Here is a 72,089-nt window from a genome sequence, read left to right as displayed (position 1 = left end):
ATATTGTAATAAGATGGATGTTGTAATATGATATATTGTATCACACTGCAACATAATACGATAATATGTTATGATACACAATAATCATTATTTTATATCATACTACTAGACTATATGTACGTAATACCATATACATATGCACATCTACATGACAGTCCCATCATAAATATAATTATCATATACTGTATATATACACACACACTCACTCATACAACTATCATACCACTGTATTTTCAAGTAAATATAGATATTAAAATTATATTCATTGAGAATATATATATATATATATATATATATATATATATATATATATATATATATATATATATATATATATATAATTTATATATACTCAATGAATATAATTATGTACCTGCACCTATACATACATACACATGTACATCATGCATTCAAACCTGTATTCACACGCACACACATACACATATATTATATACTTATATACGCACACTATAAATGGATACCCACACAATCAGTACCTCATGTCTCCTCTTCCCTGTATCTGGCAAAAATAATTTTTCTGTATTTGTTTTTGAATTTGTAGATATTTGGTGACCAACTAAGCAAAGAAAATGTTTGGTGGCTAGATACACTATTTGGTAGCTATGCTAAAAAAGTAAGTGTTTTCAGGGGTTAGTTGTGGAAGAGTGACAATGTTGTGCTATGGAGGGAGTTGTCCTCGGGGTGGCAACAGAGGCTGAGTAGGCTGGTTGACCTCTTGACCTGTATGTATACCTGAAAAAAACCTCAAAAGTTGCTCCCCTGTCAGTCCATTTTTCTACAATATCGTAAGGATATTACATTTTGTGACAAGGAAACCCAGCAGGCTCACTGTGAGTTGTAGGAAAAGGAAGCAGCTTGTGAGTTTGACTATGTAGGGACTCTGTTAATGTCGGGCGTTGAGGGAGCTAACTCTAGCAACAACGCTAACAACAAAGCTTGTAGTAGCGATGAGGGACAACGTCGGGATGGCTACGGCAATGGTGGGGACACTCACGGCTTTCGACAGCCATTTTCAAGCCTTGAAAGCGTACGTTGAGGTGATGGAGCTTTTTTGTGGCAAATGGGATCACAGAAGCTGAAAGAAAGCGGGCTATATTGTTGAGCTCAGTTGGCAGCCAGATATATAGTTTAATGAGAAACTTGTTAAGCCCAGAGAAGCCTGGTGATAAGTCCTATGAAGACTTGACTAAACTGATTCAGTCACACTACAATCCAAAGCCCAGTGAGATAGTCCAAAGATTCAAGTTTAAGTCGAGGATGAGGGCGGTGAATGAGACTGTGACAGAGTATGTAGCGGTGTTACAAGAGCTGGCTCAACACTGACTATGGGGAGAAGTTGAAAGAGATGCTGCACGACAGGCTCGTGTGTGGCATTGCAGATGACCGCATCCAGTGGAGATTGCTAGCGGAGCCAGACCTGACATTTGAGCGGGCATTGAATGTCGCACAAGTCATCGAGACCGCAAGCAGGGACGTGCGGGACCTGCAACTGCAACCGAAAACAATGGACAGTAATGTGAGTAAGGCTACAGCACAACTGCCAATGCACAATGAGAAAGTGCGACAGAAGTGGCAAGGGAAAATGACACCGCTAACATGTTACAGGTGTGGGGGTGAACATGTGGCATGGGACTTTCAGTTCATCATTGAAAAGCACCATGGCTGTGGAAAAAAAAGACATGTATAGAAGATGTGCTGATCCTCACCTCCTACAGGCCAGCTGCAGATTAAGGGGGGAGGGAAGCATTAGCAGTTTGTAAAAGGGGTAAAAACAGTCTACACACCACATAAGTGAATCCCCTGTGAATCTTTTTAGTGAGGAAATGGTGTTTACACTGCACAATCTAACAGAGAAAAGTAGCAAAAACAGACCCCATTACCACTCTGTCACGATTTGCAAAAACTAGCAGACCCAAAAGCAGACAAACAATGAAAGTTCAAGGGTGTTTATTTGAACTAAAGCTGAAGATAGGAGGTGGCGGTGTAGACCAGGGGTGGACACGAGCAGGCGGGCAGGCAAGGCAGTTGGTGGTGCAGTCGCTGAGGGGAGGCAGAGAAAGAAGTCAAAAGTCACAAGAGGCAAAAAGTCACAGGGATAAAAAAAACTGGATTTCAAAAAAATACAAAAAGAGCAGAGATTCTCTAGAGCTAATAGGCTAAAACTAGAATTGGCTAGTAGCGTTACCACACACGGGAATTGGTGCAACGATCTGGCATTGCAGATCAAACACTTATAGGCTTCCAGTGACGAGCTGATGGCAGGCAGGTGAGGACGATGAGGGAACTGGAACCAGGTGCGCCTGCTGGAAGCTGGAGCCAAGCCACCGCCCAAAAACACACGCCCACTCACAAAACACAGACACTGACAGGGACTGTGACAGTGCCCCCCCCCCCCCCTCAATGAAGGCCTCCAGGCGTTCACCCAGGCTTGTTTGGGTGGCGCTGGCGAAAATCCGAGATCAGGGAAGGGTCCAGGATGAAGCGGCGTGGCACCCGGCAGCGCTCCTCAGGACCATACCCCACCCAGTCCACCAGGTACTGCAGACCCCTTCCTTGATGGCGCACATCTAGCAGCCGCCAGACCGTGTAGGCTGGGTGGTCGTCAATGACCCGGGGGGGTGGGGGGGCGTATCAGGAGGACAAAGCGGGCTGGTCGAGACGGGCTTCAACTGGGAGACGTGGAAGGTGGGCTGGACCCTCCAGCGAGGGGGCAATCTAAGCTTAACCACAGCTGGATTGATTATTGAAACGATTTCAAAAGGACCAACATACCGGGGCGAGAGCTTCTTGGACTCCACCTTCAAGGGAAGGTCCCTGGAGGAAAGCCACACTTGCTGACCTGGCTGGTACACAGGGGCTGGAGTACGGCGGCGATCAGCGTAGCGTCTATTCCGGTCCACAGAGCTGAGCAAGGCTGCACGAGCATCCTTCCAAACCTTGCGACAGCGCCGCAGATGCGCCTGGACTGAAGGAACAGCGATAGCCACTTCCTCAGAAGGGAACAGCGGAGGTTGGTACCCACAGGACATCTCGAATGAAGACACCCCCATGGCCGCGCAGGACAGGGAGTTGTGGGCATACTCGACCCACACAAGGTGGGTGCTCCAGGAGGAGGGGTTCTTGGCCGCGACACATCGGAGAGCGGCTTCCAGGTCCTGGTTTGCTCGTTCTGTCTGTCCATTGGACTGAGGGTGAAATCCTGATGTTAAGCTTATGGAGGCCCCAAGGGCCCGACAGAAAGCCCTCCAAACCTTTGAGATGAACTGGGGTCCTCTATCGGAAACAATGTCCAGGGGAATTCCATGAAGACGGACCGCATGGTGTACGAGGAGGTCAGCAGTTTCCAGGGCCGTGGGGAGCTGGGGGAGAGCCACAAAATGTACAGACTTAGAGAATCTGTCCACAATAGTCAGGACAACAGAATTACCTTGAGAAGGAGGGAGACCAGTGACAAAGTCTAAAGCAATATGGGACCAGGGGCGACTGGGTACTGGCAACGGATGGAGTAGACCAGCAGGCGGCTGATTGGAGGACTCCCCACGGGCACACAGCACAGGCGGACACAAAGGCACGGGTGTCAGTGTCCATGGTAGGCCACCAAAAGTGACGCTTGAGGAGGGACAGGGTGCGGCCAACTCCCGGGTGGCAGGCAAACCGCGAAGTGTGTGCCCAGAGAAGAACCTGAGAACGGACAGAGTCAGGCACAAAGAGACGGTTGTCAGGGCCATTGCCTGGGTCCGGCTGATCTCGCTGAGCCCCTCGAACCAGCGACTCAATCTCCCATGTCACTGCAGCCACCACACAGGACGGCGGAAGGATGGACTCGGGAGAGGTGACACCCTCTGAGGTGAACTGGCGTGACAGGGCATCTGGTTTGATGTTGCGGGAGCCTGGACGGTAGGTCAATGTAAACCGAAACCGGCCAAAGAACAGAGCCCACCAGGCCTGGCGGGAATTGAGACGCTTGGCGGACTGGATGTACGTCAGGTTCTTATGGTCTGTCCATATGATGAATGGGTGTTCTGCTCCTTCAAGCCAGTGCCTCCATTCTTCCAGGGCACATTTGACAGCAAGCAACTCTCGATTCCCCACATCATAATTGCGCTCAGCAGGCTCAAGACGGCGGGAGAAGAATGCACAAGGATGGAGTTTCTGGTCTTCGGCAGATCTCTGGGAAAGGACAGCTCCCACTCCGGACTCCGAGGCATCTACTTCTACGATGAACTGGCGTGAGGGATCAGGGTGAATGAGGATAGGAGCAGTAGTGAAACGCCTCTTTCGTTCCTTGAAGGCGGCATCAGCGTCATTGGTCCAAGTGAATGGAATGGCCGGAGAGGTGAGTCTGGTGAGGGGTTGAGCCACTAGACTATAGTTCCTGATGAACCGTCTATAGAAATTGGCAAACCCCAAGAAACTCTGGAGACGCTTGACCAAGGTTGGTTGGGGCCAGTCCACCACTGCCCGCACCTTTTCGGGATCTGCCTTCACCTGGCCACTCTCGACAATGAATCCCAGGAATCTTGTTGACTGAACATGGAACTCACATTTCTCCGCCTTCACATACATACATAGCCTGTTCTCAAGAAGACGTTGGAATACTTGTTTTACATGACCAACATGCTCTTCCAGGGTCCTGGAGAAGATCAGGATATCAAGATAAACAAAAACAGATCGGTTAAGCAGGTCTCGGAGGACATCATTCACAAATGCTTGGAAAACTGCTGGGGCATTAGTTAAGCCGAAGGGCATGACTAGGTACTCAAAGTGACCAAGGGGTGTTTTAAAAGCCATCTTCCATTCATCCCCAGCTCGGATTCTAACCAAATGGTAAGCACAACGGAGGTCCAATTTGGAGAATATAGTGGCTCCTTGCAGGGGCTCAAAAGCAGAGGCTAGTAATGGAAGAGGGTATTTGTTTTGGATGGTGATATTATTGAGTCCACAATAATCAATACAATAATCAATACTTCTTACCCACGAAGAAGAATCCTGCGCCCACTGGGGAAGATGAGGGTCGAATGATGCCTGTAGACAAAGAGTCGTGGATGTAACTCTCCATAGCCTCTCGCTCAGGTCGAGACAGGTTATATAGCCGGCTGGATAGTAGGGGACCCCCAGAAAGCAGGTCGATGGCACAGTCATAAGGACGGTGAGGAGGGAGTGACAAGGCCAGTTGTTTGCTGTAGACCTCTCCCACGTCATGGTAAACAGCAGGGACCTTGGATAGATCTGGGGGTTCAGAGATGACAGGTGAAACTGTGTCCTCAGCAGGGGAGCGAGCAGACCGCAGGCAGGTGGAATGGCAGTAAGAGCTCCAGCTCACTACTTTGGCTGCAGCGCAGTCAATGTGAGGATTGTGGAGCCTCAGCCAGGGCTGACCAAGGACTACAGGAGCATGTGGGGAGGCGATTATGTGGAACTGAATCTGTTCGTGATGATTGCCCGAGACCAGGAGATGAACAGGTTCAGAGCGGTGAGTAACTCGAGCGAGGAATCGACCAGTTAGGGCATTGGCTTGCAGAGTTGAGTGAAGAGGCTCGATGGCGATGCCCATCTGAGAAGCGACTCCTGCATCCAGGAAGTTTTCATCCGCCCCTGAATCCACCAGAGCTAACAGTGTCCGGGACTGGGATTGCCAATGAAGGGCAGTAGAGAACTGCATGCGGCACAAGGACTTGGGGGGGGGGGGGATACAGCCTGACTCACCAGAACCCCCACTGTTACTGGTGAGCCTGCCCTTTTGGCCGCAAGGGGCAGACGGCAAGGAAGTGACCAGGTTGGCTACAATAGAGGCACACCCCTGCCCTCACCCGGCGAAGGCGCTCTTCTGGAGTAAGTCTGGCCCGGCCCACCTGCATGGGTTCCTCATCAGGGGGACTGGAGGCTGATGCTGCAGGTACAAGGAAACTGGACTTAGCAGGTGGGGATTTGCAGCTTACCCCAACGGAAGGTTCCGATGACCAAGAAGGAACTGGGTCATCTTGCCATTGGGCCATCTGGTTGGAGAGGTTGATAGCTGTTATGGCTTCATCTAGGGAAAGCTGCTCCCTTCTAAGAGCAATCTGTCCTCCGATGGCCCGATTGAGCCCATTCTGGAAAGCAGAAAGCAGGGCCTGGTCATTCCAACCACTCTCCACGGCGAGGGACCGGAACTCAGAGATAAATTCTCTGACTGAGCGCCTCCCCTGGCGGAGTCTAAGCAAGCGCTGTCCCGCCTGCTGTCCTCGGATGGGGTGGTCGTAGACGCGTTTCAGTTCTGCGGCTAGCGCAGAAAAGGACTGGGCTGCAGCAGCACCTTGCTCACGAAGGGCATTAAATACTTCAATGGAGGACCCTGAAGTAGGTTAGCTACGTAAGCGATCTTGGCTGCCTCTTGGCCAAAACGAGATGGCTGAGCATCAAAAGAAAGCTGAACCTGTGCTAAAAACTCACGACAGGTGTTGGAATCTCCGGAATATTTAGCAGGTGGGGGGATATTAGGCTCAGTAGCAGGAAGATGGGGAGGTAGCACAGCGGGAGCTTCAGGTGGCTGTGCTGGAGGTTGACCGCGAAGGGCACCAAGCTGTTCATTGACTAATGTCATTGTTTCGAGAAGTTTCCGAAGCGTCATCTCATGGCTCCCCAGTAGCTGTCCTTGATTAGTAAGGGCCGCCTTCATCCTATCAACGTCCGCTGGGTCCATTCTGGCCAGATCGTTCTGTCACGATTTGCAAAAACTGGCAGACCCAAAAGCAGACAAACACAATGAAAGTTCAAGGGTGTTTATTTGAACTAAAGCTGAAGATAGGAGGTGGCGGTGTAGACCAGGGGTGGACACGAGCAGGCGGGCAGGCGGGCAGGCAAGGCAGTTGGTGGTGCAGTCGCTGAGGGGAGGCAGAGAAAGAAGTCAAAAGTCACAAGAGGCAAAAAGTCACAGGGATAAAAAAAACTGGATTTCCAAAAAATACAAAAAGAGCAGAGATTCTCTAGAGCTAATAGGCTAAAACTAGAATTGGCTAGTAGCGTTACCACACACGGGAATTGGTGCAACGATCTGGCATCGCAGGCAGGGCAGATCAAACACTTATAGGCTTCCAGTGACGAGCTGATGGCAGGCAGGTGAGGACGATGAGGGAACTGGAACCAGGTGCGCCTGCTGGAAGCCGGAGCCAAGCCACCGCCCAAAAACACACGCCCACTCACAAAACACAGACACTGACAGGGACTGTGACACGCTCAGCTAAACTTAAACAGAAACATGGTAAAATTTAAGTAGATACAAGTTGCAGTGTGACAATTGTATCAAAGACTGAGGATGCTCAGTTATGGGCCGCAGCAGGGGGTACACCAGGGCTGCAAGATTGTTCACTGACTCTTAAAACATATACTGGTGAGAGAGTGCCCACACTAGGTGCAGCAGAAGTAACTGTGCAATTCAAAGACCAAACCAAACAGCTTCCAGTGGTAGTTGTAGCTGGGCCAGTGCCAAACCTGTTGGGCAGATCATGGATTAAAGAGCTGGGGATGAACTGTGTTCTGCTTAACAAAACAAAACATAAACAGATTACATTGCAAGAGGTGTTAAAGCAGAAAGAGGACATTTTCAAAGAGTAACTTGGAACATGGAGGGGCCACCCAGCAAAAATATACGTGAAAGAGGGTGTCGCTCCCTAGCACTATAAACCCCACCCAATCCCTTATGCTATGAGAAAAAAAGTGAAGGTCAAGTTGGAGAGACTCACCAATCAAGGGATAATTGAGCCAGTGAAGTTCTCTAAGTGGGCTGCGCCAATTGTTCCTGTGTTGAAACCTGAGAATTCAGTGCGCATCTGTGGAGATTACAAGCTCACGGTCAACCAGGTGTCAAAGTTGGAACAGTATCCAATGCTAAAACAAGAGGACTTTTTTGAGAAGTTGTCCAGTGGTGAAAAGTTAAGTAAAGTGGACTTGAGCCATGCATATCAACAGGTGATCCCACATGAAGCATCAAAGCCCTATGTCACAATTAACACACACAAAGGTCTGTTCCAGGTGAACGGTCTGCCATTTGGGGTTTCTTCCAGTCCATCAATATTTCTGAGACTGATGGAGAGTCTGGTGGCTGGCATCCTAAATGTATATTTGGATGACATTTTGTTGACAGGCCAAGTGACCAAGAACATCTGGCAATGTTGAACCAGGTGCTGACACGGCTGCAGGAAGCTGGCCTTCGCCTAAAGCACAGCAAATGTGCATTCATGGAACAGGAAGCAGAGTTCTTAGGACATAAAGTGGATGCTTCGTGACACCATCCTCTGCCACACAAGGTCAGTGCAATACAGAAAGCACCAGCACCCACTAATGTCACTGAACTACGTGCTTACCTAGGGCTGCTCAATTATTACAACAGATTCCTGTCTAATTTTTCCACATTGTTATCTCCCTTGCATGAACTGTTGAGAAAGGAAACCAAATGGAAATGGGGGACAGAACAAGAGAGAGTGTTTGAGGAATCCAAACACCTAATGGAATTCTCTGAAGTCTTAGTGCATGATGACAGTCAAAAAGACGATCCTGTCCTGTGATGCCTCGCCCTATGGAGTGGGCATGGTGTTGTCGCATCAAATGCCGGATGGACAAGAGTGGCCAATCAGCTTTATGTCAAGGACGCTGACATCAGCTGAATCCAACAAGTGATGTTTGGCATTCAGCGCTTTCACAAATACCTGTATGGAGGGAAGTTTGTCATTTGCACTGATCACAAGCCCTTGCTATCCCTCTTCAACGAGATGAAGGCTGTGCCTAACATGGCATCTCCTTGTATTCAGAGATGGGCTGTAACACTGAGAGCATATGAATATGAGATTGTCTACAAACCTGGAAAACATCATGGTAATGCAGAGGCCATGAGTCGCCTCCCTCTGCCGCAACCTTCAGCCAAGGCAGAACAGGAGGAAAGAGTGCTCATGATGGAGACTGTAGCTCTCGTGTCAACAGTGGAAGTGAGCAGGTGGACAAACAGAGACCCTGTATTGTCCAGAGTTGCACAGTTGATCCAACATTGCTTGCCAATGCATGACTGTGATACAACTTTTCCAACCTCATTCTGTGTGAAAAACAGAGTGAAGTGTAAAAGTTGGGTGCGTACTGTGGGGGTCATGTGTTGTGGTGCCTCCACCAGGGCGACAGACCATGTTACAACCATTACATCATGGTCACATCGGTATCACAAGGATGAAAGCTTCAGCACGGAGCTACTTCTGGTGGCCAAAATTGGATGCAGACATTGAGACTGTAATTAAAAGTTGTGTCACATGCCAAGAACACTGTAACCTGCCTGCTCCAGCACCACTTCAGCCATGGGAGTGGCCAAGCAAACCGTGGCAGAGATTACGCATTGATGATGCAGGACCTTTTATGGGACACGTGTTTCTGATCCTGATGGATACGCATTCAAAGTGGATGGATGCTTATCCTGTAACAACCTCCACCTCAGCCATCACAATTGAATGCCTGCGAAAGAGCTTCAGTACTCAGGGGATACAAGAGACAACTGTGTCTTATAATGGCTCATGTTTCGTGAGCGTGGAATTCAAAGACTTTCTGAGAAAAAAATGGTATTGAGCACATCACATCTGCTCCATATCATGCTTCATCCAATGGTTGTGCTGACGTTCAAGTCAATGATGAAAAAGGCAGGGGAGGGGCAGCATTGCCACTAAAGCGTCAAGAGTGCTGTTCAATTATCGCATTACACCACAGTCCACCACAGGGCTCTCACCTGCAGAAATGTTGCAAGGAAGGAAGTAAAGGTCTACATTGGATCTGATTCATCCTGATCGCAGATTAAAGGTGGAGCAAAAATCGAACAGCCAAAAGAAACATCATGAAAAGCAGAAAAAAGGAGAGGATCCCAGGAAGGAGATGTTGTAGTCATGAGAAACTTCAGTTATGGTCCTAAGTGGATTCCTGGTTTCATTACAAAGATCACAGGTCCAATCTCTTACAAAGTCATGTTAGGAGATGATAACATTGTGCACAGGCATGTGGATCAGATACTGTCAAGACCTGAGAAAGGGGACTGTTTGGAAGCGAAGGTCACAGAACCACTGGGACTGTCTGTTTCACCCACAGCAGTAAGGGATGCATCACAGACTTCCAGTCTGGCAGAAAGCGGCAGTGTTCCAGAGACAGAACACTCAGAGTGTCTTAAGTCCTGCTCCAGACAAAGCAACTCCAGCAGTGTCTGACATTCCACCTCCAGACGCTGCAAGGCTGTCACAACCTGTGGTAGCACCTGTGCACCGGTCACAAAGGACTGTGTGCAAACCAAGTTATTTGAAATACTTTGAGTGTTACATGGATTGTGTATATATAAAAAAAGAAGGGACTTGGTGATTGTTGATGGTTATTGTTACTTTGAAATGTGTTGAGTGACAAACATCTTAAGGACCTATTAATTGTTGTTTCAATGTCAGTTGAGTATGTGTAAGATGACACAGGGTTATTGTGGGGCATGGAGAAAAATAGCTTAGGGGGTTAGGAATGTAGAAGAGTGACAATGCTGTGTTATGAAAAGAGTTGTCCTCAGTGTGGCAGCAGAGCCTGGGTAGGTTGGTTGACCTCTTGACCTGTATGTATGCCCGCCATGTTGAAAAGTATTCCAATAAACAAACCTAAAATGGTCACTCCCATGTCAATCCATTTTTCTTTAATATCGTAAGGATCTTACATTAGTTCAGCTAAAATAGCCATAATGTAAGCTTTTAGTAAGCTAAAGTTTGCCTAGTGGCCTTGTTAAATAATAAGTGAGCAGAACCAGTGTAAGGGTCTTGTCATTTTCATTAAGTAGTATGTCTGCTACACAACTCGGAGATAAATTGTAGCCACTATGAACTGCAGCAAGGGTAAAACTTGTGTTTTCATTCCTCTGTACAATGAAATGGGTTGTGCATTTTGTTTTCACAGACTGACCTCTTATTTGCTTGGAGTGCTGTGTGCAAGTCCAGATTTACATGGTAGTGAGAATGACATGTAAGTAGCTGTTATTGTTTTCTCATTTTTTGTTTAATTTATTTTGAGTTTTTTTTTTTTTATTCACACCATCCTCATTCAATTGTTTTCCAGCAGCCTGTAAGACCTACGACGAAACTGTGCGTAGGAAGTTCAGGTTCAGTAAGCCAGAACTGGCAGGGTAGCCACCAGGGACAGATCTCTCAAAGAATCAGGAGTGTTTTTTCTTCTTTAAAATTAGCAGTTTCATCCAATACTGAATGAGGAAATTCAAGCCAGTCCTGAGACATTCTCTGGCCAGCTATGGTTTCACTGCTATTCATAGCTAATCGGACCCTCTGCGGGCTCAATTTTTGGCACAGCATACTCCATGTTCGCGGGCCGTAAATTGCCACAAACTGATGGAAATCGGTGGGATCCACGGGCGTTTACAGGTAAGAAAATCCCACCTTTCATGCTGTGGTCATGGGTACCATCATGTTCCAGTTTTCTCCCAACAACCTAACTGAGCCATAAATAGACAAAGAAAGGGATATGGTGGCATGCTGATGTCAGTATATTATAATTTTGGTTTACCTTCATCATATGCATGTCACATAAATGGTCTATAGTTAAGAATCTGAGAAAAAAGATATATACCGTGAACAAAATCCTTTTATTAGAAATTTCAAAGAAGAATTAATAATATGTGTGAAAAATCCACTCAAACCAGGCGTGCCCAGGAAAAAAAATAAAAATATATATTAAACACCAGCTTTGTTTCTACAGGAGTTATGTCTGTAGCAGGACACGGAAAAAAAATGACAGAACACACCACCTGGAAAACCCCTACCAAAATCTGATGGAAAAAGTTTGTGTGTTTTTTCCTTCCTTCTTTTCAGTGTAGTATGCCTGGTCTTGTTTTTGATAGACTTTTCTCTAATTCGCTTGAAAGAGTGAAGGACCAGGAAACAACAGGAGGTACCAATAACTCATGGTCAGGAACCCATTTCACATCAGTGCAACTACTGGGATGGCAAGGAGGCAACCTGGATTTTTGGTAGAGTCTTGAAAAATGAGTGGATTTGTCATAAATGCAAGCGGTGAAAATGGCTTGTATTGACATTTAAGTGACAGATCTATCCAGCATTTTTTTGGTGGGGCAAGAAGAGAATGCTGTTTTGACAAATGTTGCTGAAGGAAATAACCATTCATTTCCTGTTTTCAGCCATCAGCCAAAACTATGACTTTCAAAAGCCACTCGTATCCCTTACCTGAAACAAAGCCTAAAAGTGAGTTAGTACATCGTAAAACATCATATAGACATCTTAAAAAAAAAAAAAAAAAATATATATATATTTGTCTTTGTTTTGTAACGGTTAGCACAAAGGACACATATTTCATGGGTTATATTGGTATTGTAAAAAAATGACACAGTATACTGTCATTTGGATGTAGAGGACCTTTGGACTTTTCTTTAGTGTCCTTGTCTTCCTCCTCCAATTGGTAATTTATCGAAATCAAGAGATCAAGAGTTTTATAGTCATAGGCACAGGTGTTTAAACAGTAAAATTAAATTCGTACTTTTCAAGTCCTCATATCAATGAAAAAAGAAATACAGTTGAAATATAAAATTTGTAAATAAATGTTACTGTATTGTGAAAAGAACAGAGTAGCGATCCCGAAGGAACTGAACCGTGCACAATTGCAAATGTGAATGCACATAAATAACAACGTAAGAAAAAAACCTACAACTGTATGACAGTAAGAGTAAATAATTTTATGACAGTATATTCATATATATTCTAACTATTGTCACAGCTCCCAGCCAGCCATGCCATCCTCCACCTGCTTCCCATTCCCCTCCTGAGTGCAACTGCAGCAGATCCTGCAGCAGGTATACTTAAACCCCAGCCTTTCACCCTGTTCTCTGCTAGACTGTTGAGTTATCTCTCGCTTCTTGCACTCCAGAAACCTGTATTTCCGAGTCCTGCCTGTCCTGCCACCCTTCCTCCCTGCCTGCCTGCCTTCCAACCAGCCCAGCGTCATCACTTTCCCGTCTGCCTGGTGTCCCTGCTCTTACGTCTTTGGATTTCCTGGTACCGACCTATGCCTGAGCCTTAGCCACGCACGTGTCTGCCTCCCTTGGAATCTGTTCTACAAAAAATGAATCATGCGTCAGCTTATGCGTCTGGGTCCTGCTTCACGGTTTGTTTCATCTACAGAACAAATGTCTGAGACAATTTGTGAATTAGAACAGTCAAAAGTAGGATTTTGTCAATTGTTGGAAAATGTTACTGTAAGTTTGAATAGTGTGAAATCATCATTATCAGGCCTGGCGGTGCTGATGACCCCGTGACCCTCCCTTGATCGCCACCAACTGGCCCAACCTACAGAAATCCTGTTTTTAAGGGACACTTATCTGTGACAAATCCATAGGTAGAGATAAGTGAGACAACTATGAGAAGAGATAATGTTTTGTCAATTGATAATGGAGTCTTCCAGGGCTTATTATTTCCTACAAATTTATATCAGTGCAGTGAGAGGATGGGGAAAAAAATCTCAAGATCTCAAAATTGATAAATAAGGAATTAACGGTGAGAAGAAGGAAAGAATGATCCAAATCTCAAATTAAGGTAAATTGAGCTCAAGTAGACAAGGAGAAGATCTCTGGGCCATCTTGTTTTGCTAATTCTTCTTCTTCTCTTCCTTTTTTTCCATCCTTTTTTTCTTCTTGTGAAGAAATCCAGGTTCCTGTGCAGGAAAATAAACCAAAGTTATCCCAGAGCTCCAGTCCAATGCTAAACTTCCACAACTGGCTTGGACCAATACGCCTGACAGCGGCCTCACAGCAAGCATTCTCTCATACCCTTCATTAAGTAATGTTTTCTGTAATAATGGAAATACATTTTTACTTGGAAGAATATTTGGTTATTATGTTTTTATATTCTTCCAGGTACAGATCTTAGACACAAAACCAGAACTGGCAAAAAGGTATGAGCACAGGGCACCGTTATGAGAAAGACTCAGTCAATGCATCTCCTATTAACACTCATTCACTTGATTAAAGGACTTCTGTCACTCATACCTTTGAGGATGGAATTAGGAGGTAGAGTTGCTGAACCTGAAGGTCCCTGGTTCAGTCTTAGGCCACCATTCAGACCATCCTCTCATGGATCACTTACATTCCTCATTTATTCATTAGCCACACTTTCATTTTGAGAAAGTGTGTACCATAAAGGTGTTGTTTTTTCATTTCTATTTTGTTGCTGTTTATTTATTCATTTGTGTATTTTTGCAGTAGATTATTCATGTTCACTTCAAGTCACGAGTCAAATGTCTGATAACCTGTCCTGGGTGACAAAGAATAAACACTCAGTCAGGCATTGTGCTGTGTGGATTAGACACACATGACTGCAACATTTAATGATCATTTTAATGATGATTTATATTACTCATTTGTATTCCTCCTCTTCATATTTTTTTTCTTTTTTCATCCTCCTCCTCAAAATGCTTGGCCCCATCCCATTGCTGAAGAGCTTTAATTTTGAAATCTTCTCTCCTCTGGGCAGCCTGTGAAAGCTGCCATGGAAACTGTCTTAGTCCCCTGTAGGCAACTACATCGACATCACGTCAAGCCTAAAATCTCAAAGCCTGGTTCTGGTATATTAATGCCTTAATTCGCGTGCTGTGTTAGTTTATAATGAACATAAAGTGAGATTGATCGCGCTGCACAAATCCCTGAGCATGGCGGATGTTTTAACCCAAGAAATAAACAAACAAATGGAAACCTCACAAACTGGTAAATGAGTGATACAGGTAGCCTTTATGTGGCCCAGAAGGTTTGCCATTCACAAGTGTGTCACCTCAATGTGGTTTTGACATTGTGTTGTGATGGAATTGTTTCTGTAAAGTCCATGTCACAGGAAGAAATATAGCACTTCAGGTTTTGGGTTTTTTTTGCCTTGAGCCTGGCCTCCATGTGCTAAAAAGTGGTGGAATGAGATGAAGAGTAAATGAAAAAGCTTAAGAGGAAAAAAAGAGACAAGAAAGTGAGAGGAGGGTAATACTGTGTACACTCAATTGTCAATTAATTATATTAGAATAAAAATAGCATTTTGCAATGAAACAAACCATCCCTATTTTGCCAAGATGTAATAAAGAAAGGTGCACATGCACTCTTATCAACATCGATTTTTAAAATAAAGAGAGGGGATTTTGCATGTTTGTGTGTTAAAAACTAACTGAGGTTAGTCTGCAGGTAGGGGCGTGAGCTGATCGGTTATCAAATGCATTCTGGGATGACGTGTTTAAAGTTTGTGTGTGAAGCTCCATCATAAACGGGCGCTGCATTACAAAATAGATGTGACATCATCCCTCTTCAGTCACAGCCCTCAGGGGCAATTAGCGCTTGTTTGGCAATATTTTGTCATTGTTAAAATTTTGCCAGCACACAACTAGTCCCCATACACACACCTTGATCAGTCCTTTCTGGTCACTTCCCATTAATGTGATTGATTTTTGCTCTGTGATCATTTTCTTTATCAGTACAGTCAGGGGGATCAGACAGACTGCTGAAGTACTGCTCCAGCACCAACATCAAGAGAACTACAGAAAAACAGTTTTGCACGAAAGGAAGACGGGAAAGCTTTTGTTCAGGCATGAAAGAGAATATTTAGCTTCCACCATGATGTTGATCTCAATGTTGACAAAATATCTCACTGTTGGATTGAATCACACAGGTCAGAGAGTTGTGCAGATTGTGACAGACACTCAGGATGATGGTGAATTCCATGGACATTGAAGACTCCTGATCTTTCTGTGGAACCACACCATGTCCCACTGTCTTCTTGACAATTATTGGACTGTATGATAGAGGGACTGTCATTTTCCCCCCACATTACTGATGGTGGCACTCTTGTAGCCCCATGGGCTTTTGTCTTGGCCCCCTACATCAGGAGTGTGTGTGGGGGGGGGGGATATCAAAGCCACACAATCGTCAGTAAGCAACCTGTACTGTTGAAACATTAGGAGGTGGTGTGACGTTGGAGACCAGAAGACAACAATACCTGTAAACTGATTTATAGCATATTGTAAGATAAGAAGCTAGTTGTGATCTTTAAGAGTGAATGTCTGACGCTGGCAGTGAAGATGAGGAGAAACAATCAAAGCAATGATTGTGGACTACGGTGAGGGAAAGGCAAATGATCTAGAGAGCAAACTGACCTCTGCTCATGAACGAGGTCAAGATGAATGAGCTCTAAACCCAGAGACTTCCATTTGCCAAGCAGGCTGGTTTCAGCAGATCAGAGGTCAAACACCTGACCAATGGCCAGACTACTTCCTTAGGGTCCTAAAGGTCGCAGGAAATGAAAATGTCATTTTTCCAATCTAAATCCTGTTATTTGTTTTATTTGTATTTTTTTGGCTTTCAATTTTTATTGGTTAAGAGGAAAAGAAATAATTCCCCTACTCTTTTTTTTTTTTAATCCTTGGAGTGCATTTAACCTGAGCAATTTAAACCACAAGAAAATGAGCTCATATTAGGCTTCTACTGGTATCTTCTGACCCCAGTAGCTGAGAAAGCCCCTTTTTCTTTACAGCAGTAATCAAAATCAAGATTATTTCATGTGAATTCTGCTGGGTCCAGCAACTAACATCTGTAAAAATTTGGTAATGTGCAGATGAGTGCAATTGCAGGATACAGTCGACTAGTTTTGTGTTTCCACTAGATAATAAAGAACTTAACAGGTTTCTATGAGAGACAGACCTGTTTGGTACATTTTAGCATGGTAACAAGCCTCCTTGTTCTCCCACCTGCTCCTCTAATTTACCATCTACACACACTTAATATTTTCTCCATGTGGTTCTGATGAGTGTAATGCACACAGAAAGAACAAGAGAAGACACCGGAGAAGCAGAGGGACGAAAAGTAGTCACACAAAGGGGGGAACGGGCAAAGGGCAGAAGAGACGTGTTTTGAGGAGACATGAGAAGAGGAGTGTAGAATTGATGAGAAAAAGATGTGCTCTTTTCTTTCCAATTCTCCACTCATCTGGATTTAAGGAATGAAAAACGGAGAAGAAATGGCGGAGTGAAACAAAAGGGGAAAGAATGAAAGAGAGGAAATGACATGGAAACTCTTGGATGTAAGAAAAGGAAAAAAGGATGAACTTGTGTTGAGAAGAATGAAGTGGAAGAGAGGAAAATATTGCACATGATTTGCATCTCCAGTTTAGCTTTTTTCTTTTAATTTAAGGACATTCCTGGGATAAATGAAATATAAATGACCAAGTGTAAAGTATCCATTGAGCTGACAAAGCTCTGCCTGTATGTACTTGATCATTCAGCAACACCTGATCGATGTCAAACTTGGCGTGTGCAATACTGGTGCATTGAGGAAGTGGAGTGCTTTGTTTTAAGTCTGAAGTGGTTGGTCGAGGGCAGATCATCCAAAGTTTTTATTTTTTTCCCCTTTTTGTGTCAAAACTCTAAATAAGTGTTGGGCCAAAAAGAAGTACTTTTTATTTTTAAAAGGCCTTTTTTCTGAATCCCACTGTCGCTGCTGCCTCTTCATTTTCTTCCTATTTTACTTGTGCCAAATGACCAAATTATTGAAAAAGTAAATTGTGAATTTTAGAAATTAGGAAATTATTGCATTTATATTTAAGAAAAATAAGTCTTTATTGGAGCAGCTGCATGCAGCGCTCAGGGACCAGCTCCAGATCTTCTGCCTTTCCTATAGTCTGGAGCACCGACACCTAGGTTAGATGTTTTTGATGGAGGGGAAAACAAGAGCACCAGGAGTAAACAGAACATGCAAACTCCACCTACGGTCTACGACGTGGATAGGGAGGACCTGCAATCGCTGGGACTTGAATCTGGGACCTCCTTTCTGTCAGGATCCTGCCTGAATTCAGTGCACTCCTGCTCCATGTCCATGTCTTTTTGTTTTCCCCAGGGCTGGGCGAGGTCTTCTGGGTTCCACTGCGTCTACCCTCCTCTGCACACCTGCTGCTCATTAACCTGATTCCCCTCTCCACACCAACAGCAGTCATAAGCCAGTCTCTTCCTCCATTCATCGCCACTTCATTGTTCCAACCTCTGTGGTAACGCTCTCGGCCGCTGTTCTAAAGATTGCTCAGAATTTTCTTGGACTCAAGCTCAGATCCACAAGGTTTTTGCCTTGACTTACCTGATTTGTCCTTCCCTCCTCCAGCCCTGCCGTTTGCCTGCCCTTTGTTCTGCCTCCCCCAGCCCTGTCATCCATCTGCCTCTGTTTCTCCTTTCTTTTTTGAACCTTGAGCCTGAATAAAGCGCTGTCATTATCTCCATTGTGGGTTCAGTTCTGTGCTTTTTGGAACTCTTGACACTTTTTGTGTAGCAACAGTGCTAACCAGCCTCTGTGCCGTCCGAATCTTCTTTTGGAAAAAAAAAAATTAATTTAAAAAATGAATCTAATTATTCATTCCTCTGACAGTGTCCTGTGACGGCCAGTTTGTATTTATTAAATCACCCACAAGCATTTAACCCTAACTAACGCTGAAACCTGCAGAGATGAAACAGTTGATTTGTTGATTTAAATGTCAAAAAGCATCCTGCTATTCCCTGGATAGCGAGGAACCTGACTCCAGTTACAGCATGTGACAACAGTGGTTCGTTCGTTCATCGGTGCCAGTTAACAGGCACACAAAACCACCAATTAAATCAGGTATCCAGCAGCCTGAACTGAATCTCCATGACCTCGTCTGCTCTGCTGTGGCTCTCACAGGTGACTGTGGTGCTGAGCGCTCCAGTCTGCTCTGTGGAGACATCGGCCATCTGCAGCACTCGGAGATTTTGTTTGACTCAAAAGGAAAATTCCAACATACAAAAATACTGATGAATCCAGGAACTTCTTGTTAAACTCTCTTACATGTCACATGACAAAAAAAAAAACAAAAACCTTCTGTGCCAGCGTCCTTCGAAGGCCAGTTTGTATTTATGACATCGCACACAAGCTATCCATTTTCTACTGGGGAGCCTATCCCAGCTGCTTTAAGGCAAGGAGCGGGGTGCACCCTGGACACATCACTCACCCACAAGCATTTCACTAAAACCTGCAGAGATGAAACAGTTGATTTGCTGCTCTTGGTAATGTCAATCAACCACTCATCTACATCAGTGACATTATTAATATTAAAGTACTTACAACCTTGTTTTTGATCATGTCTGGTGTTTGAGTGTAGAGAGGGCGATATCAGCCGATGGTAGGGAGACATTTACTCTTTCATAAGGGAGCGAGCAACGCAGCTGTCAATACTTTCATTTGGTTTATCAGTCAAAGATGAAAGCAGCCATAACAGTATTTCTATATGGGCTTTTCTCCAGATCTGATGTTGTAACAATACACCATGTTAGCACACTCAGCTGTGTGTACTTCAACTTAAACCATAAACATCAGCTGATGAAGTGGCCCTGTGGCTCAGGATGCATTTGCTTACCCACCACTGACATCCTGCACAATCTGGATTGTGGGGGATGGGGGACACGTTGAGATGGTCCATCAGGGGATAAGAGGAACATCCAGTCAGATGTTAATGAAGGTGCTGGAGGAGGAATGTGTTGGATCATCCCCACACAGGCTGCACGTGTCTCTGATCCTTCAGTGTTTCAGGCTGTATGATGTTAAAGGACAGTATAAATACTTTGCATCATGCATGATTGGAATTGGGAAGCCTCAGTGTGAATGATGGCAAACAGGCCTGTTTCTGAATCAAACCACATTACATGTCATGTAGCCAATGTTTATTTTGAGGCCAGCTGACATACAGTTGTTAACTGTAACGGATAGCTTGCCCACCAGACAGTGACACCCTTAAATTATTCAATTGACCTTCTTATCTATCTATATGGTGCCCTGGTGCACAACAGTTTGCAAAAACATGTCAAATGTTGTCTGTCATACTATTTCCTAAATAAAACATATAAATCAAAATTAGAGTGCAAAATAGACTGTCCCAGAAAATGTCCCACGTTCAAAAATCAAAAAAATAACAACAATTGTAAAAGTAGGCCTTCTCATTAAGTCAATTGATCAAGATCTTAATAATATTTGTGTATTTTTTCCTGAATTATAATACATGGCTTCATATTGGAGGCAAATGTTGTTAAAAAATTGAATAAACTATATCTGTTTGTTTTAAGGCGGCATAGTGGTGCAGTGGTCAGCACTGTGGCCTCACAGCAAGAAGGTTCCGGGTTTGAGTCACCGCCCTGGAGCGGGATCTTCCTGTGTGGAGTCTCCATGTTCTCCCTGTTCCTGTGTGGGTTCTCTCTGGTACTCCAGCTTCCTCCACAGTCCAAAGACATCAAGAGGGGACGAGGCTGATTGATACTCTAAATTGACCGTAGGTGTGAATGTGAGAGTGAATAATTGTTTGTGTATATGTGTTGGCCCTGCAACAGGCTGGTGACCTGTCTAAGTTGTACCCCGCCTCTCGCCCAAAGTCAGCTGAGATAGGCTCCACCCCCTCGCCCCTGCAACCCTTAATAGGATAAGCAGTATAGAAAATGGATGGATGGGCTTCATATTGGGAATGTTTCAGCAGGTAACAGTTTTATGTGGATTAAGTGATGTTTTATGGTAACACCATTTGTGGCAGGTATGCGTTGACAAATGTTGTAGTCAGAGCAGTCAGAGACTTTTGGTATGAAAACATGTTTCATCCTAAACTTTTTGTGCTGTTAGTTAGAGCAACATTTCCAGCCACCAAGTCATGCTGGCTAGCTGAACCCTCTACTGAGGTCCACTGTTGAGACCTGAATGTTTCTTTGTAGAATATTAAACTGCTAAGTTTGGGCTTAGTATCAAATTTGTCACACAGCAACGAAATAGTTTAAAAAGCAGCCTACAAGTGATACCAAATGTTTAGTAATATGAATGCATACACCTATGCAAGAGATGCCATATGTCCTGTAGATGTGGAGCTTCATCAGCCTGCTCAGTATGCAAGGCGGTTCCCACAGGACGGCAGCCCAGTGGATGCTATAATTCACCTGGCTGTGCTTTTAGAGACCTGGGAAAATACATCCATTTACAGACTAAAAGGCAGTGGCTGCATTTTCATGTAGATTTACGGCTCATTCTCATTGATCAACATAGTTTACTACTGCACTCGAGAAAATAGAGGCACAGGGGTGGTGTGGTGTGTGTGTGTGGGGGGGTTGTAAGATAAGCCAGAGAGGAACACAATGTTAGAACTCAGAGAAAAGTTTGAGGAAACAGAAGCACACAGCACTGAGGATGGTGAAGAAATAGCGAGGCTCTGTGTGGCTTCACAGATGCTTTGCAGTGTTCCTGACCATAATGGCACTGTAAATCCGTCTGCATGTCCCGTCGCAGTTATCTCCGACTATTGATTGGATTCACTATGTTCACATGAAAGAGGTGTAATGATGTATGGTGTCATCACAGTGACTGATGTGTTGTCCTTCGCAGCAAACAATCAACACTTGAAGCCAATACGAGCTGAACCACGCCTGAGGATGTAAATCCAAAATGGCACTTATTGCACCACAAGCGCAGTAAAAGTTCCTTCAGCAAGGCACCACCAACTACCTCAGAGTCTCTGACATGAATACATTTCTCCAACCAGGTGAGAGCTGCTGAAAACATGCACCTTTTGTATTGCTTATTGATTAGAGCCATTCAACCACTTGGTACTGTGATCTGCAAGTGATGCTGACCTCTATGTCATATTCAGTTGAAGGCAACGCTTATTGTGAGAGATTGGTTTAGTGTATGCACCAACAAAATATGAGCATGCACTGGAAACTTCCAAAAACACAAAGCAAAACACAGCTGTGTCACTGCATCTCTTTATGTGTATTTGTGCTACTGTCTTTTGTTCCTTTGTTTATAATGTATGTATATGCTTTGTATCAGTGTAATTTAAACATTTAATGAGTTTCCTGCCCAGATATAAAGTCTATTAGAGCAATTTAAACATGGAATGAGCTTCCTGCCAAAATATCGGCACAAACAAAAGAGTTTCCTGTCTTGCAAATCATGGTTACACAAAGTAGTCAAATAAATGAAAGCTGGACATAATTAAAACATTCTAATGCTGGTTGCTTTATTTATATTATTGAAGCATTAGAAATATATTATTGCAGACATAGCTTAAGTCTGAGCTATGGAGCAAGGGTGCACCTTCCTCTGTTATGTGCATATTTTCCTGCTTTTGTGTTGTTAGTCAATCACAGGCCTTGCTAGTGTTACAAATGGTGCTCCAGCTATGTTGCATAATTATGTTTAATATTGGTCCTGACTCCAATGGTTGTGGTGAATAGTTCAACTGTAGGATGTCTAATTTTGATGCATTGATGGGACTTTGAGCTAGAACTGGATCTTCAGGAGCAGTTCCTTTGTTAGATATTCTCCCTTATTTGTGATGCAAAGAAACAAAAAAGCAGCCTCTTTGCCTACAGATGAGCTCAGAGCTAGACTCCCTCCTCCACTGTAACTTTTCATCAGAACGTGGCTTCATTTGCTATTGATTGGCCCATAGAGTGTGAAAAATTAGTCTTCCAAATTAAAGAGACAACACAACCACGTAGATGTGCTCAAGAGCCTTTTGGCACTCCACAAATAGCACTTGTAGCCGAACCTATTTTTGTGGATTTTTAGAGCAGGCTATGAAATTGGAGGCAAACTGAAATGAGCAGTTTCCATCATCCATGCCACAGAACAATTCAAAAGAAATGTATTGTTTGAGAACATAAAATCACTACTCTAATGCTTGTTCTACTTGTTCAGAGGACAGAATAAAATCCTTTGTGCCCCAACTGTGTTCCATTGGATTGCTCTGTCTGGTCCCTTTTTAATCAGCAGTCAGCGCCCACACATATGCACTGGGGGGCTGGAGCCTATTCCAGCTGTCATCAGGCAAAAGGTAGGGTACAACCTGGAGAGGTCACCAGTCCATTACAGTGCTTGAAGTTCTTGATTTAATTGAAAGGAGTAGCCATACTTGATGGGTATTTTATCATTTTCCCCCAAAACACTTTGGACTAACCCTGTCATCAGTCATCTAATGCAATTGCACTCACAGATTTTTTATTTATTTATTTTTAATTCATAACTGTATATCAAAGAAGACAAGATGTTTCTTCCAAAAAATGTCTCTGTATGGGAGTGAATGAAAAAAAGTGCTTAATGCTCTACATAAATGAATTTTATGTAAATTCCAACATTCCTGTCTTACACCAACACAAGCAGCCTTGAAAAGTCAAATTGTGTAATTGGAATTTATGAGTGCCCTCTGTGATTGATGAGCAACTCCACCAAGAAAAAGATTGTTTTGGTGGAGCTCTCAGAGCAGTTACATATTCAAACAACAGCAAGACAATTTTAAAGAAGGAGTTACATAAACAAAATGTCTCATTAAACAGCTGCACGTGCCTGCCTGTCAGGAGAATTACACCAAGACGAGACATTACACAACACCAGATATCACACCAAAACTAGATATAACACCAACACTAGATATCACTCCAACACTTGATATTACACCAACACTACATATTACACCAAAACTAGATATCACATCACTAGATATAACACCAACACTAGATATCACTCCAACACTTGATATTACACCAACACTACATATTTCACCAACACTACATATTACACAAACACGAGATATTACACCAACACGAGATATTACACCAACACTAGATATTACACCAACACCACGTATTCCACCAACACTAGATGTTACACCAACACTAGATGTTACACCAACACTACATATTACACCAACACTAGATGTTACACCAACACTACATATTTCACCAACACTACATATTACACCAACACTAGATGTTACACCAACACTAGATGTTACACCAACACTTGAAATTACACCACCACGTATTACACCAACACTACATATTACACCAACACTAGATGTTACACCAACACTAGATGTTACATCAAAACTACAAAAAACACCAACACTAGATATTACACCAACCCTAGATGTAAAACCAACACTTGATATTACACCAAAACTATATATTACACCAAACTACATATTACACCAACACTAGATGTTACACCAACACGAGATGTTACACCAACACTTTATATTACACCAACACCACGTATTACACCAACACAAGATGTTACACCAACACTACATATTACACCAACACAAGATGTTACAACAACAGTACATATTTCACCAACACTAGATGTTACACCAAAACTACATATTACACCAACACTAGATATTCCACCAACCCTAGATGTTACACCAACACTTGATATTACACCAACACTACATATTACACCATGACAAGATATTACACCAACACTACATATTACACCAACACTACGTATTACACCAACACTTGATGTTACGCCAACACTACGTATTACACTAACACTAGATGTTACACTAACACTAGATATTACACCAACACTAGATGTTACACCAACACTTGATATTACACCAACACCACGTATTACACCAACACTAGATGTTACAACAACACTACATATTTCACCAACACTACATATTACACAAACACAAGATATTACACCAACACTACATTTAACACAAACAATACGTTTTACACCAACACTTGATATTACAACAACACTACGTATTACACCAACACTTGATGTTACACCAACACTTGATATAACACCAACACAAGGTATTACACCAACACTAGGTATTACACAAACACTAGATGTTACACCAACACTACATATTACACCAACACTAGATATCAAACCAACACTACATATTACACCAGCACTACGTATTACACAAACACTACATAAAACACCAACACTAGATATTACACCAACACTACATATTACACCAACACTTGATGTTACACCAACACTACATATTACACCAACACTAGATGTTACACCAACACGACATATTACACCAACACTTGATGTTACACCAACACTACATATTACACCAACACTAGATGTTACACCAACACGACATATTTCACCAACACTACATATTACACCAACACTAGATATTAAACCAACACCATGTATTACACCAACACTAGATGTTACACCAACACTACATATTACACCAACCCTAGATGTTACACCAACACTTGATATTACACCAACACTATATAGTACACCAACACTACATATTTCACCATCACTACATATTACACCAACACTACGTATTACACCAACACTTGATGTTACACAACACTTGATATTTCACCAATACTACGTATTACACTAACACTTGATGTTACACCAACACTACATATTTCACCAACACTACATATTACACCAACACGAGATATTACACCAACACCACGTATTCCACCAACACAAGATGTTACACCGACACTACATATTACACCAACACTACATATTACACCAACACTAGATGTTACACCAACACTACATATTTCACCAACACTACATATTACACCAACACTAGATGTTACACTAACACTACATATTACACCAACACTACATATTACACCAACACCACGTATTACACCAACAATAGATATTACACCAACACCACGTATTACACCAACACTAGATGTTACACCAACACTTGATATTACACCAACACTATATAGTACACCAACACTATATAGTACACCAACACTACATATTTCACCAACACTACATATTACACCAACACTACGTATTACACCAACACTTGATGTTACACAAACACTTGATATTTCACCAATACTACGTATTACACTAACACTAGATGTTACACCAACACTTGATATTACACCAAAACCACGTATTACACCAACACGAGATATTACAACAACATGAGATATTACACCAACACGAGATATTACACCAACACTAGATATTACACCAACACCAACACGTATTACACCAACACTAGATGTTACACCAACACTACATATTACACCAACCCTAGATGTTACACCAACACTTGATATTACACCAACACTATATAGTACACCAACAGTACATATTTCACCAACACTACGTATTACACCAACACTTGATGTTCCACAAACACTTGATATTTCACCAATACTACGTATTACACTAACACTAGATGTTACACCAACACTTGATATTACACCAACACTTCATATTACACCAACACTACGTATTACACCAACACTACATATTACACTAACCCTAGATGTTACACCAACACTTGATATTACACCAACACTATATAGTACACCAACACTACATATTTCACCAACACTACGTATTACACCAACACTTGATGTTCCACAAACACTTGATATTTCACCAATACTACGTATTACACTAACACTAGATGTTACACCAACACTTGATATTACACCAACACTTCATATTACACCAACACTACGTATTACACCAACACTTGATGTTACGCCAACACTACGTATTACACTAACACTAGATGTTACACCAACACTAGATATTACACCAACACTAGATGTTACACCAACACTTGATATTACACCAACACCACGTATTACACCAACACTAGATGTTACAACAACACTACATATTTCACCAACACTACATATTACACAAACACGAGATATTACACCAACACTACATATAACACAAACAATACGTTTTACACCAATACTTTATGTTACACCAACACTTGATATTATAACAACACTACGTATTACACCAACACTTGATGTTACACCAACACTAGATGTTACACTAACACTACATATTTCACCAACACTACATATTACACAAACACAAGATATTACACCAACACTACATTTAACACAAACAATACGTTTTACACCAACACTTGATATTACAACAACACTACGTATTACACCAACACTTGATGTTACACCAACACTTGATATAACACCAACACAAGGTATTACACCAACACTAGGTATTACACAAACACTAGATGTTACACCAACACTACATATTACACCAACACTAGATATCAAACCAACACTACATATTACACCAGCACTACGTATTACACAAACACTACATAAAACACCAACACTAGATATTACACCAACACTACATATTACACCAACACTTGATGTTACACCAACACTACATATTACACCAACACTAGATGTTACACCAACACGACATATTACACCAACACTTGATGTTACACCAACACTACATATTACACCAACACTAGATGTTACACCAACACGACATATTTCACCAACACTACATATTACACCAACACTAGATATTAAACCAACACCATGTATTACACCAACACTAGATGTTACACCAACACTACATATTACACCAACCCTAGATGTTACACCAACACTTGATATTACACCAACACTATATAGTACACCAACACTACATATTTCACCATCACTACATATTACACCAACACTACGTATTACACCAACACTTGATGTTACACAACACTTGATATTTCACCAATACTACGTATTACACTAACACTTGATGTTACACCAACACTACATATTTCACCAACACTACATATTACACCAACACGAGATATTACACCAACACCACGTATTCCACCAACACAAGATGTTACACCGACACTACATATTACACCAACACTACATATTACACCAACACTAGATGTTACACCAACACTACATATTTCACCAACACTACATATTACACCAACACTAGATGTTACACTAACACTACATATTACACCAACACTACATATTACACCAACACCACGTATTACACCAACAATAGATATTACACCAACACCACGTATTACACCAACACTAGATGTTACACCAACACTTGATATTACACCAACACTATATAGTACACCAACACTATATAGTACACCAACACTACATATTTCACCAACACTACATATTACACCAACACTACGTATTACACCAACACTTGATGTTACACAAACACTTGATATTTCACCAATACTACGTATTACACTAACACTAGATGTTACACCAACACTTGATATTACACCAAAACCACGTATTACACCAACACGAGATATTACAACAACATGAGATATTACACCAACACGAGATATTACACCAACACTAGATATTACACCAACACCAACACGTATTACACCAACACTAGATGTTACACCAACACTACATATTACACCAACCCTAGATGTTACACCAACACTTGATATTACACCAACACTATATAGTACACCAACAGTACATATTTCACCAACACTACGTATTACACCAACACTTGATGTTCCACAAACACTTGATATTTCACCAATACTACGTATTACACTAACACTAGATGTTACACCAACACTTGATATTACACCAACACTTCATATTACACCAACACTACGTATTACACCAACACTACATATTACACTAACCCTAGATGTTACACCAACACTTGATATTACACCAACACTATATAGTACACCAACACTACATATTTCACCAACACTACGTATTACACCAACACTTGATGTTCCACAAACACTTGATATTTCACCAATACTACGTATTACACTAACACTAGATGTTACACCAACACTTGATATTACACCAACACTTCATATTACACCAACACTACGTATTACACCAACACTTGATGTTACGCCAACACTACGTATTACACTAACACTAGATGTTACACCAACACTAGATATTACACCAACACTAGATGTTACACCAACACTTGATATTACACCAACACCACGTATTACACCAACACTAGATGTTACAACAACACTACATATTTCACCAACACTACATATTACACAAACACGAGATATTACACCAACACTACATATAACACAAACAATACGTTTTACACCAATACTTTATGTTACACCAACACTTGATATTATAACAACACTACGTATTACACCAACACTTGATGTTACACCAACACTAGATGTAACACCAACACTAGATATTACACCAACACTAGATGTTACACCAACACTTGATATTACACCAACACCACGTATTACACCAACACTAGATGTTACAACAACACTACATATTTCACCAACACTACATATTACACAAACACGAGATATTACACCAACACTACATATAACACAAACAATACGTTTTACACCAATACTTTATGTTACACCAACACTTGATATTATAACAACACTACGTATTACACCAACACTTGATGTTACACCAACACTTGATATTACACCAACACTACATATTACACCATGACAAGATATTACACCAACACTACATATTACACCAACACTACGTATTACACCAACACTTGATGTTACGCCAACACTACGTATTACACTAACACTAGATGTTACACTAACACTAGATATTACACCAACACTAGATGTTACACCAACACTTGATATTACACCAACACCACGTATTACACCAACACTAGATGTTACAACAACACTACATATTTCACCAACACTACATATTACACAAACACAAGATATTACACCAACACTACATTTAACACAAACAATACGTTTTACACCAACACTTGATATTACAACAACACTACGTATTACACCAACACTTGATGTTACACCAACACTTGATATAACACCAACACAAGGTATTACACCAACACTAGGTATTACACAAACACTAGATGTTACACCAACACTACATATTACACCAACACTAGATATCAAACCAACACTACATATTACACCAGCACTACGTATTACACAAACACTACATAAAACACCAACACTAGATATTACACCAACACTACATATTACACCAACACTTGATGTTACACCAACACTACATATTACACCAACACTAGATGTTACACCAACACGACATATTACACCAACACTTGATGTTACACCAACACTACATATTACACCAACACTAGATGTTACACCAACACGACATATTTCACCAACACTACATATTACACCAACACTAGATATTAAACCAACACCATGTATTACACCAACACTAGATGTTACACCAACACTACATATTACACCAACACTACATATTACACCAACCCTAGATGTTACACCAACACTTGATATTACACCAACACTATATAGTACACCAACACTACATATTTCACCATCACTACATATTACACCAACACTACGTATTACACCAACACTTGATGTTACACAACACTTGATATTTCACCAATACTACGTATTACACTAACACTTGATGTTACACCAACACTACATATTTCACCAACACTACATATTACACCAACACGAGATATTACACCAACACCACGTATTCCACCAACACAAGATGTTACACCGACACTACATATTACACCAACACTACATATTACACCAACACTAGATGTTACACCAACACTACATATTTCACCAACACTACATATTACACCAACACTAGATGTTACACTAACACTACATATTACACCAACACTACATATTACACCAACACCACGTATTACACCAACAATAGATATTACACCAACACCACGTATTACACCAACACTAGATGTTACACCAACACTTGATATTACACCAACACTATATAGTACACCAACACTATATAGTACACCAACACTACATATTTCACCAACACTACATATTACACCAACACTACGTATTACACCAACACTTGATGTTACACAAACACTTGATATTTCACCAATACTACGTATTACACTAACACTAGATGTTACACCAACACTTGATATTACACCAAAACCACGTATTACACCAACACGAGATATTACAACAACATGAGATATTACACCAACACGAGATATTACACCAACACTAGATATTACACCAACACCAACACGTATTACACCAACACTAGATGTTACACCAACACTACATATTACACCAACCCTAGATGTTACACCAACACTTGATATTACACCAACACTATATAGTACACCAACAGTACATATTTCACCAACACTACGTATTACACCAACACTTGATGTTCCACAAACACTTGATATTTCACCAATACTACGTATTACACTAACACTAGATGTTACACCAACACTTGATATTACACCAACACTTCATATTACACCAACACTACGTATTACACCAACACTACATATTACACTAACCCTAGATGTTACACCAACACTTGATATTACACCAACACTATATAGTACACCAACACTACATATTTCACCAACACTACGTATTACACCAACACTTGATGTTCCACAAACACTTGATATTTCACCAATACTACGTATTACACTAACACTAGATGTTACACCAACACTTGATATTACACCAACACTTCATATTACACCAACACTACGTATTACACCAAAACTTGATGTTACGCCAACACTACGTATTACACTAACACTAGATGTTACACCAACACTAGATATTACACCAACACTAGATGTTACACCAACACTTGATATTACACCAACACCACGTATTACACCAACACTAGATGTTACAACAACACTACATATTTCACCAACACTACATATTACACAAACACGAGATATTACACCAACACTACATATAACACAAACAATACGTTTTACACCAATACTTTATGTTACACCAACACTTGATATTATAACAACACTACGTATTACACCAACACTTGATGTTACACCAACACTAGATGTTACACCAACACTAGATATTACACCAACACTAGATGTTACACCAACACTTGATATTACACCAACACCACGTATTACACCAACACTAGATGTTACAACAACACTACATATTTCACCAACACTACATATTACACAAACACGAGATATTACACCAACACTACATATAACACAAACAATACGTTTTACACCAATACTTTATGTTACACCAACACTTGATATTATAACAACACTACGTATTACACCAACACTTGATGTTACACCAACACTTGATATTACACCAACACTAGGTATTATACAAACACTAGATGTTACACCAACACTCCATATTACACCCAAACTAGATATCAAACCAACACTACATATTACACCAGCACTACGTATTACACAAACACTACATATTACACCAACACTAGATATTACACCAACACAACGTATTACACCAACACTAGATGTTACACCAACACTACATATTTCACAGACATTACATATTACACCAACACAAGATGTTACACCAACACTACATATTTAACCAACACGAGATATTACACCAACACTACAGGTTACACTAAAACTACGTTTTATACCAACACTACATATTTCACCAACACTACATATTACACCAACACTAGATGTTACACCAACACTACATATTTCACCAACACGAGATATTACATCAACACTACATATTACACTAAAACTACGTTTTACACCAACACTTGATATTACACCAACACTACGTATTACACCAACACTTGATGTTACACCAACACTTGATATTACACCAACACTACATATTACACCAACACTAGATATCAAACCAACACTACATATTACACCAACACTACGTATTACACCAACACTAGATGTTACACCAACATGAGATATTACACCAACACTAGATATCAAACCAACACTACATATTTTTCCAACACTACATATTACACCAACACTACATATTACACCAACACTAAATGTTACACCAACACTACATATTACACCAACACTAGATGTTAAACCAACACCACGTATTACACCAACACTAGATGTTACACCAACACTACATATTACACCAACACAAGATGTTACACCAACACCACGTATTACACCAACACTAGATGTTACACCAACACTACATATTACACCAACACAAGATAGTACACCAACACTTGATGTTACACAAACACTTGCTATTTCACCATTACTACGTATTACACTAACACTAGATGTTACACCAACACTAGCTGTTACACCAACACGAGATATTACACCAACACTACATATTACACCAACACTTGATGTTACACCAACACTACATATTACACCAACACTGGATGTTACACCAACACGACATATTTCAACAACACTAGATGTTACACCAACACGACATATTTCACCAACACTACATATTACACCAACACTAGATATTACACCAACACCATGTATTACACCAACACTACATGTTACACCAACACTACATATTACACCAACACTAGATATTACACCAACACCACGTATTACACCAACACTAGATGTTACACCAACACTTGATATTACACCAACAGTATATAGTACACCAACACTACATATTTCACCAACACTACATATTACACCAACACTACGTATTACACCAACACTTGATGTTACACAAACACTTGATATTTCACCAATACTACGTATTACACTAACACTAGATGTTACACCAACACTTGATATTACACCAAAACCACGTATTACACCAACACGAGATATTACACCAACATGAGATATTACACCAACACGAGATATTACACCAACACTAGGTATTACACCAACACCACGTATTACACCAACACTAGATGTTACACCAACACTACATATTACACCAACACTTCATATTACACCAACCCTAGATGTTACACCAACACTTGATATTACACCAACACTACATATTTCTCCAACACTACGTATTACACCAACACTTGATGTTACACAAACACTTGATATTTCACCAATACTACGTATTACACTAACACTAGATGTTACACCAACACTTGATATTACACCAAAACCACGTATTACACCAACACTAGATGTTACACAAACACTACATATTTCACCAACACTACATATTTCACCAACACGAGATATTACACCAACACGAGATATTACACCAACACGAGATATTACACCAACACTAGATATTACACCAACACCACGTATTACACCAACACTAGATGTTACACCAACACTACATATTACACCAACCCTAGATGTTACACCAACACGAGATGTTACACCAACACTATATAGTACACCAACACTACATATTACACCAACACGAGATATTACACCAACACTACATATTACACCAACACTACGTATTACACCAACACTTTATGTTACACCAACACTTGATATTACACCAACACTACGTATTACTCCAACACTAGATGGCCAGTTTTTATGATACACAAGGAAGGCTTGGGCAGGTTTGGATCAGGTGGCAGACACAAGCACTTCTCTTAGTACTCTCTTTGACATTTTATATCTCGATATTATATTAATTCATCTGGGACTATTATTCTCATTTGTCCATGTCATTGGTATCTCAAGGAATGTTCTCAATAATTATAAGAGCTACACATTTATGAATCAAGTAACCTGGAGTGTACTTGAGATGTTTGGTACAACAAACACATTATTGTCACTCAGCTTGTCTTTGAATTGCTGTCATTTACTGACCATTTTTGAACATTCCATGTTTGATTGATAGACTTCAAAATTGCTCGCTGCTGAGGGAACTAGGATATCTCTGCTGTAAATTCTGACTCAGATCCATTTGATGACAGGATGCCTGCAAACACAGGTGGAAAAAAAAGAAAAAAATCGTAAAAGATGTATGCAGTGGCAAAAGCAGAGAATAGCAGGGACATCTGGGCCTAATCTGGAACATCCCTGACACTAACAGCTCAGTTACAGCCCTGGAAAGGGCTGTGGCTTATGCTGCACAATAGCGAGAATGTATGAATAAGACAGCTATTGGTCATCTATTAAGTTAATTTATTCAGTCATGAATGGAAGAAAAAGCACAGCCATCCAACACTGTGCATTGTTCTTTTTTGAAAAAAAAAACAGTAATGCACACAGAGCAGTGCTATTGAAAATATTTGTGTGTTTGTCAAATGCTTTTTTTCTGTCCTCCTACACCAAAGAATATCTGGACTTCATCAAAATTCAGCAGACAGTCCAACCTAACAATGAAGACTTCCTGCTTATCACTATGTATATACTGTGGAATCTCCTATACATTAATGTGTCCATACTAGCTGGGCTGAGGGCAGCAGAATGTTTCATGTCAAATTGTTACTTGACGCTTCCAGTCAAATTAGTACGAGTCCCTTTGCTATTTTGTAGCTCATATAAATGTAGGGACCTTGACAAATTCGCACAAATGCACAACTCAAGAAGAAAAACAAAGGACTTTATTTGGGCAGCACAAAATGCTCACTTGGAGGATATCAAAAGAAGGCAAACAATTGTTCCTGGAATAGGCTTGGTGAGATTTTATGACAACCTCACTGTGACCAGACAAGGGAGACAAGGGCTGCGTCTGTATTGCCAAGTGGCAACCTACGTCCTCCTGCTACGACCTACCGCTACAGCCTACTTCTACAACCTAAACACGGCGGCACCATTTGGACACCCTAGAAGATTGGTGGTGAAGCACGACCTCTTCTGGCAGAGCACAGATAACGCAAATAGGTAGACAGCACCAACGAAAGCCCCACCTGCTGGCCTGACTGTCGTACTGCACTCCACTCTGAGCGCACTCTTCATTCATTCTCTATTATTAAGCACATTAAAACAACTGTAAAGGTGTGTTCACACCACATCGCGTTTGGTGTGAACACACCTTTAGTCATCAACAACGACTATAAATGTTGGTGTTGCATAAGAATGGGAGACTGTTGGTGGTGCAAACTTGGCTTGCGGGTCCACAAGTTTTTAGGACAAGAAGAAGAAGTCAGCGGTGCATTGTGGGCCATAAGTTGCTCCGTAGGATGCACCTGAACCGACCTACAATGTGGGCGTGTTTAGGCTGGAATTTAGGTTGTGAAGTAGGTCGCCAGTTGTGGTTTCGGACAGCCTACGACCTGCTCTGAGACCTATGATCAGACCTACTTGGCAATTCGGATGCAGCGAAGGACTACTTATTTGAGGTAGGTGAACTCAGGTGGAATCAATCAGGGGCGGGTTTGATAATCACAAAGGACACAAAACCAGAAAAAGGGAGGAAGTGAGGCTCGAGAGGGAACATACGAGTACCAAAACAAAACAGGAAGTGCATGGCAAGACTGGACCTGACCTGATTAAACTTGAAAGCATAAAGGAAAAAACATGACACTAAACAAGACTTGGCATAACATGAACATCATTCAACACTGTAAACACTGTGTACAAGACATGACAATAAACTGTGGGAACCAGAAAGTGCCTCATGTTTGACAACATTACTTACAGGTGGGCATTTACTGGAACTATCAATCGCTGAATTTTACTTATTTAAAGTCAAATCATCATGTCACCTAAAATGCTGCCCAAAAAATATCCACAAGGCCCACTCACCTGCATTTTATTGTATCATGTTGATGCAGTTATAAAATTAACATGTTTTCATGCGTTTAATGCTGACATCCATATTGGACCTTTGAAACATAGCACTCCATGGGACAAATGCACAAACTATATGCCAGTTATTGGTTAAAACAAATTGGATTGTCTACATATATATATATATATATATATATATATATATATATATATATATATATATATATATATATATATACACTGTGTGTGTGTGTGTAAGATTAATTAACATTACATGGAAATCTTCATGGAAATATAGATAGAATCTCTATTGTTTTGAATATCCAAAGTGATACCTTGCTGTAATTTGTACACATGAGCTGTTATCTGAGTGCTGGACTGAAAGTCACCTGAAACCAGGAGAGCTGTGTGTCTGCTGTAAGTTTGACAAAAAAACCCAGTTGTGCATATGTGATATCCTTGCCTGGAGTTCTAAGAATGTGTGTGTAAACGAAGTGTCCCCAGCAGTGCAGTCAGTAATGTAAGCTGGCCACTCTGATGCAAAGATTCAAGCAAATTATGCATGTGGTATATTTTAAGGGCTTATTTAGGTCATGCTGATTTGAAGGTTGCTGATTTTTTTGTGCAGCAGGGCCATAATGAATATTGAATTCAGAGTGATTCTGTAAAAAGCAATTAGGCAATTTTTGCAATTATCTCAATAATGGCACAATTCAAAATTATTTTAATCAAATCATTTTATCGTTTGCTCTGAAAATGACAATTTTTGTGCAAATCTACTCTTGGTCCTGTTATCACCAAATGAATAACGTGGCAGTTTAACTTGAATAATTGAATAAAAAAACTGTGTATGGGTAGAATAATTTACAACTCTGTGAAGAGCAAACATGAACCACATTACTAAAGAGTGTAATTTAGATACATCTCAGACTTTAGTTTTTTTCAAGATAGTTAGAGACACCCTGGACACACAATAATCAATAATAACATATCTGACTTTACTACATGTGTATATTATAGTACATATTGTAATATAGTATACTTCAAATTTCCCTCATGTGAAATAGTAGTCAGTCCACGCCTACCCTGTCAAGCAAGTACAACCATAGTCAGGGAAGCATCCACCATCCTATATAACTGAGAATAAGCTTCCATTTTTCCTGAAATTATTCAAGACCCTGCACAACTAAAACAAGGTGCAGTCATCCAAGAATGGAATAGTAAAAGCTCAACCTGTCCTGGAATAATGCAAAACCCTGAGTACATTAACACAAACTGCTTTTCATTTTCAGGACTATGGAGAGCAACTGTGTAACCGATTGGTTAACCGGTCCATTGAACTGCTCTGCTCTCACATTGAGGGACATTAAAATATCTTACATGTGAAGCTGTAAAATCATTTTTTGGGGTCTTTGAGACTCAGCAGCAGGAATTGAAGAATTATTGAAACAAAACCAAAACAAATACAGGATTTAAAGGATTCTGAAGTAGAATAAACAAACAAAGAGCACAACTAAACCATTGTGATTAATTTGGTAAATCTCTTTAGACTTGAGACCTGGCCAAGCACAGAACCCCAGTTACAGATTAAAAAAAAATCAGAAGGAGAATTGTTAGCCGACAGAGAATAGAAAGATCAGGGTAGTTGCATGTCTCAGTTATACTAACACTCAGTTTTAACACGTTATATTATTACATTTTTCAGATCATTGAAGATACAGGGAGCAAAGGAGAAGACTTTGTCCTGCGGCTCAGTGCAAAACCTCGGAACCCAGGAGATCTCAGGAAAACAAAGCTCAAGTCTGAATCTCCTGATGATTATGCAAGGGAAGTTCACGAATATCTGAACAAGGAATGTAAGAATGAAGTTAAGGGGAAGCCTCATAAAATCTACAATGATGAGTCCAGGAATTCACCTTGGTTATTGACAAAGAGCACTGGGGTGTGCAGCAGCTAGGAAGTTGTGGTATACAGAAGACTCCCGAGTCACTCACCAAACTCTTCTTTTGTAGAGGCATTCGGACATTCCCTGAGATTGTGTCGCCAAAAGGGGGTGGAGACATCAGCTTCGCATTGTAGAATCAGTCCAAAATCTTGAGGAGACATGCAGCAGTCAAGTAACAATAAATACTGTTCTATTAAAGGACTATGTTAATTTAAACAGAATGACGATTTCAACAAATGCACCCCACTCTCCTCAGCAATACACACCTGTAAAGTAAGATGTGGATCCAGTATATGGTTGTCAGGGCAACCATCAAAGCAATTTCTGATAGGTCTGAGAGTGACTGCACCATCTCACATCTAGAGCAGTAAAAGATACCTGAACGAGAAGCATCAGCACTTGCACAGCATGTGTTAGTTTGTAGCAGTGGCTAGTGCTAGCCCCATCTGAGACCACCAGTGCCGTGGTAAAGTATGCCTGTTAAGATGAGTTGATTGGGGCATGACAATTGAAGTGCATTTGTATGAATGGTGCCTACACACACACACACACACACACACACACACACACACACACACACACACACACACACACACAAATGTCATTCTTTCATTTGCATGTGAAGATGTATCAAGAGTGAAATGATCATAGTAACATTCAGTCCTCCATCCCAACTCCATGGCTGCTGTTCCCTTTGTCAAAATTTAAAGGTAACACAGCTAAACAGAGATGAGGGAAAACATTCACTCCGCAAAGAGATTTGCATATCACAGACACAGAAATGAACCGTCAACTCTTCCACGTATGCAGTTGGAGACATGGATTTAAAAGAATGCACAAAAGGACCCAAAAAACCACAAATACCACATCAGTTTTGCCTTATTAGGGGAAATGAAGTGTTGTGATTAGATGTATTTATTTAGCGCGGTTATGACGGCTGGTTCATCTGCTGCTGATCCATGCCTGCAGGACGGATTATCCACGTCAGCGGGTCCCTATGTAAGTGCATTCGCAGCAAGAGATTTTTCTCTAAAATGTTATCGGATCTTTCAACTGCACACTCGTGGATATAAAAGCGCCATCCAACAATGAATTGCTCTGTTAACAGAAATCAATTTCTTTCCATCTAAGTGGAAATACTATGTGATGCACAAATGCATGTTGACAGAGATTGTGCCCCGCTTCACATCTCTTTTGTATCATTCCATACCATTCTTCTTCAGTTCACTGACAGAGGGGTCCTGTGTTCCTCTGCATTGACAGTATCTACTGCACGCTACCACTCAATATTTCCTTTTTATTATTGATGCCAGAGAAGATGGTGCCTGATGCCATTTTCCTCCGAGACTGAGTGCAGCCTCTCAACCTTGAGTTCGTGATGCAGTTTCAGTGTTTGGTCCTCTCATCTTTGTCATGTTTCTTGATATTTATTTGAGTAAAAATTATCAAAAAATTGAAGTATTTAAAATTTGGGATAATAGATGGCAGGGTGTGCTGTATGCACGCTCCGTTTCTTGTTAATTAGGATGTATTGTTCCTCAACAGTCTTTCATTCGTATCTACCATTATTCTTCCCCTTTTCAAACGTTGTTGGTTGTGGGACAGTGGCGTGCACCATTTCTGTATAGTTGAGAAAGACTAACCGCTATAGGAGACTCTAGATGAGTTTGAACCAACACAATACCAGGCATGAATGAACAGAGGATAAAAACGATATTTCAGTAACCTTAAACTACCATGACTGATGCTGGAATAAAAGGCCAAACTGACTCTGCACACTATAGAAATAAAGATTGAAAACACGAAAGGAGATGATGGATTTATAACTGACATGTATAGGAAGGTTAGCTAAATAATACACTCGGTACTCGGTAAAAAAAGAGAATTAAATATTATATACTTGAAAATGGATACAAACATGATATCCCTAATTCATAAAGTGTGTCTCGTACTGTATAGACACCAAAAATACCAAAAATAATTCTAGAAAATAAGAGCTTTTTTTTACAGATATAATAGAAACATCATCGCTGCATTCTTTTAGGAAGGCTCTTGGCAGACAACCCAAGTCAAACAATACATGGAGCTGATTATGCTCAAAGCAAATGCTAATAACGCTACACGCAGGGAAGTAAAGGAAGAAACATTGCAATTACTGGGTACTTGGAGGCGACTCCACTTGTTTGATGCCATAAAAATTAAAGGAACATGCTGAGGTGCCAAAACGTTTGACTGACTAAATGCTCTCTGGTTTTTATATTATCAGGATAAAGAGGCATAAACTTGAGAGGAGCAGGGAGAAAAAAAAATAATCAGTGACTGTGGTATCTGGGCTTTGCTAAGTTTCCACTATCCTCACCTCCAACTTAAATTTACTTTTATATTTAAATTTTGTGAAAAATCTATATGAACTGTGAGTTGAGGCCTGCAGGTATGAGGGCTTGCCATGTCCCTAGAGAGATGACCTAATAGCTCCATCACAGTTTGTACCCTTGACGCTCACAGATGGCTGCAAGCGATGAAAGGGTGCCTAGTGTGTGTGTGTGTGTGTGTGTGTGTGTCACTGTGTTGTATTTGACTGTCGTGTTTTCAAATGCCTTTTGATCTATTGGGACTGGAACTACCAAAAAAAACCAAACATTTGCTTTAAATTGGTATTTTTTTTCTTTCCCTGAACTAGTTAGAAAGCAATTACGTGAACAACACAGGGAGAAATTCTTTGTGAGAGGAATTTAAGACATAATGTGATGCAACCATAATGCCATCTTCAGAGCAAGAGGGAGGGAGGGGAGAAGACATTGATTACAGGATGGTGGAGGACATGCACAAGAAAAGAGGAAATCGAACAGCAACATCAAAAGCTTGAATCCTCCACCTTCGTTGATGGGTCCAAGGGTTTATTAATTGCGTTTTGTGGGAGGCATTAGGGGTAGGGGTAGAGTTTACCCTTTGGAAATGTATTATATTCATGTGAATGTTGAACAGAAAATGGATGAGTGGTGGGACCACTCTGTCAGAAACCTCCGACCACGCTGTAACAAAGACGGTGGTCAGTGCGAAAGCGCCTTATAACTTGTAAGGAGGAATAGGGATGCTTAAACGGTTTGCACCTATGTCACTGAATTTATTTTCCAATCAATTCTAAAATGATAAACCATATAATCAAAATACCACATCACCATGAAAATGTTTTCTGTTCATTCTGGAGAACCAGTGCACATTTAAACCAAATTTGATGAAATTCTCTCCGGTGTTCCAGAAATATCGCTTTCACCAAAAAAAAGGTCATATGGCTTTACCACCACACGGAAAATATACTGGTTCTGGCCTACGGCTGTTGTTGATTATTGTTAAATTAAAAAAATGAAATAAACTACATCTGTTTGTTTTAAGGTGGCACGGTGGTGCAGTGGTCAGCACTGTCGCCTCACAGCAAGAAGGTTCCGGGTTCTAGTCCTGGCTCCATCACGGGATCTTTCTGTGTGGAGTCCCCATGTTCTCCCTGTTCCTGCTGGGTTCTCTCTGGTACTCCAGCTTCCTCCACAGTCCAAAGACATCAAGAGGGACCAGGTTAATCCAGACTCTAAATTGACCGTAGGTGTGGCTGGGAGAGCCAATGGTTGTCTGTCTCTATGTGTTGGTCCTGTCATGGACTGGTGACCTGTCCAGGGTGAACCCCGCCTCTCGCCTGTAAGCCGCTGGGATAGGCTCCACCCCCCCCCCCCCTTAACAGGATAAGCAGAAGAAGATGGATGGATGTTTGTTTTATTACCAGCTTTCTTTTCACTTTTTGTTGTGCAAAACACAAAAACAAAAGTCTCGTCTTTGAGTCTTTATTTACTCACAGTTTGTAACTTATATTGTAAATACGAACATTTCTGAATATGTTGGTGATGTCACTTATTGATTTATAGTTATTTTAGACCTGCAGTCACCTGCAGCTCCACATCTCTCGCACTTTCAAATACACACAAACACACACACACACACACACACACACAGGTTTGCGCAGCTGTTCTGATGAGGACATTCCATTGACTTTCATTCATGTTGACAGCCGAAACCCAAGCCTTGATCCTAACCCTAACCAATTGATGCCCACCTCTAAACCTAACCTAGCCTCAATTCCCACCCTCACACTAACTTTTACCAGGAACTCTAATATTAGATCATGCTGCATTAGGACCACTCTATGCTTCAGAGAAGGTTTCCAGTATTTAACAAAAACCAGGCATGGCACATGCATGCGTGCACACACGCGCGCACACACACACACACACACACACACACACACACACAGTCTTTCTCTCATGGTCACTCATTTTACTTTCAAGAAAGTGCACACCACCTTAACTTGTATGTCAATCTCAATGTCTCAGTTTAAGTTTAACCACATAACTTTATATAACTCCTTTAATAAATCCTTACTCATTTAAGACCTCCACGTCTGGTTTCTTCTTCTCCGTCATCCTTTTCAATATCTAAAAGGAATAAAAGCATGAATCACAGCAGGACTACGGCTGTCCACAGCAATGAGTTGTGGTGGTTTTGGGTGGGGCAGGGGAGTCATAATCATAATGCACGTCGCTTTGAAGGAGACTTCATGAATATGCTCAGAGAGTCAGAGTGGCTTGCTGGCACTGGGTCAGATCTGATTTGCATATTGTTTATGGCCACTGGCTTAATTTAAGGCAGAGGTTTGAGCGTGTGATAACACCAGGGGTCTTATCTACAGAGTTTGCTAAGTGGCTGCTGGAGTAGACTTCTCAAAGTGACGTGCTCCAGAGGGCTTAACAGGAGCAGAGGCCTCGTTGCATTAAGGCTAGCACTTTTTGTGGAGGAGGCGGATGGATGAGGAGGATGTGTGCTGCGGAGTTTGGAGGGAGATATAAACATGTCATTTCTTATGACAATATCATACATCATTTGACCAAAAAATCTAACAAAAAATGGCAATGCATTAATTGGATAAGGCACAGCAAAGGTCACATTTTTACTTGTATAACTGAGTTTGAGTATTGGACCTCGTTGGCTGCGAAACCAAATTAAAGAGCACCAAAAACAATGGAGCTGTATAGAATAGAGAAAAGAAGAATGGCTTAATGGAGGATATATAGTATGATAGGAGGTTTAATCAAAATTAGAGAACATTTTCCTCAAGACACCTGACAGAGGTCAGGCCCGCAAGGAGTCCCACAGTCTTCCAGGTATTTTGGTAGTCGTAGGTTCAATAAACAAAGATGGGATGAGACTATGCGCAAGGGAATCCCCATTCTTGTAGACACAGTCTCTCACTACATGTGGTTTTATAAATCCATCAATAAAACATATAAGAGAAACCTGAAGGTGTGATTTCTCACCAAGTGCATATCAGCTAGATATGATGGGTGTGTGTGTAGAGACACTGAAATATATACACTTCACATCATCAGTTTAATTTTGCATGTTCTCATCGATATCAACATCAGTTCTGAACCTTTGAAGAAGAAGAGGAGGGACCTAAGGTTCTCTGGAGCACAAGTGTGATGGCTCCAATCACAGTGCATCTGCTGGCACAAAGACACACTGGGACAGCTGAAAGGTAAAATTCTGCACCTCCTCATATTAGGGCCAACACTGTGGGCCTGCTCGCCTATTGATTGATTTAGTTTATTTGCTACTGCATTTGTATCAGCAACAATGGTTTTGATTGAGTGTTGCGTAAGACTCCTCAACAGCAAATCTCCTCTAACACGAACGATGTGGCCAAAAATGCAGTCCTGAGTGACACACCGAATCTGGTCCAGAGGTATGATTTTGAAGATGTAGCGAAAAATGCTGGATTATAGTTTGGCCTTCACAGATTTTCGCAGATCCATTATCTATCCAATGCTATGTATTAGGCAGCAATATACAAAAGTTCAAGTATCCATCATAACACACCAATGATCAGATGGATACTTGAACTTTTGTATATCGCTGCCTAATACATAAGTTCAAGTATCCATCATGACACACCAATCATCAGATGGACAGGATTTGAGGACAATGTTTTTTGATCATTTTAAGGCCCATGAAGGAGCCTGAGGTATTATTCATAACTGTTGCAGACACAGCAAATGAAACAAGAAACAGGCACACACAACTACCCATGCTAAAGTTGTGATCCATCCAAACAAACAGGTGCACATGCATATTCATGTTGTTAAAACGATAAAAAAACTCAGTTTGAAACGGTATAAGCCAAATTGTATCATATCAGTGATACTCAGTCATGACGTATGAGAGCGACCAGTGGCTTTACACCTGAGCTTGTTTAATTTCCAGATGTTTTTTTTGTGATTGTGTGTTCTTAACTATTCTCTGGGCCTTTTGTTGTGCCTGAACAATGAGCTCTTTTGTTGGCGCCACAAAGCAGCATTTCATAATCAACCTCATATTGTTTTATGACCATCATGTGCTGCTGAACAGCTTCTGCTTTTTTTTTTTTTTTTAAGCGACACCTCACACATACGTTTGTATGCCTCATAGTGGAATGGTGTTGACATTTCACATTTTATTTCTGAAAAACACGGTGAAGTCTTCATTGGTTTGAATTTCGGACAATGGCTCTATGGATTGCTGTCAAACTCAGCAATCCACTTACTGTTCCCAAACAATACACTTCATACAATACAAATTATATTCCCAGTAATACAGAGGCACAGTATAATTTCAACGGGGTGGAATTCTTTATTAGTGAGACTCTATTTAACCCGTCTCAATTGCAGGGTCAACTGTATGTCCACTAAATGGGAAAGACATGCCTGAGGGGACATTTTACAAGCAAAGTCAATGTAAAAATGTAAAACTGACATGTTTATTGCACCAAGGTGAGAATATTGAGCTTTTGGAGCTAATCCATGTGACCATATGCACTGAAGTCAATCAGTATTCAACATTTCCCCAACACCACTGATTTTCTGTTGTTCATCAAGTAAAGTAAGACTATAGAGGAGTTCATTGCTGCAGCATCTGGCTGGCCCCCTGTGCTGGCTTTGACAACCAAAGTGCTTTTTAAACACATTCACAGTTAAATCTGTCAGTGTGGTGAGTTTATTTGTTTTCATCTTAGAGTTGCTACATACCAGCACCTACTGGCCATGCACAGGAAGCAATTTTCTTTTTTTTAAACTATATGATCACCTAAAAGGTTCTTGTGAATGTATGTTCCTCTGCATTGACAGTATCTAATTGAAAATGTATGTAAACAGCAGTAGTTATTCAATTGTAGTACTCTCACCTCTTTTCCACATTTACTGCTTAAATATCTCACAATATTTGCTGCATTTAGGGATGTTGAATTGCATGCATGGAAAAGCTTGCAACCACGCAACGTATCCTATGATGCTGATTGAGATTTAAAGGTCCAACAGAGAACATGCGCACCTCCAGTAGGTGTCTGCATCACTCGTGCTACACTAATCCATTCTACTGGTTACCAGGTTGACTCAGCTAACCACATATGGTCATAGTTGGAATAGCAGTAACAAGACAGACAATTCATGTGGCTCATCTTGTCATGCTACATTTTGAGATGTTGTCACAAGCTAGTAATTACACCACGATTCTTCATTGCCTCAGGAATTCCCTGTTATCCAGACATCCTTTATGATGTCAAAGGTGTAAACTCTTTTCTACGCCCTAAGCTATGTATCATCTGAATTTTTCCCTTAAAACTGCCAACCAAACAGTGTGATAGGAAAATGACTGTATACTGTGTAATACAAGCAAAACATACCATAGCCAAAACTGTTGCCAAACTGAGTGTACAGGTGAGTCTTGCTGGACTGTGACACTATCTTGTCTTTTTGAGTAAGGATATCTGGAGAGGGTTTACAAATTTTTTAGAGGGGGAGAAAGCCAAAGAAACCTTCTAGCCTTGAAGGTAACATTTCATTTGATGTTTATTTATTTTTCTATCAGTGAATGTCCATTTCCTTTTTGTGACATGCTTTTCAGACCACACAGAGGGACACATTATGACGATCAAAACCCTCTAAGGGAAGATGGCTTTTCACTACCCTTTCTGACTTGTTCTTTGCTTGTCTGTCTGTTTCTTTGCAATGTAAAAACAAACTTCAATAATAAAAAAAAACATTATTTAAAACAAACAAACAATAAAAAGCACAACTCTCACAATTGCTATTAGTGAGCAAACGTTAGCTTAGGCCGACTGTGTCACATAACTCTAACCCATTCTCTGACAGGCAGACACCCACTGAGAACTTTCTGTCCTCAAAAAAACACCTGAGCACGGATGCTAACAGATTGTTACTCTGCCTGGACGCAGACACAGTGTCTGTACTGGATACTTGGATGAAACGGGTCTCTGGCTCATCCCTGTCCAATAGTATTTGTCCAGTAAATCCAACAACTGGCAACTCCTGAGCTCCAAACGTTGGTGAGGAAACACAGATAACATGTGATATCAGCATGTTTATGCTATTGGTTCAGATATCCTTAACCCTTTGTTGGCCAACTCACTGAGATATATTTAAATATTATGAACATGTTGGGACTGCAAAAGAAAAATATAAAAAATAATATATATAATTTTACCATTATATTATTTTTTTGACTTTAATTCTCCACCTTTCTAAATAATCCATTGGTGTATTTTTTTTTATTATTTGTTTTCTTTGAATTATTATTATTCTTTGCACCATTGCACCTTCCTCAATGGAAGACACACTAATCATATGAGCAGCAGGGAATCAGACCATCTACAGGTGCAGCAGCAAGAACCCGCCAAAGCTTCCTGAGGTGAAGCAGATGTAATTTACACCATTATATGTTTTTAACAGTACAGAATAACGGAACAATTACTGTCAGGAAATCACACGCGCTCCGGACATGTGCTATTTTGCACTTTGAAGAGTCAGACATGTTACATGGCAGGTGAATCTCCCTGAAGAACCAAGTGAATGGACCTAAACTTAGAGCCAATGAATGAACGCTCAAGGTCAGCTCCACTAAAGGAGAGACTTTTTTTCAGAGCACCATTGGTATTTCAATTGCAAATCAAGTGTTATGTAGGCTTAAGTCAAATTTTCTGTCTGAAACTATTGGATTAGGTTGGATTATTGACATTATTAAAAGCAACTCAGCATTATCTGGCGGGCCCACTTGGATTGGATCAGACATGCCTTTGAGGTCACGTCATCCAGTGATGCAGTGCTGTGGCCTATGGATAGATTTCAATATTTTAGGGGGAAAAAATGGTCATTTGATGTTTACTGCAAGAAAAAATATAGACCATCAGCACCTGCATTTTCCTAAATAGGGTCTAAAACCTTGTAAACTTTGACTCCGAGATTTAATCCTGATAATTTCCATTATTTTCCTTGAACCACGTTCAGTGGGACTTCTGTCGCTCCTGACAGCGAGCTCCAAGCATATGTGCGCAATCAACCAAGCCTTTCATTCCCTCTCTCCCCACCATCACTCCATCTCTATTTCTTGATCCCTCACTCTGTCGTTCCCCCTGCTCTTCATTTCTTTATTTTACCCTGTTCTCCCTATTCCACTCTCACCCTTTCTCTCTCTGTTCCCTCTTCCACATTCCTCCCTTGCTCCCTCTCCTTTTTATCATGCATCAACTGCTGTGTCTGATGAGCACATCAGTCAAGGCCTGGCTAATGAAGTCCCTCTCCTTTGCCATTAGAGTGAAATAACTAATCTCTCTCTCTCTCTCTCTCTCTCTCTCTCTCTCTCTCTCTCTCTCTCTCTCTCTCTCTCACTCACACACACATCTAACCAAACCACGTTCTCTTCTCTCTCCCCACTCACCTCCTCTCTAATCCATCTCTCCCACTCCTTCCTCTTCTGTTCTCTTCTCTATTCTCCCCAGTGACACTCTCTTGCCATTGAAGAAACAAATAAGAGGAAGGCTGGCTAAGGTTAAGGCTTCAGGTTTATCTGGTCATATGAAAAGAGAGAAGGCAAAAATAAAAAAAAAATCCTTGGACAAACAAAATGGAGGATTTTCTCTTTGTTTGTTCAGGACATTGAAAACAAACAAAGGGAAAATCTTCCATTTTGTAATTGGGCAAATGAAATATTGAGGAAACCATGACCTCCAGATCGTGAGGCCTACCAGGAGGACCAAAGGAAACCAAAAGAGAGGGATCGATTCATGCTTAAAATACCTTGAAAAAAACTACACATTTCAATCTTTGAAGGCAAAAATACATTTCTCATGAAAATAAACTGTTGAATGCAGAAACGTGTTGTGCAAACTACTTACTAACACTTGTTTTGTGACACAAATCGTTATTCCTCAACTGTGAGGTCCAAATTTGCTTCAGAGGGATTATCTCTAATTGGTTGTATTTCTCCACATGTGGACCTGTCACAGTGACCTAGATGTTTTGACTTCCAAATTTTTCTATGTTCATCATTTTCAGTGGAGTCCCTGTGGGCACTTGAGCTAAATTAAAATACATTTAAAAATATATATATATTTTAAAAATCCCTCAACGTGTTCCAAAGATATCATATTAACAAAAAATGTCTCAAACTGGTGGACATATGACCAACCCAAATGGTCATGATGGGTTGGACAAAACGGATCTAACCTCAGTCACTGACACAGAGCCCACAGGAACCAAGGCTGTTTCACAAACTACACGTGCTGCTGACTGTACCCATTGCCTGTGCGCTCTGGTACTAACTCAGTCTTTTATGAAGACAGCCTTTACCAGTTCTCTCAAAACACACTCCTACCCAGATCCCCGCTGACAGATTTACCTTAGCTCTAACTGTAACTCACATTAATGCAAAGCAGGTCCGCCACATTTACGTCAGGATAACTCAGGTAACTTCTACTGTTAAGCTAATTTGCCATCTGAAACCTGCGGGCCTAATTTTATTTTTGAGCTCTCTCCTCCCAGGAATGACTCAGCTCACACAACAGGTAGACTTGCCGACTTAATGGAATTGCTTAAAATCTAATAAAGACTCTTCATAGCTCATTGAACTACTTTCCACGTCTAGCTCCATTAGCTGGTGGTGTCACATTCACATCAAGACTTCTTTAGCAATGCACAGCGTGAACAATGCAGATGTTCAAGCAACCCCAGCTACATGCAGGACATTCACAGGTGACATTCATATAATGAGTGGTCCCTTGTGGATCAGAGCTGGTGTTTACATGTCCTCCATCACCACCGTTTGATTACTTTTTTGTTGTGAAATAAAACTGACATTTTGGATTCAAGTTCAATGAAAACTAGAATAGAAAATAATGTCAGTCTTGTCCTTGCACATTGATATGCGAAGGCAATCATGGCTGTGTAGCCAACAATCGAGACAGCTTTTCCTAATAAGCAAACCCTTGTCACTACCCTGGTTTAGAAACCGTCAAGGGTCCACCCTAACTGAAGGATCTGAGACCTGACACGGGATCCAGGCATCGGGGTCACGTGTCATATTGTTCACTGTTCTATTTGTGCACATCTAAGGTTTGGTTAACATTATCAGTTATACCAGAGTGGATCTGACTCCTGGCCATAATCAAAATGTGCAAGTGAAAGAAAAACAAGCGTGGAGGTCACCTTGGAGACCACAGATGACAGCACATTAGTTTGGCTCATGTTCGCTACCGTGGTAATGGACAAGCAAGTGTTATGCTCGAACAGCGGAAGTCTTTATTATACTTGATGCAACAAGACTGCAAAGCTGATTGTAGATGAGTCACATTTGTCATCCATCACCATGACAGCAATTGGATTAGTCGCACTGTCTCAAACAGCAAAGTGGAGAGCAGAAAACCTGGATGGAGAATCTGTTTCTGAATTAGGTAACATAAAGTGTTTTTGTTTTTTTTTTGAAAGCTTGTAAGTTGTGATGTAAGGAATAATACAATTTTGAAATCGGTGCCTTTTAGGTGTTGGTCTGTCACGGCTTACAGGGTTCGCAGCAGCAGATATTTCTTGGTTCTGGCTGGTCCTTGTCTCAGCTTTTAATAATAATCTGTCTGGTTTGGTTCTAGGAAGTGCATTTGTGGGTCTGCTCAGGTTCAGAGGAAACCCAGGAATGTACTAACAGTCTTGTCCAGTGATTTATGGCTGAGACATAAAATAACAAAATGATGCTTTTACTGACACTCAGTTTTGTGATCTTGTCTAATGCAACATTCACAAATATGTGTGTCCTTGAGTGTGTGCTCTGTTGTTACCTACGAATAAATAAAAAGAAATAAAGATAATAAAAAACATTAGTGAATTACAGAATCTTCATAAAACTGGCTCTTTTTTTTTTTTCCCCAGAAAGGCAGAAACATTGGGCAGCCTCATTCATCGACTGCTCGTGTCTGTTTCCCAGTTGCAGGTATGATACATCAGTACAGGTCAATTCCTGTGCTTGTCAGATAGCAGAACAGCATTTGAAACACTCTCTCCTCAGTCCTTCACCGTGTCCTTCATTAACCAAGCTCCTTCTGTCACTTTTTGTTTGAACACCTGAGTGCAACACTAAGCACGCTTCCCAGAACACGCTGTCTGAAAGTACGAGCCGTCATTTGCATGATTCATTCCCATTACTTCCTGTGACACTTGCAAGCCTACTCCGTTCTTAAGATGTTCTTCTCTCAGTGCAGAGGATCTAAATGAAAAGAAGTAAGACATCATCCTGTGGTATGTATTTCTCTGTAACATTCTGAGTCTACTCGATCAGACTCCAAAGTCACAGGGTAGGACCCTTTGCTTGTTAACACATGAACCTTTGATTCACTGCAGTTAACATCTGACTGAAGTCCAGGAGAAAAAAAAAACCATGCTGCAGGCTTACACAGATAAATTAAGTCAGCAATGAAATGATAAATTAATATTTCGTGCTACGGTAACTGATTTAACACAGGTGTGAGCAGCTTTGATATGATTGCATTTTGCATGTATTGACCCAACTCCAGGTTATCAACGTATGCAATCCACTGTTCATAAATACATCCACTTGCCTACAGTTTAGGGAATTGTTGCACAGCAAACATGTTTGGCAAAAGCTCTAAATATTTTACCACTAAACAGGAGGAGCAGGATCTGCATTTCAAAAGGGTTTTGTTGTGTGTTTCAGCTGTTGCCGAAGCCATGACCAGAGCATCTGCCAAGCACTGCTGGCTGAAATCAAAAAGAGTTGCCTGATGGACTCAGTCCTTTCCTCAAGTAAACAACATCTGCGGGCATTAGCACCTTCTGCGGCTCTGGTCAGCAGGGGCCCTGGCCAGGTGAGGCGGAGATTACCTGGAAATCCGTTGATGTCGCCCAGTGGGACAGAACTCCTTCCTGACCAGCTGTGGAGCTAAAGCTGCTTGCCTGTCTGCAAATTTCTCTACCAGCTCTCTTGCCAACAGGAGGGCTCTTCAGTGTGGATATATCATGCATAAGCATGACAGGATTATGTGTGATATAGGACACAGGTGTGTGCCGCAGATGTTTATAATGTGTATTGTATCATGTAAGCTTGGTACAAACTACCCATGCTGATGGAGGCAGAGATAAAACACAACAGGACTGGTTTTGAAACCCAAAAATTCAATGGATATTCATACTTTTATGACTGCAGAGGCTTAAGGTTATGAGGAAAATGTGCAGTTTAAATGTAAAAGTAGGCCCACTCCTTAGACTTGGCTTGGGTTTCCCTTTATCATGTTGAAGGATGGTTGCCACACATCCGCTCACATTACTCCAGACCTTAGCACACTTATATCAACATGGAGCTGTACATAGCTGGATATGCGGATGTGAATCCTGTGGTTCCAATTTTATATTTCATCACAGCAGAGGGACAGATGTGAAAATCTACTTCAGAGGCTCTACCTTACACACAGTGCCTCACACACACACTGCACTGACACATAACCAGCTTGCATCCAAACTGTAGTTTCACTACTTGCATAGATGGCCACTCCACCTCTGTGCCATGCAACTCCGCTACTGCACCTGCTTCAGTCCTGATCATGAAGGACCACCAGAAGGGCCCCATCCCATCCCAATACTGTTTCAAATGCTGTTCAGCTATAGTCTACCTCTCCTCTCCACAACATGGAAGCTCCTGTCAGGTATCATCGTGGCTAAGACAAGTAAGCACGTGGGTCAATACATGAACAGGTTCAGAAACCCTAAAAGAACAAATGAATAACAAAACACTCATCTGAATTATGTTACCCAACGAATACACCCACTAAGCTTGAGGTTGATTGGATGCACAGTTGTCTAAAAAAAGCTTGTGACAAAAACCCTCACTCATTTTGTACAGAGGCACCGAAGGAGGATGATGAAAAGAGGTTGCACTGAATTTACATTATCTCTACGGATCGAATCAGACTGCAACTCCATTTCCCAATTACTTTTGTACTCACTGGTCCTAAATGGCATCACCACTGCAAGGTGACAACATTCATATGCCCTAATTTGGCTTAATTTATAGACTGTCCATGTAGCATATGTATAATTCATAAGTTAAAAAAATAACAAAAAAAAACAAAACTAAACATGAGGAACAAAATGGATTGACTGTAGGTTCATATGGATTTCACAGCTCCCTATTGAGTGGACCTTGATTTACTGTAAGATTTGTTCCAGTAAACTATTTTTTCCAAGGTCAAGATGTAACTTTCACGGCTAAATATTTTTTTTAAAGGCTTGTTTTTGTGTCTACTTTTAGTTACATGTTCAGGGAACAAAACTTAATCAAGGCAAAAGAAGGTCACTTTCTTTTAGGGCAAAACAAATTAGTCAAAAACATTCCTGTGTTCCTGATGAATACATACTGTACAGTTGACAGGGCAGTGGGAGCAGAGGGGGCTCGAGCAGAGCCCTCAGTAGTTTCAGTTATAGTTTGTTTATCCCTGTGGGAAAACTTGTCCTCATCATTTGACCCATCCTTTCTATAACTGGGAACTGGGCAACCAGTCTCCTGCGCCGAGGGACCAACCCCAACTCTGGGGCGAGTGCCTTGGTCAAGGGCAGGGGCAGTACTTCTGAACAGAGTATGAAAAAATGATTCATAGACATTGCAATTGGGTGAGAGAAGAAGAGGCAAACAGGACTTTAGCAGCAAATGTACTTGGTTTTGTTGGTTCAGGATGACTCCAGGAGGAGTATTCTTTTTTAAGATAAATGATAAACAACCTCGTGAGAAAAAACAAACAAACACATTTTAAAAGGTCATACCTATATAAACCCTATTCTAACAGGATGAAAAGTTGATTCTTTGCTTCACATTGCCATATCAGTCATTTGCTCAAAGTAGAAAATGTACGAGTAACAATAAATGGTTCAGTAAGAAGAACCAATGTTCAGAAAATTTTGAACCCTCACCAATTTGATGGGAGAAGGTCTAAATTGATGGTTTGATTTTGGCTTACTTTTATACATGTTCTGTTTTTAATGTCAGGAGAGCATGAAAACACAAGAGGGAAGCGGCATGCATTAGCTACACAAGCCAAACTGTCATGAGGTGAAGTGCATACTCAGCATTTGGGGCACGAATTAACACGTGATCAATGCAAAGAAGTAATAATGTCAGCATTGCAAGATGGCATACCTTTGCTGCCGCAAAAACTATTCAGACTGCTTTTCTGTGTCTGTCTCATGACTTTCTTCATGGGTCCCTTTTAACATTACATGTAGATAATGTCTGCATTCAACATTACGTTCAGGTATAGTGTAGTGAGTTAACTGAAATCACACATTTTCTAATATATGAAATGTGTGTTTCATTCAGTTTATTAGAGGTTATGAGAACTGAAAAGCAAGGGAGAGAGGGTCGATGCGCTTATTATGGGCCTGCTCAGATGAAGCCACTCTTATTCAAGGCAGATGATTTATCCGTTGAACAAAGCAGATGGATCAAACAACACAACCTGTTTTCTTACAATCAGTTATCCAGCCATTGTGTTGGTAATTGTCAGCCTGGAATTTGTATCACTTTTCTTCTTTTCTACTGATGCAGTACAAGTGTTGACCTTTCATTCACTTCAGAAATGTTAACCAGGCAAGTCCTTGTCATGTTCCTTTCTCCTGTACAGCAGCCATGTTGTCGTCATGACCATCAATGGCATAACCATGATAAGTATCATAAGTTATGTCAAGTTTGTGTCCAAATTACAACAACAGTTATTTCATGACTATTTGAAACTAAGTGGGTTTTGAGCCACATGTGAATTTAGTCTAAAAAGACCTGGGGCCTCATTTATAAAGCTTGGAAAAAGAAAACCGGGCTTGGAAGTGCGGACGCAACTTCTTACGCAAGAGTTGGGATTTATAAAAAAAAAAAGACTCGTGTAGGAATGTGCGCAACTTTAAGCAAACTACAAACCTTGCTTTCGCACATTGTGGAGACAATTGTGACAAGGTGAGGACAACTGGTTAATGGAAAGAGCGCGTATACATATGTGTAAAAATACTACTTTATCTGCTCAGTCAAAAGTCACAAAGGGGTGCCGGCAATGTCACAGAATATGAACCTTGCAAACATGATTGAGTGCTACACTTTCCATCCATTAAACCACATGGCAGCTCTTGGGTGCCGTTAGATTTGACATTTCATTGTAGCTGATTTAGGATTTAGATTCACAACATTTCATTTGAAATGTAACCAATAGTTTTCACTTTGAATATTTTGATTTAGCAGATTGAGGTTTTTATAGCCTAGTTTACAAATGTAGACTACATGTGCAAGAGAACAAATTCCACATGCATTTATCAGATTTTGTTTCAAGATAAATGTGACTAAATCCCTTTTTGTTTGTGTTTTTACAATGTGGATTTACGAACTTTCACCACATGAGCAGCAGTGGATAATGGAGCCATTTGTTAAAACACAACTTTCATGTGTTTTCTGATCCCCACCTGTAGCCGCCACGCTCCGGCGGTGCAAAGCCACTTTTTTCTTTGCCTCCACCTTCAGATCGGCCCACTCCTTTTTCTCCGTGCCAGCCACGCTTACCGCCGTGGTCACGGCGTGCCATTCAGTGGCTTTTCGTTTGTTGGTAATTCCACTTGAATGGTCGGCGAATAAATTTTCCCGTCTCGCCGCCACCTCATCAACAAGCACCTCCATCTCGGTCTCTGAAAATTTCCTCTTTCATCTGGTTGATGCCATGATTGAGCGTGAAATGCCGTGGAGCCATCATGCCTATTTATATGCAAAACACATTCATGAGGTAATTTGCATGACCATACGTGGTGAATTGTGGGTGTGGAGAGGGAGGGACGTTAATCAAATCCTGCTGCGCAACTTCCCGGCTGGACTGGATTTATAAAGGGAAAGAGCGTACGCACGGTTTTATAAAGCTGATTTTTCTTTTTTTTGCGTAGGCACTTTTCAGCTTTTCGGCGTAGGTAAACTTTTAGTATGGATCCTACGCCAGGTTTTGTAAATGAGGCCCCTGAGCATTCATCACGAGCGAGTACGTCTCGGGTGACGAAACAGGCAGAAACACTGAGCAGACCCAGACCTTATGAGCGTGGCCAGACTCTGAAACCATTCAAAATGTTGTTTTTTTGTTTTTTGTATTGATTCTGTCTGATTGCTGTTTGAGTTTTCAAAACTTCTTTGATCAGTTTATTCTGTTTTAGCTGTTTTGTGGTCAGTTATGCTCCGTTTTACTTAGTTGTAGGTTTTTTTGTGGATGGTTACTGCTCTTGTTAGAACTGTAACATGTTATTTATTGGCTGGTTGACCACCACATTTGGGACAATTGATGTGCCATTTTTATATTGTAATGTTAATAGAGATGAAGGAAAGAAGACAGCAGTGCCCATCACGGGACTGGTGTTGTAGATAAGCTTTGAAAGTTTACACCCCACCTTTAGAGAACATCAGACATCATTTCTGGATGTGTCACTGTTTTCTATACTTCTCACTTTTAAATGAATAAAGTTAACTGAAATGAACAGTGTAGAGTATGTAATCATTCTCATAAACTGGATAAGTTTGTGTTAAATCGTGAGTATTGACAGCGAAATGCTCAGGTCCTCCACTGAAAGTGAAGAAAAAAATCAATATATTACTATATCAAAACTCACCAAAGAAAACTTGGTAAACTTGGGTGGAAACTGCATTCTTTAAAAAGTAGGAGCTCATTATAATTTAAAATAAAACAGCTGTAGATTTCGCTTAGTCAGTCCATCAAACGCTTCAGCAGCGGTGTGTGTAAGAGCTTGCCGTTCTGTCCATCAAAGCCACTTAAAATTAAAAGTCCATTGAGAAAATGCAAACCATAAATCAGCAATCTAATGTTGTGAATCCAAGTGGAGAATTGCACTTGAAGCATGTAAGGATTTTAAACTAACTTTGAAAGAAGTCATGTGGTGGAAGGAGCTCTAGAACAATGGGGAAAGAATCATTGTGTGTGAAGAAAGGAAAATGAAGAGAGATGTTCACCACAGAGGGCATTCTAAGTTATTTGGTTGGGATGGTGGGGTCAACATATAGTTTGTAGTCATTTAAAGTTAAGAGCGATCATCTAGAAATATGTCAATATTCCCATCATCTTTGTACTCCAGGAAATATCACTGAATAGTATTGCAATTGCAGAAATGTTGATGATGGTTGCAATCGTCTCACACATTGTGACTAGCCCGAGTTTTGTGCATGATGCTTCTCTTGAGATTCCCATTTGGTATTGACATTAATGGGGAGAAAACTAAATAGACTCAGCTTCTGGTAAATGTGTTTGTGGAGAGCAAGAGCTTTGTTCAGTAGACTGTGATAGAAATTTGCAGTGTACTTGCATTTATTGTCTCCAGAGATATTTGAGGAGGAAGGTAGAATGCCATGTATCCAGCACATGTTGTGCAACTCCCAACAGAGATAAAACAGAAACAAGTTGACTCATGATCAAATAGTTGTTCAGTCCCGTATGGTATTGGTAAAGAGTTTGTTTTATACATGTTTTAACATTTTCTGGTTACAGTCTGATGAGGATATGATCAAGTCAGTTAGATTTATTCCTATTACACATTTAAAACAACATCAAAGCGCTTCACAACTATATACAATGAGGATATGATACAAATATATGCTGACTTCTTTGCAACGATGGGAAGACATGACTCAAATAAAAGAAAAAAAGTACAATTCAAGATAACTACATGAGTTTTTTTAGTACTGTGGAGCAGATGTCTTCAAAGCATGAAGCAGGACTCCCCAGAGGGGCCTCTGTGATTTCAGGGAACTCTGAGTTTGAAAAATATTAGTTTAGTTTTATTTGACACAAAAGTTAAATCTGTTATACAGCTTCAGAATTGGGAAGAGCAAAAGTCTTTGACTTGTGTTGCTCCTCAAACCTTGCATATTGATAGGATTGTTATGATTACTTCAACATTTTCAACAATTCATGATACACACACATGTGTATATATATATATATATATGTATATATATATATATATATATATATATATATATATATATATATATATATATACTGAGATCCTTCATCAGAAACTCGATGGGGATGTGAAAAACAACCCTGGAGGCCAACTCAGAGCCCATAGTCCAAGTTAACATCAAGTGCGACATATACCAAGGAGATGCAGAGCGATGTCACCCTGACTGTTCTGCACAGGCCTGAACCCCCTAAGTCTGATCATCACAAGAGTGGTTAGGGATACCAATTCAGAAGAGGGGCAACAATCAGCCACCCGCTCTACATGGATGACATCAAGCTGTACACCAGGAATGAGCGAGTAATTGACTCACTGATCTATACCACTAGGATCTACAGCAATGAGACGGGGATGTAATTTGGATTGGACAAATGTGGCCAGTTGGTATCAAGGAGAGGCAAGAAGATCAGAACTGAAGGGGTCGACCTACCAGAGGGAAATATAGGTGACATCCAGAGCAGGTGCAAGTACCTTGGGATCCCACAGGCTGATGGAACCACAAAGAGGCAGGAAGGAAATCAGCCACTGCCAAATACCTCCAGAGAGTAAGACAAGTACTGAGAAGTCAACTGAACAGTAAGAACAAGGTCTGAGTCATCAACATGTACTTACTGCTGGTCATCAGACACCCCACTGGGATCTTAAACTGGCCAAAGGACATAGAAGCCACAGACGTCAAGACCAGAAAACTCCTTCCATGCCTGAGACTGTACACTAAGCAGAAAGAGGGTAGATGAGGATGAATGAGCATCAGAGCCACCGTCCACGATGAAGATCCAAGTCTACATCAAGAAGATGGCCCCTCGGGACGGGCTGTTCCGCCTCCGACAGCTAAAACCCAATGAGAGTGAGGAGGGAAAGGAGCAGACATGGATGGACAACCCCCTACACGGCATGTACAACCACGATATTGAGGAAGTGGCTGATACCAAGAAGACCTACCACTGGCTGGAACATGCTGGACTGAAAGGCAGCACAGAGCCACGCGTCATGGCATCACAAGAGCAGGCCGTAAGAACTAGAGCCACAGAGACCAAGGTCTACTATGCCAGATCAGACCCAAGGTTCAGGCTGTGTAAGGATCCCCATGAGACAGTCCAACACATAGTAACAGGGTGTAAGAAGCTAGCTGCAAAAATGTACATGGAGAGGCACAACTAAGTGGCGGGGATAGTGAACAGAAACATCTGTAGCCAGTATGGACTATAAGTAGCCAAATCCCAATGGGACGTACCACCAACAGTGGTTGAGAACAACAGGGCAATGGTGCTGTGGGACTTCAGCTTGTGTGTGAAACTGCCATGAAATCACAAGGAAGTTCATTAATTACATTATTTTTTGTCTTTGTTTTACAAGTTTGATCAAACAATTAATTAATTATGCAGATATGGCATCATCCTATTAAATTTGCACATGTACTTTTCCAGGAGCCAGGTCTCTTTTGATCACACTGCCGTAAAAACTGTTTAGCATTATGTAAATCAGTGATACAAACATTTGGTGCATGACCCAGAAATCTCCACTTCAGTTGCACTAATAGAGGAGGAATTTTCAAAATAAACAAACAAAGCAGAGAAAGAAAGCCATTACAAAATAATTGCTAATAGTTCCTATTTATTTATTTATTCTTTTTTTTTTTTTTTTTTTTTTGCTTACAGGCTTGGTAGCTGGGGGGGTACAACAGTATGAGGCCTTCGGCCAACAGCCTGAAGGTAAAGCTAGGACTGCTACCATGCATTTCTGTGTGATCAACTCACGATTAGGTGACAGAGCCTCACTTAAAAAAACAACGCTTCGCTACTGTAGATTGATGGAACGGAATGATCCAAACAGTGGTCGCTAGCGGCTTCATTTGTAAATGTTCTGTACATGGATGAGCTTCAGTTTCACCTCAGAGGTGTTTGAATTTTTCATGAAGTACAGGAAGGGAGAACAGAAGGATGGGGATCAAATTACAAGCCCAAGTGTTCCTGTGCTATATGAACTCATTCTCTAAAAAGAAAAATAAGGTCACTTTAAAAAAATAAATTTGCAGAAAAGAGTGTCTGTTGCTTTCATATCACTTATTCTGTCCAACACTGCACACACAACCAAGTACAATTTTTGTCTTCAACTAGTTTTGCATGTAAAATTACTTTTGTGAATATGAGCAGTCAGAAGCACGGAGAAACCTCTGCAGCTGCCAGACACACACACACAAACTCACCGCTTTCTCTGACCACCTCACTGACTCGTCTCCACCACCTGCAGGATTGTTTAAGGCCCAGATATAAGCCTGTGTCAACTCTCACCATCATGACACTGATTAATATTACTGATGCTAATCACAGCAACGCTAAATTCATCATATTGAAGTTTAAATGTAAAAATTAATTGTCTTCACCTGTCAAACGTTGCACAGATAAATGAAATAATTTTGTTCTGGTGTGGAGATGTCAGGCTAATTGCTGTAAAACTTAAGTACTGTGCATCCTACTTTTATAAGGGATAATTAATTCAAAAGTCTAAATTCAGTCATTATCTATTCACCTTTTTTACCCGATGGAAGGTCACGTGGAGATTTTTTGTCCACATATCACATTGCAGTTGCAGTAATCTTCCAAACAATGCAGATGCCCCACACGTAAAAAGACCCCTACTGATGTGACAAACCACGTTCATACCTGGTGACACTGAGCAGGTGTATTTCATAAAGAATTAAATGAATAAATGGGGGTGTGAAAATTAAAGTCAAGGACATTATACCATTGTTCCATCAGGCAAACTCATTACCACCATTCCTGCACCGGTGGTCTGAAGGAATACAAGAAGCATTAACCCAATGTCTGGAAATTGATGAGGTGGCAACCAAAGCCACCTTGCTTTTCTGTGCTTGAGGGTCTGAGCGGTCTCTTAATGTGTGACTCTGTAGCACCACCTCCTAATCTGGAAGCGCAAAGTCCAAATATAGAGGCAGATCATTGCATCATTTTCTTGTCAAAAACTTCCCAAAACAGCATCAGTCAGCTGGACAACAGCCCCCGCCCCCCACCCCCACAAAGCTCCTTTAAGAGGCTGCTTCTGTGGACATGTTTAATTGCTAATCTCTGCATGTCTGTAACACTTTACTACCCAGCAGGTGCCACAGCGTCACAAGAAATGATGCCTACATTATTATGCCTCTGCTCATCAACCTGCTGAGCTCCCCCCATCCCTCTCCCTCCACTGCCTGCTTGGCCCCCTTGTGAACTGTGTACAAATATAGATTAGTTTAGAAATTCATTAGCTTGGTCGTTATCTGTCATTGGTGAGCGCCACACCATCACAAACCCTGAGGTGGGGTGGGGTGTCGGAGGGGGCTATCACATTGGTTGCAAGATAAGCAAAGACTTCCTCTTTTTCATTGTGTCAAAGCGAGAGGAAGAATGTTAATAAAGAGAGTGTGACTGAGAGAAAGACAGAGAGAGATAAAAATGGAAGGAGATAGATGAGGTGTGTGTGGGGGGGTAGAGGAGGAGGCGATGCTAGGAAACAGCAGGACATGCCAACAGCATTTTTGAACATCTGTCTGTCTTCTGCAGATTCAGGCTACACACACATTCCCTGCACAAACATACCCATCATGCTAGCCTACAGTGTTGTGAGGCAGAGCATGCCCCAAGGCCAGCTATTCTCTTATCGAGTGTGTTTGTCTGTGTCCACCAATGTATCACCAATTCAGTGAAACAGAAAAAGTGCTCCAGCCAAGTGCTTTTCTTTATTACTGCTTTCACCTGGACAAGAAGTTTGATCTTCACTTGTTATGACAGGCTGCTCAATAGCCTCTTCAGTGGCATGCACGCACGCACGCACGCACGCACGCACGCACGCACGCACGCACGCACGTGTGTGCCACTGAAGAGGCTATTGAGCAGCCTCTTCAGCACACGCACACATATACACACACTTCCTTTGAAAAAATGCTGCGTGAAGATGCATGTGTCAGGGAGGAATACTGGGTTTAGATTAACCTGCTGCCACTTCAGAGAGACAAAGGAGAACGGTAGCAACACAAAGCCAATTCTGCTGTGGTCCTGCAAAGATGTTTTGTTGTTTCTCCCTGCAGCAGCAGGACGTAATCACAGTTTTGTGTTCCCTCCGCCTGAATGCTTTGTGCTCAAACATTTGCATTGGAGCAGTTATTGCATTTCAGCTGCTTCAAAAGTAAGGTGTATTAATCTTTTATGATGAGACAACAGAACATCACAGAGAGCTGCACAGTGGGCTCCACACTGAACAATTCAAAAACTCCATCCCCAATTATGTTATTAGTAGATGGCTGGTCCATGGTCTGTTGTTGTTCATCCTGCACTTAAGAGGTAATTAATCATCTTAGAGGGTTTTTTTTTTTCTTAAAGAGTCAGTGGTGTGGACTCTGAGGGTTATGAGTAAACTCCTAATTGGGCCTCAAGGAGTGGAGCAAAATTACACATATTTGTAGCATACACTTTTCATGGCACATGCTCCAAGCTTTTGAATGGGCATGATAAAGGGAGTTATTAAGCTGAAAACAGCTTCGGCACGTGTTTTCACAGCCAGAGCTGTAAAAACAATTCAGCTGAATTTATTAAAAACCAAATTGAATTTAAAGTAATCTTCAAATAAAGCCCACATGCAAGCAGTAACAAGCACAATGTAGCCACAGTTTTAGACTTGTAGCCCAAGGATTTTTCAATCCCCTCTGTCTTCTGGACTCCTAAATTAAGTTAATAAAAATAGCAGTGACTGTGGATCCCTATTTGGACATACCTTTGTATCTGAGGACATTTTGTTTGATGAATTCAAAAGCATATTAACGTAAGGAAACAGCAGCACCGGTCTGACCCTCATGAATATCAAGTCATTACAAATATATACAATACAGGCATGTTTTTGTCATCATTTTCTTACTTAGAGATTTTGATTTTGTCCACTTTCCAGTAATAATAACGTTTCTACATCATCAGAGTCAGTGGTTTAAGAGAAAACTGCAATGTAAGTTTTTCTCCATCCATCCATTTTGTTCTTATCCTGTTAGGGGTCACGGGGGGTGGAGCCTATCCCAGTGGTTTTCGGGCGAGAGGCAGGGTTCACCCTGGACAGGTCACCAGTCCATCACAGGGCCAACATACAGAGACAGACAACCATTGTCTCTCCCATTCACGCCTACGGTCAATTTAGAGTCTGGATTAACTTGGTCCCTCTTGATGTCTTTGGACTGTGGAGGAAGCTGGAGTACCAGAGAGAACCCAGCAGGAACAGGGAGAACATGGAGACTCACCCAGAAAGACCCCGTGCTGCAGCCAGGACTTGAACCCAGAACCTTCTTGCGACGGTGAGGCGACAGTGCTGACCACTGCATCACCGTGCCACCCTATAAGTTTTTATTCTATTTTTGTTTTTGTTTTTTTGTCTATGGGATATTGACAACATTGATTTGTTGACCTACTGTCTTATTAAAACATATTTTTTGGTCAAATTTCTAATAAAATAAAAAAACAATCTCATATACTAAATATAAAACAAGTACAGAATCAAGCATTGCGTAAAAGAGATAAAGGGGCTTGTTTTCAAGACTCGACATGAGAAATTATCTATAACTCCAATAGCAGATCATTTTACAAGAAAACTAGAAAACTCTTACTGGTGCCTCCGCAATCTGTCGCTGTTACAGTGTCCTTGACCTTTGACCACCAAAAGACTTTGAGGTCATCCTCGAGTCCCGGTGGTTGTTTTTACTATATTTGAAGAAGCTTCCTGAAGGCTCATGTGAGGTGGCTGTGACATTTGACCACTCAAGTCACAGAGGGCATCCGTGGCACGTTCCAGACATTCTCTCAAGGAATTCCGGATATGTCATAGTAAGGACAAATCAGACAGACGGATGGACAAGCTAAAAATATGATGCCTCAGACCCACGGCTTTGACTGGAGCAGAGGCATGAAAAACCTTTCAGTAGGGTGTTGTGTACTTCTGATAAGTAAACAAATGTGTAAGATCACATACTTTTTTTTTGTCATAATGGGGGTAACACTGTACGCCCCCCTAATCTATTTTGAATGTGAAGCACTAGATGATCTAGATAACATGTAAATGCACCGTGCTCCTCTTCACGTTGTGATGACATCTTCGTTTCATTCTTTATAACGTTCACTGAAGCCAAAGTGTACCCAGACCTGAATGGCGTCATCGACTACTTTTCATGTTCACCCACCAACCGGCTGATATTTGATTTGTTTTGCTTTCTTAAATTAAAACCATTAAGTGTTCTTGGTGCTTCAGACTGGGCACTGGGGGTTAATTGCACTGTCAAAAACTGTTTGGTCGGATGATGTAGACGCCCTTTTTAGTGGAATGAAGCCAAACATCCAGTGAAGCATCTGTTTGAATTAATTAATTTATCAAACATATTAATATGAGTGAAACTAAGCTGCGTGTGGAAGATGGTGGTGGTGTGTTTCTCAGCATGGAAGATTTTTGCATCTCCTTCAGCCTTAATAGGTCCAGCATCTGTACAGGTTACATTGTTACACTTAAGTTGGATGATTGCAAAAAAATAAATAAAAATAGGTGTTTAGCATTTTTATTCCGGTAGATCATCTTCATTCATTAAAAAAACACCTTTATGATCCTTGAAGTATTAATACATTTGTTACAAGTATCAAGCTAATTCTATTATATAAGTAAATGTACATCCAGACTCTAACACTGCCCAAACATTTACCAACCCAACAGGAAAAATAAACAAAATCAAAACAAAGAAAATAAAATCCTGGTGAGTGCCGCAGGAGTGATGCATTTTGAAGGGTAACTCAGAAGTTGGGGTCTCCGTGGGTTAATTGAATGGAATAACATTCGCTCTGGAATTCTAATGATTGCATTTAGACTTTAGCAGTTCATGCATTTTTGATTATACTATATGGTCAGTGCTATTGTGGTGGACCACTCCCACATGGGTTTATAAGCTGGAGTTTCCACGCTCTTCACTAGAACTGAAGAAGCCTCTCGGATGAGAGGTGAAACGTCTTCAAGATAAACTTACGTCCAGTTGACCAGATTTTACTTCGCTTCTATCCCATGTAACCAATGTCATTGGCTTTTGGTTAAGTAAGAAGTACAATTTCTATGCGTGAACTGCACTGTGGACACATGACTTCATTGTCTCCACGTCAAGCTTTTATTCTGCTGTGACATTTTTTGTTTTTTTTAACAACTGACATTTTTGAGACACATTAATGCTTCAGAATTTAAGAATGTGGAATTCACTGTATTTAGGGCCTCAGCCTGAAGGTACTTAAGGCGAAGACCCTATTAGCTTTGCTCGACACGCTCGCCACTTCAAAAGTTAATCTGACCCCCTAAACACGCTCGAAAACTCACCAAATTTGGTCCACACATCGGGTGCAGCAAAAAATTCGATAATTAAAAAATTAAGAACCACTCTACTCAATAGCGCCACCTAGATACACAAAAAAACCCACGCCACGGCCTGTAGGAATGTCCTACAGACATGGGACCAACACTGTTTTGTTCATCTCATCAAGACGGACAAATCATACACAGACACCCCTGACCCCTACAGGCCTAACCTGTACTCTGGCTTCCTCCCACAGTCTAAAGACATGCAATTTGGGGACTAGGCTGATTGATTCTCTAAATTGACCGTAGGGATGAATGTGAGTGTGAATGGTTGTTTGTCTCTCTATGTTGGCCCTGCAATGGACTGGTGACCTGTCCAGGGTGAACCCCGCCTCTCGCCCGTAGATGCTGGGATAGGCTCCAGCCCCCCCGCGACCCTTAATAGAAAGGAATAAGCGGAAGATGACGATGGGTGGATGGAACAAAATATTAAAACATGTTCAACTATGGGAACTCCAGATCTTATTTCAGGCATTTGAAAGGAAAATTATTTTAAAAATCCTAAAGAGTGAGGGAACCAAATGCTTACTTATTTCTGGATTTTGCTAACTACCCACTGCTGCAATAATTTAAATGGATATCATATTTAATTCTACTTTTAGCATTTCCTGTTTTTTTACTGCAAGACGAACACACACACACACACACACACACACACACACACACACACACATACACACACAGACGTTGGTCTATCCCTCGAATCACAACTTCTGTGTTGCAGGACACTGGGCATCTGATAGACCTCCTGTCTAATCTAACCTGTATTGGGCGCCTCGCTGAAAAGGTATGGTGGCAAGATATCAACTCTGTCTGTTGTAGATTTATAACTCTGATTAAAATAAGTGATTTCCCCTCTGCGCCATCCATCCTCTGGTGGGAGATGCTGCACAGCAGATGATATACCCCATAAGGGAGAGAACACTGGAAGCCTTCACATGGGTGCCACCAGAGATTAGTCAAGTCTGTTTCAACCTCCCCTACAAACCAGGCTCCAAGACTACTCCCCCATTTAGCACACAGCAGCCTCTCAACCTCCACCTTAGCCCCCTCATCCAACGCAGATAACATCACCACATTATCAGTGAGGGCTAAAGAAAACAGCTTTCATGTTTTATAAAGCGAGAGAGCCAACAGGAAATGAAAGAGTCCTGGCCTGAAAGACAAATAAAGAAAACAGGCAAGAAAAATTGATAACAGAGAGGGGAATCCACTCTTCATCTCCTGGAGCTACGTGGCCGGGGCTCCGTGGAGAGACACAGTTCTGCTCCCTTTAATGCACATGTGTGTGTTAAATAGCTGCAAGGCCCTGGTGAAACTCAGCAGCGTCAATAATAAGAGATTTTTTCCTCCCCTGTCCAACTCTGTCTACTTATAAACGTTGTCATCCCTCTTAGGGCAAAAGATTAAAAGGGAGCTTTTGGGCCAAGCACTGGAGCTCATTTGTAATGTCGTAGAAGAAAAGTGCCTGAAGCTTGACTTGCACATACACACTCACACACACGCACACACACATACGCACGGAAAGTAGTGATGTGGGGGTGTTTTCGAGGGAGGACGGGGAAGAGAAAGAAAGGAGATGAAAAGAGAAACACACTTCAGCTTGTGCCAACAGTTTTTTGTGCTACGACTGTGCGTAGAACTCTGCTTCTCCAGTATGATGAAAGATTTATTCAAGCAGCTTTCTAAATCTTTTCCAACAACTTGCATTTTCTTGGCCCTGAAGAGAGGCTTCTTGATTTTCAAAAAAGATTGTTAGTCAATTGTCATCATTCATTCAGACTGACTGATACACCTCACCTTGATGTGTGCATGTGTGGTAATATCCTGCCTGTAGGTACGTTGGAGGGTGTCGGTGCATTTGAGAGAACACTATGTAAACTGTGTGTCAGCCTGCAGCCAATCCAGCTCTCACTTAGACTACATTATTACAGGTTTTCATCACACACCCACGTCTGGTTGCTCTCATTTCATGTTAAGTGGGCAGATTTATGATAAAAAAATATAATAACATGATTTAAATAACAAGGTACAAAACACCAAACTGTGAATATTTTCCCTCCAAAAGTAAAATGACTTGTACACTCACACTTCTCTTGTACCTGACATGCGACAGTCAAAGAGATTTAACCAATCCTCTGATCTTCACCAAGCTCAGGGCTTCATTTACTGATTGTTGGCATCCTAACGAGAGGACATCATCAAACTAGAGGACATTTGTGTTTTATTATCGTCTTCCAAAGCTTCTTCAACTCATTGGAGCCATAACAAACAATCAAATTCATTAATCGTTAAATATCCTTTACAGCAGGTCAGACCACTTGGTTTCAAACTTCGGAGTGTGTGTTCTTGTACTGACAACATGAAGAATATGAAGTCATTTAGCTGATCATATTTTGGCCACCGTGCAGGTAGATGAAGGGGGTAGGGCTGCTATCTGGGCAGGTACATAAAAGGATGAGGCATGCAGTCAAACTCAGATAGTGAATAATGTTTAGTGATGCCACACAAAATTAGATGTACAACTGTAGTAAATGAGGCTTTGTAGTTGGTTATGTTGACTTTATGATGACAATTTTGTCTTGGTTAGGCCTCCATTACAAAAAACAGACAGGCACACTGACAGAGTGGATGTTAATGTACTTCATTTAAGTCAATATTAGATGAACATGAAATTTAAGCAAAGTGTGTCCTGCTTCTAAACTGAAGCAGTCAGAGGTAACCAGTCATATAGTTCACAGTTCGTCTCAATTTTTTTTTAATGTTTTTTTTATTTCTATGTGTTAATTTCCGTATGCATGAAATGTCTGGGCTACTTTAAAGTGCCTTCCCATTGGCCCCCTGGGACAAATAAAGTGAATTAATTTTAATTGAATCAAATTGTTGGACCACCATTTAAAATGAAATTTTCAGTGGGTGGTCATTTAAATGAAATGGGGGATGCAGAATGATGTGGTACTCACACACACACACACACACACACACACACGCACACACACACCCCTGTCTTGATGCACAGTACCACCTTTGCATCAGTACACATCACCTTGTTTAACTCACTGATTTTTTTAATCTACTAAATCACATTGAAATGTCTTTGGGTGCTAGACAGGCAGACTGACAATAAAACCTACGTACCAAATACAGTGAGTTACAACACAATACAATATGAGTTACTGGGGACAGTGGAATTTATCTTGGAGATCTGTGGGCTCAGTGAGATGAATCTTATTAACACAGCGGGTAAAACTTTAACCTTTCCTCTTCCACTTCTGTCAAGCTAAAGATCCTGTTAAACAATAAAAAAAGACCGTCTTAAGGCGTTAATAAAGTGACATTTCCATGAACATGAACATTTATGGAACATGTTCATGCTCAATTTTCATCTCATTCATGTCTTGGTCCAGGATTTCATTTTCTAGGATTAGGCCAGTCTTATCGTTTGCATCTGGGCTGACACAGCTGGTTCTCAAGCAGGGAACTCAAGAGCCCAACTGGGGAACAGACAGAGTTAGTTCGGAGGCAGTTGGAACAAGTAGACCGACTCGACAAGTACTAGACTGAGTTGAGGTCAAAACACAAGCAGAGATCTAGGAACACTAGAGAATAGTGAACACAAGGTAATTACTGGAGGGCATGATACAGAGGACAAAGAGAACCTGGCAAAAACAGGTGTAAACAGTGAGGCAAAATACACAGCAGAGGCAGGGGAAACTGAATACGTATAAAACTAATGGGGGGGGGGGGGCGCAGACAATCACAAATCCATGGAGGTGGGAATCTGGAATGATAGGAGAGGTGGATGGCGACACAATAAAAGAGGAAATATGATGTGAAACAAAGAAAAATAAGACCCTGGCAGAGACATTACCTGGGCACAGCTGTCAAGACATTCAGGATTGTCTGGAGAATGTCGAACAGCAAGACATCTATAGCAGCTCCAAGCTGGACGAGTCTTTCATTCTAATGTTGTTTCAGTGTTTCTTCAACTGCTATTTTTAGTTATTTAGCGAATTATTACAACAACTCAGTTAAACTCTCAGCACCTCGGGTGAAAACTGCATATCGGTTCAAAATGAAGACCTGTCGGGAGAGATGAGTAATGTGCCTTGAACACGACTCACATCCAACAGATTCATGAACATGTACACCAACAGGGTTTTACCATTAGCCTGAAGAGGACAAGTTGTTTATATAACTATGAGAAACTTGATAGTCTTAGAAGATTGAAATCAGGACAACAATTCATGACAAGTTTTGGGAATTTTCAGCGTCGTAGTTGACTGCACATCTATATATCGTTCTTCATCATGACAGAATGCCAACACCCTCTGTCTAAACAGCTGAAAATGCAAGATTCGATTACCCTTCTTTCTTCTATTCTCATTAACAAGGCCTCCAACTTTCTTTTTGTTTCACTTTGCTTGTTTCCAAATTTGAAAAGAATGCCACTTGTTTAGCGCAAACAACAAATGACCACTTTCTTATTGGCTGTCCTTTGTGATCAAGGGAGACCTAATTAACTTTGAATGTTAAATTACCATTGCGCTTTTGAAAAGTGCATAAGTATAATTTCTACTCTAAAGTAATGATAATGATATTCCAACTGGCCATTTTAATCAAATGTTATTATGCATCAACGACATGCTTTTTAATGATTTAACACAGAATAATAATCAACATTAATATTCAGAGAAGACAATTAGGTTAGGGGTGGTGAGGGACCAGGATAATGGATGGAGTGCACTGGTCCACAAAAAGGTTGAGAAGCACTGTTCTGGAAAAACAGCAGAGTTTAATTTCCATTCTTACCTAAGTGCTGCCAAAACATAATTGATAGATAGTCATGCAATTTACAGGATTTATTCATGCTCTGGGGAAAATTAACCCATTTCTTTTTCAAGTCTGTTTGAGCTTTCATCAGTGGCATATACAGTAGTTCAAATATTTCCGTTCATTTTTCTCCACAAAATATCGCATTTTGTAACAAAATTTCTGATGTTCAGAGGAGTATTGTCATGCCAACCTCGTGTCAGTTTTGGTTACATGACTGGAAATGCTTTTTTCATCACTTGTGTTCTGCTGCCAGTTTGCTTGGTATACAGCATGGATCATCAACTGGTGGCTTACGGGCCACATCTGGCCCACCAAAGCATCTCATCAAGCTTGTAAAATTTCTCTAATAAAACAAGGAATCTCTCATAATGAGATGCTGCGCTCTGTGCAGCCACTGCCCGCCTGCAGCAGTTAGGGCGAGAGCAGAGATTAGGTGGTTAGTCTGAGGAAAGTACTCTCTGAGAAACAGCACATCAGCTGCAGTAAGTACACGTGATGTTCAGGTACATCATTGGACAAAGGTCACCTGTATCATACACGGGCTCAGGCTGAGCACAGACATACTTCAGTTCACAAAGCAAATATTTCCACTTCTAAACCAGTTTATCTCATGTACACTGAGACTGCTGTGATTGTGAGGAACAAATAGGAATCTCAGCAACAATCAAACAATCCAAAATCTTCATATGATTAATCCACTGAATTTACTGGCAAAGCTAAAACTAATCAATGTTCTTAATGAATGCATGTATTTGACTTTTCATTCTATTTTTAATATGCGCTCTGGTGGAACTATTGGTTTTAATTATCATACAGCATTTTGTGACAGAAAATGGTTATCAATAACAAAACAAACCAGCTTTAAATGTCACAAATGTTATTTTCAAGCATTAATCACATTGAATACTCAAACTACTCAATTTTCTTTCCTGTGTGTTGGACTATCTTTGTTTCAGACTATGCAAAAGCCGGTGATGGCTTCCTATGTCAGTGAATTTTTGTGTGCGTGCGTTTGTCTGTCTGAAAGTCTCTCTAGCAGTGCTCCTTTAAGAGTGCGTGTCCAATCAACCCCTGTAGGGATCCCCGGTAGCTGATTGGTGCAGCTGGTTGGTGCTGGGCTCCAATCCAGGATCACCAGCTCCTCTAAAGCCCTGGTGCGCCCAGCTGAAGGCGGCAGACACTTCTAGTAACTCGTTTTGACAAACTGTCTAGATTGGTGTAAGAAGTCTTGTGTGTATCCCAGATTTGGGCCAGGGTAAGATACAGTTCTTTTTCATACGTGCACTCCATCCATCCATTGTCTTCCGCTTATTCCTGTTAAGGGTCGGGGGGGGGGGGGGGCTGGAGCCTATCCCAGTGGCTATGGGCAAGAGGCGGGATTCACCCTGGACAGGTCGCCAGTCCATCGCAGGGCCAACACATAGAGACAGACAACCATTCACACTCACATTCATAACTATGGTCAATTTAAAGTATCAATCAGCCTCGTCCCCAGTTGCATTTCTTTGGATGGTGGGAAGAAGCCGGAGTACCCAAGCAGGCACAGGGAGAACATCCAGACTCCACACAGAAAGATTCCACACCCGAGCCGGGACTCGAACCCAGAACCTTCTTGTTGTGAGGCGACAGTGCTAACCACTGCACTCCCGCCATACGTGCACACACTTTAAGTTTTTTTCACTGTTTAGTTACACAAGGTTTAGAGGTGCTGTCCACTGTATTTCTGTTTTTCTTCTCATTCGCCCACCTTGTTAGTAAGGATTTATTTTAGAAATATATGATTTGTTCGCCCTAGTACATACATATAAATAGCTCCATCTTGTTTTAAGGAGTCCTCTTTTGGTTATATACCTTTCTTTGTTTTGACAGCACCTGGTGGCCCTTTTCTGTTCCCTGTGAAAATATCCACTTGTGTTCCAAATAAGAACATTTAAATCACTAATCCCAACCATCGGATTGGGTGTGTGTTACTTCCCTCTTCCCCACTGCGAGCTGGGTTTGTAACATACGTTGGGGCTCGTCTGGGTAGTCGTAAATTAACCCATTAAAGCAGTCTCGGGAGTTTGTTTTTTACAGACATTGTGGTTATTATTGCCCAGGAACATGGCAACGGTATTTGATTCAAAGTCTTTTCTGGCTAACTCGTCGCACAAGAATGTTTTTAAGTGTAGGAAGAATGAGCTCATCCAAATTGCTTCACATTGTGACGTAAAATATGCAAAACAAATCCTTTAAAAAGATTTCAGGGTCATAGTACTTGAAAAGTTGGTGGAACAACAGCTGGTCATACAGCCAGGAGTAGAGGTAGAGCCTGAGCTGGCAGGCACCCTTGTTGCTGAGT

The sequence above is a fragment of the Aulostomus chinensis genome, chromosome 13, assembly GCF_037954235.1.
Source record: "Aulostomus chinensis isolate RoL2024-O1b breed Wild chromosome 13, RoL_Achi_v1.0, whole genome shotgun sequence".
NCBI classification, from domain to species: Eukaryota; Metazoa; Chordata; class Actinopteri; order Syngnathiformes; family Aulostomidae; genus Aulostomus; species Aulostomus chinensis.
Note: the sequence above shows the minus strand (reverse complement) of the source record.